The sequence below is a fragment of the Rhipicephalus microplus genome, chromosome 7 (assembly GCF_043290135.1).
Source record: "Rhipicephalus microplus isolate Deutch F79 chromosome 7, USDA_Rmic, whole genome shotgun sequence".
Classification (NCBI taxonomy): Eukaryota; Metazoa; Arthropoda; class Arachnida; order Ixodida; family Ixodidae; genus Rhipicephalus; species Rhipicephalus microplus.
This window is the reverse complement of record NC_134706.1, coordinates 127,985,114-128,056,521: the sequence shown is the minus strand read 5'-3', so window position 1 is coordinate 128,056,521 and position 71,408 is coordinate 127,985,114. Positions and strand designations below refer to the sequence as shown.

The 71,408-nt window shown below is 45.6% G+C and overlaps 4 protein-coding genes across 4 annotated transcripts; 2 read left to right on the top strand and 2 right to left on the bottom strand.

The window, feature by feature from the left end:
- The first annotated feature begins 4,851 nt into the window (after positions 1–4,851).
- Positions 4,852–11,878, top strand: LOC119179070 (prolyl 4-hydroxylase subunit alpha-1). Its single transcript, XM_037430146.2, has 2 exons — positions 4,852–5,745; positions 11,123–11,878. The coding sequence occupies exons 1-2, from the start codon at positions 4,852–4,854 to the stop codon at positions 11,615–11,617; spliced, it is 1,389 nt and encodes a 462-aa protein (XP_037286043.2). The 3' UTR covers positions 11,618–11,878.
- A 13,596-nt stretch (positions 11,879–25,474) lies between these two features.
- LOC142767860 (uncharacterized) lies at positions 25,475–28,690 on the bottom strand. The gene is made up of 2 exons (XM_075870107.1): positions 28,312–28,690; positions 25,475–25,600 (listed from the first exon to the last, which is right to left on the bottom strand). Exons 1-2 carry the CDS (start codon positions 28,688–28,690, stop codon positions 25,569–25,571), a joined length of 411 nt encoding a protein of 136 aa, XP_075726222.1. The 3' UTR covers positions 25,475–25,568.
- A 9,306-nt stretch (positions 28,691–37,996) lies between these two features.
- On the bottom strand, positions 37,997–56,531 carry LOC142767073 (uncharacterized). The gene is made up of 6 exons (XM_075868289.1): positions 56,396–56,531; positions 54,756–54,877; positions 49,610–49,676; positions 42,971–43,179; positions 41,440–41,590; positions 37,997–38,279 (listed from the first exon to the last, which is right to left on the bottom strand). The coding sequence occupies exons 1-6, from the start codon at positions 56,478–56,480 to the stop codon at positions 38,035–38,037; spliced, it is 879 nt and encodes a 292-aa protein (XP_075724404.1). The 5' UTR covers positions 56,481–56,531; the 3' UTR covers positions 37,997–38,034.
- A 3,641-nt stretch (positions 56,532–60,172) lies between these two features.
- LOC142767072 (uncharacterized) lies at positions 60,173–70,446 on the top strand. Its single transcript, XM_075868288.1, has 4 exons — positions 60,173–60,453; positions 64,770–65,071; positions 67,752–67,868; positions 70,059–70,446. The coding sequence occupies exons 1-4, from the start codon at positions 60,306–60,308 to the stop codon at positions 70,170–70,172; spliced, it is 681 nt and encodes a 226-aa protein (XP_075724403.1). The 5' UTR covers positions 60,173–60,305; the 3' UTR covers positions 70,173–70,446.
- The last annotated feature ends 962 nt before the right edge of the window (positions 70,447–71,408 follow it).

Below are 71,408 nucleotides of genomic sequence, written 5' to 3'. Positions count from 1 at the left end.
TATAGAATAAATAAAAAGAGGTACAAACACCTAAAGTTGCTGTACACCCCCCTGAAATTCAGTTCGAATGAAGTAAGCACATTTCTTGAATACTCCGGAGTTGCCACGCAGAAGCTCCGGATAGCCGTATTGAAAAACCTGCGACAAACACACCGGAGGTGCCACGTAATCACTTCGGCAAGCCGGAGTGAAAGGCCGGTAGGAAATCTTCTCGCGGAGCCACGTGATTGCTCCGGCTGGCCGGAGTGAAATATCAGTGAAAAGTGCTTCGGATGGGCTACGCGATTGCTCCAGCCAGTCATAGTAAACACTTTGCTCTGGAGGGTCGGAGCAAAACTTCTTCCGAGTATGGGGGGACTCTAGAGGATAAGCATTTTCCTCCCACCTCGGAGTAGTTTTTTCTACAATGTGGTACCGTCATGCAGCGACTCCTGGCTGCCTGGCAATGGAATCGCTGCTTTATTTTGTTTGGTTTGTGCAACGCGTTCACGTGAATCCTGCGTTTTTGTTCGGCCACTGCGAGTGATTTGTCGTGCAGTCGCAGCGCGAGTTCGATCAGGTATTTGAAGCTTTGGTCATGTTATAAAGTAACACGCACGCAGCGTCCACATGTATCACCAGTGAGCGTGGCCCATGCGGGCGTCTCTAGCTGCCTTTTCACTGATAAGCCCAGCGGCGATTTCAGAGTGGCTGCTCAGAAGAGTATCAAACCAAAAATGATTCACCACGCTGCAATTCACTACGATTCCATATTCTGAATTTTTTCAGCGTCGCTTGTGGACGCTGTTGAGGGTGGCGACAACATGACTATACACGTGTGCTCTGAGCAGGCGAAATTTCAACAGAAAATTGCGCCACCATTTCGTGTGGCCGCGTGATCAGATGAGGCGAGACCGCGGGAGGGGGCCACTTGGCAGCGCTGAAATTTAGCGGGCTTTGCTCCCACTTTGAATAGGGATCCACATTGATCTTATTGTAACGAACAAATGCAACGCCGCAAGTTAAAACAGCTATTTATTTATGGCGAACTTGAGCCCGTCAACTAAATACACAAAGGTGGTCCTTAGCTCGCTAGTGGAAAAAAAATTGCCAGCATATCCACGGAGTGCATGATGGATGGTGGGGCGAAGCATCCGTCCGTCCATTCGTTCTTACTTCCGTCCATCCATGCGTGCGTCTGTGTGGCCGCCCGTGCGTCTATCCGCCCGTCCGTGCGTCTGCACGTTCATCTGTGCGTCCGTTCTTACTTTCGTCCATGCATCCGAGCCTGAGTCCGTCCATGCGTCCATCCGCCCGTGCAGACATCCATGCGTCTGTCCATGCATCTGTCTGTGGTTGTTGGTCCACCTATTCAACACTCCAAGTACCACCATCTCACATCTTTTTATCATATATTCCTCATATAGAAGCGCCGCCATCCAGCCGACATTCCAAGGACTGAACGAGAGAAGGCATATGCACACATTCTTACGGCTTGCGCTTCGTGTCTACTTCCCACCAGTACCCACCTCGAGTTCATGGTATATACTAGTTCAATGTATTTATGGCCCTGCATCCCAACGCTCGCTAAACCTTTCTAGAACACAGGAGGTTACGCCCATCGAGTATAACGTAGCAAGACTTTACTGTCTTCTGTGCGTTGTTGAACAATAAAAATTCGTAGCGTGCGCGTTAACTATAAGCCAAATTCTCCTGTCTTCACTCCCCATTAGCAGCCATTGGCATGTACATTGAGCACTATCTTTTATTGTTCAACAACGCACAGAAGAAATCTCTCACTGGCACTACCTTGGAGGTCAAAATGTCATACTTGTTGCACACCATTACAACGGCTACGGGGGACGAACGGGTGCCGCCCGTTCGGACGAAAGGAGCTTTGCCCCTAAAAATTGACGGCAGATCTACGAGGTGAATGATGATGAGATTGAGCGAAGCTCCTGAAGGTAATACTGCGAAATTTTCTTCTGTTAATTCGCCCGATAAAAAACACCTGGCGTCTTCTTTTTGTTTTTCTTTTGAAACATCTGGCGTCTTTTCGTTTTGCTTTTAGAAAACATGGGGCATCTTTCGTTGGTTTATTTCATTATTAAACGGCGTTTTGAACAAAATTTTTTTATTGTTTAATCCCGCACAGGAGAAATCTCACCAGGCACTACCTTAGAGGTAAGCAATGGCTGCTACTGGGAATGAGAGACAGCAGAAGTCGGCTTTTAACACTTCTACTTCTACTAACGTTTCCTACTGGAACAAATCAATGGCTGCTGATGGGGAATGAGAGACAGGAGCATTCGGCTTTTAGTTAACGCGCACGCCGCGAACTTTTTGTCAAGTGCGCCTCTCTCAGCTCCTTGAAGGTGTTCACAATTCCCAAGCCCAAATGGCGCTGGTTAGAGGTGCTGACAGGAAGGTCGAGGGCGCGCTTGTAGATTTTGCGGAGAATGACTTCGAGTGCATTCTCGTCGGATTTGCGTAGGCGGAGGTATGAAGCCGAGTACAGAGCTGAGAGAGGCGCACTTGACAAACCAATATACTAGACTCTCTAAAACACCGTCGGGTTGCCGCCTCCTTGCCCGGCTACACATCAATCATTCAATACACACGGAAGAGCGCGTACAGATTCCAGAAGTTTGGCGATACTCCTTGCACTTGCGCCCTCTTCCGGCTAACCTGACCCGAGACAACTACAGTGGCCGACGCCTCGCGCGGGCGGAAGCCTTGGCTCGACACTACGGCCACAAATTCGGAGTATTCTACGTGGACGCCTCCGGCCCCCACCACGGTGGTTGGCATACGGCTGCGGTCGTCCACCAAAACACCGTTGTGAACGGACTCACATTCCGTGCACATAACATTACGCGCGCGGAGGAGATCGCAATCGCACTAGCCACCGCAGATCAGGACTCGAGGGTCATAATCACCGACTCAAGGGGTGCCTGTCGCAATATTGAACAGCCTGTCGCAATATTGAACCTTGCTTATAAAATTTTGCAGAACAGCAGCTACCTAGGTGCCCCCGCGCACCGAACGATCATATGGGCTTCGGCTCACACGGGCCTCGATGGTAATGAGACGGCCGATGCCGCCGCCCGCGCGCTCACTCTCCGGGCACCATCCTCGTCCCCTACCGATCCGGAACTCGAACCCAATCCCGCCTACACCTTTAAGGAGGTCACACAATTCTATCAATCCGGCCATAACGTCTATCCGAAACCCTCTAAGGGCCTCACGAAGGCGGAGGAGCGAATACTCCTTCGCCTTTATACTAAAACTCTATTGGGCCCGGCAATCATAAAACACTTTGAGCCCGCTTGCATGGGGAAGTGCCCGCATTGTGAGGAAAATTCCTCTGACATTTTCCACGTGGTGTGGGCATGCCAAAAAAACCCCAAACCTTACCCCACTACCCAACCCTTCGCGGGAGGACTGGGAGGCAGCCCTGCTCGGCTGCTCTGACCTGACGGCCCAACGGGCCCTGGTCGAGCGTGCCCGGGCCGCGGCCAACGCCAATGGGCTCCCGTAAGAGGGAGCTCACCTAGTGTTTGTACGGGGCGGCCCCTTCAGGACCGTTTCCATCCTCCCTGTAAATAACATCTGTAAATAAATGTTTTTCAGCAGCAGCGACCTTTTATTGTTCAACAAAGCACAGGAGAAATCTCCCACCGGCACCACCTTGCAGGTCAAAATGTAGCACTTGTTACACACTACGGCTACGACTACGAGGGACGAACGGGGTGCCTTTAAGGAGCTTCGCCCTAAAACCTCGTAAACCTCTTCTTTTGCGTCTCGCCGCGTGCCGCTCCTTCGAAGAACTGCCAGCCTTTTTTTTTTTCCAGCGCGTGGTGTGGTGACACGTGCAGCCAGCGTTGCATGGCGCGTTTAGCTTGGCGCGTTTGGCTTGTCAGTTGGTCTGGCAAAATTCATAAGAGCAGGAAGCGGCGCAAGATTTCAGTAGATGCCTAACAACATGCGGCAGTATTAATCAATATTACAAAAAAACATTTTGTCTACCTGTTGCATTATTGTTGCAGAATTGTTACTAGGGGATCGATAACTACGCATTAACGTTAAATAAAATTCAGCATGCGCAATGTTGATGTCACTGCTCCTTTGACGCCAGCGAATACAACGATAACGTTTTGTATCCCTCTCTGGATGGCAGGAGCAGCCCACCTTTCTTACATCACTGTTTGGTAGAGTTATGCGAGACTGCGTCTGCTGTAGTTAGCTACAAGCCTTAGCTTGTATAACAATACGATTTCTTGCTATCGCATTCTGTGCTTTGCTATTGTGATGAAATGCGTTTTTTTTTGCTATCAAGAGTTTTATTTTTGCTGCGTTGGCCGCGCAGAATTCCGTGAAAGTGGCTTAGTAGTATAGTTTCCCGCCGAAAGACCACAGGACAAACGGGAAAAGAGGCCGTAATATTTTACTAGGGGCCGTAATAGTTCTGTGATTCCGGTATTTAAATGATTGCGGCTAAAATATGTTTTTTTATTTAAACATCTTACAGTCTAGTGCTACGCGAACGCACCTGTGCCCCCTGCCTCGATGTTTTCCTGAACAAAGTGAGGGTTACTTTCTACGTGCAAGATCACTTCTCCTGTTTCGAGTATGACGTTTCCCTTTCTCTATCTGAGTATCGCTCACAAAATTACTCACGTCAGTCGTTGAATTCCTAATGTCTATTTTTGTGTGCTTTCGAAAGCCCTAGCTTGAAAAATTGTGCCAATGAAGAAAATTCGAAGCCAATGAAGAAGAAGAATGCCTGCTGCGTGGTGTTGGGTGATTTCAGTTTGCTCGCTATTTTATCCTCAACCATGCATTTCTGACTTGTTCACGTCTACCCACGACATGCTAGAGTCGATGACTACCGAGGCTCTCAGCTTGGAAGACGCCCGTTTCTTCTTGTCTCTTGAAGAGACCCGCTTGGACCGAGCCGCCACGCATTACCAGGTGCGTTTCATTAATCACCCTCGCATCGGATCCGACACGGCTTTGAGTAAGTTCATCTACGCTTCTCGCCTGTACGATCTGTATTCAGACCTCACTGCGACAGCGTCTGGCGACGCGTCTTTGGAGCCACTGTTTTCGGCCTTCGCAGCACCTTCATCGCGTGAGTGGTGGCCGGCTGACAGCGACGTCAGGGGAGTCACCGATGGCCTATGCAAACTACAGCGAGTCTACGAAGTGTCAGTCGCACGAATAGTGTCCATGATTGATCGTCGGCTACAGCCTCTTTTGCCGCGAGACTTCATCATAGTCGCAAGAGGCTGCTACGCAAAAGCGACGCACGGTAACACAACAGCCTGGTCTGAACAAGCACTTGCTCGAGCACGGTACACGCAAGGTGGCCTCAGTAAAGTTGAGTTGGGGCTTTCGTGGCTTCAGGTCAACGACGCAAGGCGCGCGGCCTTGAAATCAAAGTACCAGCACCTGTACCCTGCCCCGCCAGAAACTGACGTGGACGAATACAAGCCAGTGTGCGTGGAAAAGGGTGATTTTCGAACGACTAAGGCTGAACTCACTTGTGTCCTGTGGACTGGCGATGGAGATCCTCGGTTAATACTTGCGCCACTCAAGGTGGAAGTGTTGTCCCAAACGCCTCGCGTCGTGGTATTCGCCGACTTCCTCAATCCGTCTGAACTGGCCTACATGCAGGACTCTGGGCGTACAGGTTTGCAGCGAGGAAGCATATATGACTGGGAAAATCCATCAGGAATAACCAGTTACAGGCGCATCAGCAAGGTATCATTGCTTGCATTATTAGTTTATAGTTGCTCCCGTATAAGCAAAATTAAATTCTTACGATAGCACAAAATAACAGGCCTACAACAAATGTTATTGTCCTCAGACCAAAGGACCTTGTGATAATCAAGCTTAATGTTCTGTCGACAAGTTCACAATGCTCACGACATTTCTTGTAGGCCAGTTTAGGCCGGTCTAAATTCACGCAGCTGAGTTTGGAGTTTTATGTATTTTGCTTTTGCTGATAATGTTGATGTCGCTGATGCTATGGTACCTAGCTGTTTTCACGAAATATTGTTGTTAGTGAAAGAATGAGTGATGAGTGTAATTCAAATTGTGAGAAATCCCTGCAAAAAAAGGCGTCGCCCATTGTCAAAAAGGCAAGTTATTAGCCCAAACATATCAATGCAACACTGCTCATCAGGTTGGATCAAAGAAATAAGCTATATCCTTAGCGCAAATTCACTGAGTGTACAAATATTTTAAAAGTTGTTAGGAAATAGCAATAACAAGTGCATGACGCATGCAAACGCATAAGCGAAATCAAATAGATAGCAAGCCAGGACTCTCAATTTGATGTTTAGATGTGTTCGAAAACGGACCATTCTGGGTTCCCGACAGTAGCAATGTACAGAACTTCATCAACCAAGATATCTTTACGAAAACCCCTCCCTCCTCTTAATCAATTATAGGGGACCGCAACCTTCTTCCTTTTCTGGCCACGTGCATAGGCCTACACACACTTATAATCTCCGCGGAAGCTTCAATTGGCCCCGGGAAGTTAGGGTGGTGCCGCCTGAAGGGAGGCCTGGGTGACGTCACGGCACGAACTCTTCGATTCTCGCTTGCACACGCCTACATAACAATGCGCGTTCGCTTCATGTGCTGTTCCGCTGTTTGCGCTTGCTTTTTGCTTGCTTCAAGCTATGGGTGAATGACGAAACCAGAATCGATTATTTTTCTGATAAAACTATAAAAAGTTTATGTTTGGTTATGTGCAATCGCTAAAGGTGCTCGCGCTTGGTCGTATATAGCCGAATATGAAAGAGGTGTGCAGGTGTGTGTCGTACTGATGACTCCTATTATACGTTTTATTACTGCTAAAAGCAGCCGCATTCCAAGTTTTAAAAGCGAGAAGAAGCTCTTGCTTATAAACAGCAAACTTACTACCGCATGATGATGTCGTGAACTTGAGATGCAAGACGAGATGTTTACATTGTTAATTTGAGTTGTTCATGGGCGATTCTTTTAGGAGATAAGCGGATTTTCTCTCCGTCAGTATTATTTATTTCAACGTTATTCATGTATGTACGGAAAGCACTTTTACTGGTGTGTCAAGCACAACCCTCGCGTGCTTTGTGAAGTTTCGCAAGATATCTGCGATGCACTTGCCCTTCGAACTGCCGCCGCAGCTGTTGTGTCTATTCCCTCGTGTACTTGCTCACTATCCGCGTTGTTTTGTTTCATGCTTCTCTGCTTTTAGTGCTTCATTTTACTGAAGTTATTCAAATGAACTGCGGTTGAAGTTAACATCCGAAATTCTTCCCCATTCATGTCTGATTCTGTCTGCGTGCAGCATGGTAGCAACGGTTCTGACGTGCATTTAAATACCAGTTTTGATAGACACCTCACAAACTAATTTCTTCACAAAAGTTAGCTGTAGGTAGACCTGACGTGCAAAACCAGTGATCGCCTCGTTGAGACAAATCTTAAGTATTACTTGGTCATGTCTCTGAGCGCACCATCGCGACTTTTTCGCCGCCCCGCAACGGTGGTCTAGTGGCTAAGGTACTCGGCTGCTTACCCGCAGGTCGCGGGATCAAATCCCGGCTGTGGCGGCTGCATTTTCGATGGAGGCGGAAATGTTGTGGGCTCGTGCACTCAGATTTGGGTGCACGTTAAAGAACCCCAGGTGGTAAAAATTTCCAGAGCCCTCCACTACGGCGTCTCTCATAATCACATGGTGGTTTAGGGACGTTAAACCCCACAAATCACAATCAATCGCTACTTTCTCGCGTTGAATTGGAGAATCTTCACTGTAAGCGGTGCTCCCACGTCAAGTGAATAATACGGTTTGGGACGTGGTGGCAGATCGGGGAAGCATTTCAGACAAACCAGGGTATACGACTACGGAACTCCTGGTGACTATTGAGAAGAATTATGTGCATATGTTTCGAGTGAACGGTTATATCAATATTTTCGGAATTGTGAGTGTGACGTTAATACTTCATTTTACTTTCCGAAGTGGAAAGTGACTGCCTATCAAAAACAGATTCAAGAAAAGTGTCCATTTGTAGATAGCGCAATTCTGCCAAGTCTTTTTGATTGTTTCCATGTGCATGCGTAACTTGCACTCTAAACTGTGATAGATATTCAGTGAATTCAAAGCATCTCAATTTGCTTTGTCATACTTCAGCTCACATATTTTTTTAAACCCGAAGTGTATGCCTAGTTGTAATCATGTTCTAACACCGACTTCGCAATGCATGGGGTGAAAACAACGAGCGTCTTGCTGACCTGCATCACTGTTTTCACAGCAATGGTTTTGTTAAGAGGGTCGTCAGCCCATTCTAAGCTTAATAACGACAACTCTTTGCAGCTTGGGTAATTTTCACTACCTGTGAAACCTTCTACCTTGTTCCTTGAAAGGTTGGCGTCTCAGAATAAACGATTGTCACCACCATATTTCAAAAGAGCGGTTACACGGTGGACGCACAAAAGGCGTGAAGTGGTGGCGGAGTAGGTCAGTCCTCGCCGGGACGTGCCGTCACCACGACCACAGTGGCGTCAGTGCTTGTTCTCGGCGCTAAGAACAGTGCAGTGGTCCATTACAATGAGACGCAAAGACGCGCACACCACTCAGACCTCCAGCGAAGCTTTCAACCACACCTCACCCCCAACTCGGTATATTGTGCTTGAGTCCAATGAAGTATCTCCCATAGTTTGTATATATGACATCTGAAGTACAGGGCCCTATGGGTCGTTGAGCAAGAATGGATTAGTTGAAGTTAAATGAAATGTCAGCGTAAAAAGGAACACATGCTAGGTGAAATTTCAATAAAATTCTATATATGACAATAAAGGAAATCAACCTACTTCAACTTTCGTTTTAGACCGTCTATACATTAGATAATAAAATGGAATAACAGCTAATCAAATATGTTACTGAGAGCCCGGGATAAAACAAATAAATTAAACCAACACGTATTAGCTTTGCTCATAGACCTTCTCCAAACTAGGGTTAAACAAATGAAACAAACAAGGTATTTTTTTCTTTAAAAAATTTATAGTCTAGGCTTACGCTGATTATGCGAATTTCGGTTTCTGTATAGCCTACATTAGATGAAACATAAAAACACAATCACCAGTCTTAAGTTCTTTGATTATTTGCACTCTCTAAATTGTATCTAAGAAAGGTAACCGAAGATTGTCAACTTTTTACCAATTGTCAGTAGACTTTGTTTTCATGAAATATTAAACATATATAAAAATTTTCTCCAAGAAATTCACTGGTCCTTTATAGTAACCGTATTTTTGTAAGAAGGGGGTTTCATGGTGCACTGCTGATCATGATTAAGCCTGATCCTGATTCAATTGTTAAGAGTGGTTAACCCCTTGTGTACCTTTTGTAGAGACGTCAATCGTGATAAAAAAATCACATCATATCTACGGAGTGAATGATGATGAGTGGAGCGAAGCGTCCGTCCATCAATTCGTCCGAGTATCTCTTCTTTCGTGCATGCGTCCATGCGTATGATCGCGTTCGACAATGCAGACGGCGTGCCGGTCACACCGTCAAGACGCGAGCCGAAGAAGCCGAGCGCAAGCGTTTTCAACGCACCCGCCGCTGAGGTTCATCCATGCCCCACCAACGATCCGCCACTTACGGCAACTATCCCGTAGACTGAGAAAGGTACTTGTTCTACGTGTACGCAGACACAGGCCGGGCAGCAGCCAATAGGAGAGTAAAGGTGCAGTGCCATCTCAAAAATCCTCAACTAACTGCAGTTTGATTGTACTTCTATGAGACAGCGCTGTCTAATATACTGTTCGAGAGATACTGTCTTTTTTTGTTTTTCGTCTCTTAATCTCTAAGTTACGCGTGACGCAAGACAAGGTTACACTAAGGCACCCCTGAAGAAAACTTCGACCATCTCCCCGAAGGGAACCCTAATAGGATGCGAAGCAATGTCGTTGTGCACGATGGCATGACGGGTAGAACGTTGAACAGCACTAACTTCGGTGTTGTAGCGGTGAGCGCTGGAAGATTAGTTTGAAGCGATGGCTGGCGTAGGTCTTGTTGGTGGCCCGTACAGACTTGTTTTAACGCGTACGTTAGGTGCGCGTCAGGTTTATTGCGCTTGAACCAACAAGTCGGTGGACGCAGCAGGTTAATGGATGCGGGCTAATGGACGCAACGACAACTGCGGGCGTCACGGCGTGCGCGCGGCAGCAGAGGAAGAGAGTGACGCCAGCGCGCACGCTGGGGGGAACGTGACATCAATGTGCAGAGGCGACATGACCTGCTTCGCACCGCGCCAACACCTGCGGTGCGTTCGCACGGTGGGACAGCGTTGCACAAACTGGTTAAAGAGGTGCTTCAACGGCGTGGTAAATGACTTGAGGAGACATATTCCTTAACAGTGTGTGAACACACTCAACAGTACAACACTACCTCAAGGTCCCTTTGCTTCGAGCTATTTTATCATCCGTGGTGTTCACTGCGCCTCCTAATAATTGAGCTGTATGTGGTCTGATAATGACCCGTTATTCTTGAGCAACTTCTTATGGACCACCGACAGACGTCAACCCACGAAATTATGTTTCATAGAAAGCTACTTTCCTAATCACCCTTTCGACTCATGTTCTCACTCTACATTCTTCCGCGTTTATCCTCCTCCTCTCTCTCTCTCTTCACCGTGACTGTGCTACCTCCACGTTCTTGTTGCCCTATCGTACATTATAATCAAAGGCTCGGTTTTGAAGCGCCAGGGTAGTCAAAAAATTGAAAATGCGGCTTAGGTGTCCACACTAGCATCTTTGCGAAGAACAAGCAGCATATAAAATACTGAAGCTTGGTTACCAAAAAAAATCAGGCCACAATGGCCAAATAAATCCTCATATGGCGTTTAGCAATATGATTATAAGGAATGATGTAGCGAGAGACGCAATATACGTTTCTACTCTCTCGTGTTTTTTAGCGTGCTGAAAGGAGCACCACTGCGTTTCGGCCGCATGCGAACGCTTGAGTCCATGGGAAGTGAACCCCTGCCCTCGAGCTTTGCAGCACAGTGCCCTACGTGCTGACCTACCACGGCAGGTGATACTAGGAAAAAAACAGCACTGAGGATATTTTCCTGTTTGGTTCTGAACGCAGGTGTCCTGGCTATGGGACACTAAGCACCCTTTCCTTAATTCATTGGGTCGTCGCATCGGCATGGCGTCTGGACTCTCTTTGGAATCATCCGAACCTTACCAGGTGGCTAACTACGGTCTCGGTGGACACTACACGCCGCACGACGACGCCAATAGCTTCGACCAGATCGCGGACGAGTGGGACACGGGCAGCGGCAACCGTGTGGCCACCATGCTGCTCTATCTGACAGACGTCGCGTTAGGTGGTGCCACAGCATTCACCCATCTGAAGCTGGCCGTGAAACCTCGGCGTGGCTCGGCACTCTTCTGGTACGACCTGGCACCGTACTCGGGTAACGACAGACCCATACACTTTTCCTTCTGGCACCAGAGGAAAACATTGGAAGTGCTTACAAAACACGTCGGTTGCCCCGTTTTGTGGGGTACCAAGTGGATAGCCACAAAATGGATTCGCGAGCGCAACAATGTGGTGGTTCGCTTTGATTACCCTGGGTAACCGAATACCTATTTAGCGCTCATCGTTTTTTCCAAGTTCCACGGCATCAGACAACCAACAACTCTGCGCTGAAGTCTAGCATCTCTTACTTTTGCGTATCACAGGTGCCAGCTTTAAAAGAAGGACGCTGGTCATTTGTGCAACAGCGCCAAAACGCGATGAATTCCCGGTGTGCGATTCCCCAAGGAAGAACAGTGCTTTTGTGCAAAAAAAGTGCTACTCATTCTACGAGATCACTCAAAACCACAGATTGTTTGCGATATGGCCTGTTAGTTTTCTATATTCACTTTAGAAAATAAAACTATAATAACAAAGTGTAGCATGTGGGGAGGTACTCGCTGTGAATTGGTGTTTGTGGTATCTTGACTTCTTTTGTGCGTCGGTGTTTGCACTTTCTATGTTTTTAGCAATAAAACAACAAAACTGATTTTAAATCCGGGGAATTTTGTATTGGCACTTACTCGCAAATCCGGCCTCGGTGGTGGCGTCGGTAACCCCACTGCGCAAACTCGCGTCTCATGCAGCATGCTTGCGTCTCGTGTCAACTGTTCCTCCCCCATCCTCTCTCATCTAGCAAGGCCAACGCAGGCAGCGTCTGCATTCGGCAACAAATTTCTGTGGCAGCGCAGCCAAAGGTATGTGGGTGGATCTTCTGCACATGTGTTACTAGGCGAAGTAGTTTGTTTTCGTGCGATTTCGGTTTCGGTTTCGCAAGCGCTTCCAAAATGTACTTTTTCACACGACCGCCATGCAATAAGTGTTAGATTGGTTTGGGAGGCAATAAATAAAATGTTCATTTTTAAACTAAAAGAGCACGAAGCTTCTTTGGAGTGTTGACATTTATTTAGAAAAAAATTATTGGCAGATTCCACGTACAGCGGGAATCGATTACACGCGAAGCACGACTGAGCAGTGTTGATATGTCACTTTAAAATCAGCACAACATTACAATGGGGAGGTAAATGATGCCGTACATGACTTTCGAGTCATAATTATCTTGTTTGGATGTGTCGTTTACTTCGTCATCTATTCCCGTCACGTGATACCAAATTTAGCATATGTAGAGCTAAGTAAACGGCCGCAAGCACGTTTTGAGCGTGGTATGTTGTCATGTTTTCACATGGCACGCGTGTCAGGATTATCATGTTTGCACCATTCGTATACTTTGTCATTAATTGTCTTAACGTAACAGCAAAGTTGTTATACGTGGAGCTTGCAAAATGCCTGTGAGCGTATCATGAAGGGCGCAATTTACTTCATTGTAGCATTGACACATGCGCACACTGGGCAAAGCGACGCTACGTTAGCAAAACGCGAGCACTCTGTAGTCTTATGCCAGGCACGACCAGCGTCCGTCGGCGCGGCCCGACGGTAATCGGCGCGAAATGCGACATGCTGTATTTCGTGCCGATGCGTTACCCAGGCAAGACTGCGTCTTCCTCTTTTCTTGACGAAGGGATTCCGGACGCGCTGAAACGCGCATGCATTAAGCAACGTAGCACGGTGCGCGCCTGCGAATAAATGGCAGGACCTGTGCCTGGGGTGGCAACGCCGGCGTGCCCCGACGAAATGAACGCGGGTGAGCACGCGCACCGCGCCACGTCAAATTGTATAGGCGCCTTGACTGTGGCATGTAATCATGTTCTCACGTGACACGAATCTCATGATTATCATGTTTTCACCAGTCACATACCTTCGTCATCCCTTGGCGTCACGTGATACAAAATTTCGCATATGTGAAGTTAGCGAAACGGCCGCGAGCGCATCATCAGTGTGGCATGTAGTCATGTTTTTACATGACACATATGTCGTGATTATCATGTTTGCATGTGTCAGTTACCTATGTCATTCGTTCGCGTCACGTAATACTGAGTTTGGTATATGTGAAGCTAGCAAAATAGCCTCGAGCGCATCATGAGCGTAGCATGTAGTCATGTCGATACATGACACACATCTAATGTTTATCATGTTTGCACCAGTATCATACCTTTGTCATTCATTCACGTGCCATAACACGAAATTTGGTACAGGTGAATCTAGCGAAACGGCTGCCAGCGCATCATGAGCGTGGCATGTAATCATGTTGTTGCATGAGACGCATCACATTATTATCATGTTTGCACCAGTAACATACGTTCATCATCCATTCAGTACAAAATTTGGTATATGCGTAGCTGCCAAAACGGTCGCGAGTGCATCATGAGCGTGGTATGTATTCATGTTGTACATGACACGCATGTCATGATTTTCATGTTAGGGTCTGTCGCCTGTGTTAGCCATGCAATCATGTCATACCATACTAGTTTTGCAACATGTAATGTGAACAGAACCACCGCAAGAGCTGCAAGACCTTGAAATGTTAGTCATGACAATCATGAAATACTTATCATGATTTTCATGCTATGACTAGTCGAGCATGTTTTTTCATACAGCCGTGTTATGCCATACCAAGTTTGGTAACGATACCACTATCGAAACGGCCAGGAGAGCTACAAGTTGTAGGTGGCTAGATAGATATATAGATGATAGATACACTCAAAGTCGCCGAAGTTCGCTAAGAAATGCTTCGCATTTAAAAAAAAGGGTACGGTCGAGCAGGTACTGGGCGATTGGAACAACGCAAAGCCAAAAAATAATTTCCTCTATATCAGTGCATGCTCGGTGAGCATCATTCTTCACCCTCCTTTAGAGACGCAAAAACTTTCTCAAGACGCTCATGCGATTTTTACGGGACGCGAAGGCATCGGTGGGAAGCAGAAATTTCGGCACCGATCAGTATTGAGCGGGCGTCTGACGTTAGTAAATCGAAGTGGATGAAACGCAATCTTTCCTCGGCGAAGCCTGCTGTGTTTGCACAGTCAATGGGTAATATACAGTAATGCGAGTGTTTCCCAGGCAAAGCGGAAGGAACGACCCCCTCCGTTGACGCCAACGGGAGCGGTGTTACGGTACACCATCTTCAGCGTTGTCTTATCAACAATATTAGGCAGCTCAAACACGGACCACGTATGCAACGCAATTTAGGAAAATGGTCACTGGTTTTAGGTACAATTCTTAATCGCACTTTTCTTCCAAGCAGCTGGTGTTTCTGAAGACTGGTTGATCACCGGTGTCGCTATCAAGGTGTTTATAGCAATGAGAGTCCCACTTTCACTAATGGTATCACTCGCACACAACTTCTCGGTGATTGCATGTGCGGGAAGCAAAATATTTCACGACGCACTACTGTCTTCCTTTCTCCTTGCTTGATGAATACCGATCACCTAATGAACACGCACTGAAACTCACTCACAAGATTCGAGGTGAACTTGCTGCAATAGAGCGACGCCATTGTTGTTTGCCGAGGCAAGAAAAAAGTGAAATGGCACCATAAAACCAAAAAAACTAGAAACAGCAAAGAACAAAAAACCTACACGGGTGATGCTTCCTAATATAAATGCAAACAATCTTGAATAATATATTCCCATCTTTTCATTCTATATTTTACCATATGCTACGCAGTATACAATAGTTAACGTTCGTGCATTACGTGCAGAAGCGTAGTAAAAAGGGGCGTACGTGGGCTTTGTAGGCTCGGCTGTGCAGCCACAGAAAGTTGTTGCCGAGTTTTAATGTTCGCTGGCCATGTAGGCACTGGATCACACATCAGCGTCTCACTACTACCTGAAGGCAACACTTCTCCTTCATTCAATAAATAAGAATAATAGAAGCGAAATAGCCATTAAGCATTCCAAAAACTTGCCCGAACCCGCAACATTCTCATGACTCCCCCACTTTTTTTCGATACATTTTCTCGAGCGCACCCAGCGGAGGATGCGGGCGGCTTTTTATATGCGACTGCACTTCTGGGCCGGGATCTTTCAGGCATCCGGCGTTGTCTGCGGCGTCCACGGCACTGCCTCTCCCATAGCAAGAGCTGCCGGCACGCGCGCTTAATCTCTCCCCTAGCAACCCTAGCATGTGGTGCGAGGGATAGTAGGAGACGGTAGGTGCAGTGCTTTGCCACTCCTTCTCTCGTCGTTCGCTCTCACTCTCCTACATGCGCCCCACTTTCCCGTTCGCTGGCGCCTCACTCTTGACTATTCGCTGGCTCGGCACCTCTCAACTACATCCGGAAATGTGTGCTCGAGACGCCGTTATGAAACGCCAACGTTGAGCCGAGAACGCTGTCTGTTTCATTCCCTTCATAGTACTTTTGAACCGTGCACGTTAGCTACTGAGCTGCAAACGCATACCACGTTTCTCTCGTTAGAAAAACGCTGCGTGCGGCGAACGGAGCTATTGGCTGCACAGCAAAAAAAAAAGTAACAAGAAAACATGACTCTTCTAATGCTCGATTCTTACGTGCGAAACGTCGTTAGAAATGCTACGCAACACATTTGCATTTCCTCACAATTCTCTTCAGAAAGGGGGGGGGCAGTCTGAACATCGTGGCAGTCTGAACATCAAAGTTTAATTTACGTTAAATGTAAGTACTAACAGTCACTTCACTTGTGGTGTTGTTTAACTAGTGCTGCAAGCATTCTGGAACTGAAATATCCAAAAAAATTGACACGATATTGATTGCCAGTTTGGGTCTATTCTTTTTTTCATGTTTATGCATGATGCCATCATAATGCATGTTTATGGTTTTTATGCATGTGTCGCATTCTTTAGAGACTATGGTGGCCAGTGAACGTTTGCACTACGTGAGCCGTGGAGTTTCACAAGGTGTAGTGCTCAGCCCCATACTTTAAACTGACAGAGTCAAAGAGTTAGTTATGCCGAAATGCTGGTGTCGGTGCCATTGGTTGTGATTCAAAAGTCATTATCTGGTGCGCGTTCAAAAATCAAGAACGATGCAGACAAAATAAACAAAATAATTTTGGTCAGAATCACAGAGCCCCTGGTCGTCTTTGCAATAGTGAAATCAACTTCAACTTTCTCTGCTTAAAAATGCAATAAACGTAACGAGCGCGAACCGTGTATGCTTTAGAAACGCATGATTGCTGTACACAAGCTTCACAATGCAACATGTATTATCAGAGTAAAAATGCCTGGTGCAAGCGTACATTGCGCTAGGGCCTCAGAACTCGTAATCATGACCGAATGCTTAAACGCGGGCCACACACTACAGAAGACACGCACGTTGCTACTCCCTTCCCTAACAACTCCTAGTGGGTGCATAGAAACTTCCAAAAGATTTCACGCGTAGAATTGTCCGTGGTTTAGATAATGCTACCAATTACACAGAATGAAACAGTATGCGAAAGCTTTACTGATATAAGGCATTTGAACTCTCTACGCCCTGGGGACAGCATATCACTGTTTTGTTAACCTATTTAAGGCGATGCTTAAGGATATAGCTATTTTTTTTAACATCACGCTCCTTGGTCTTGCGTCTGAGCTCCCTGACGCTGTCAAAATCAGCACCTGCGTGAACGATAAATGCACGGGGACAACTAGAATGACACTCCCGCAAACGGGAGCAAGACTTCAACACTCCACATCAGCAACATCAAAGTAACTGCACCTTCAACAGAACAGCCTGCTGCATTGATGTTTACAAAAGAAACCAGTGACGTGGTGCGGAATCTTCGCTGACACAACAGTGGTTCTCGCCATAAGCGCGCACATGGTTACCCTTCAGGGTTGAGGTGAGGGGGGTGAAGGTTCCTCGAAGTGCCCTCCCCACTCCCTTTTATGTTGATGTATAGGGATGACTTTGCGCCTCTCTCTCTCGAGTCGCAACACCACTTCTTCCTGCTATGTGAATGCGTGAAGCAAACATAGCGCCCCCCTCTTATGTGATTAGGGGAGGCGCCCCTCCTGCCAGCCTCGTACACACGCCTATGATTCCTGCTATCATAGTTTAGATATTTGGGTGTTCCTATTAACCGTAACCGCTCGGTCGAAGGATGTCACGATGTAGTGAATCATATTGGTGTCACAAAACGAGCGCTCAAAAAAGGGCGCACCGCAAAATTCTCGCGGCGAAACGCCAGAGTGACGCCGTGAGGTCAACAATAGAAAAAAAGAAAACAAGCATCCAAAGACTCCCCGGGCACGCGTCCCTCTCCCCTCAGAAGCGTAAGTTCGCCGACGAACCTCAGATCGGCACCCGAGCAAGCCCTCGAATGTTCTAGATGGAAAGGGGCGTGGTGATGCCGGGTTGCGTCATCCGTCGCGGACGGCCTTCGAACCATCTCGCCCTCTCCCCAGCCTTCGCTGCGTATCGCGCCGACGAAATTATGAGAACTTTCTGGAATCTCGCGCGGAAGGTATTTAATCGAGCAGCCGAGATGAGAGATCAGGAGAAGACGGAAGTTAGCGCCAGAGCGCATAGGGATTCCGCCGTGTAGTCGGCGAAGGTTTTGTCCGTAGAGACAAAGCAGGAGATGAAGATGATTTCCACCTGAGGGGTGACGACTCGAGCTACAGGCAAGAGTTTGTGTTTACCACTATCGAGTGAAGACTCGTGGCAACAGCTGCATGTGTGAAGCCGACGTGTTTCCGGCGAAGAAGTTTGAAGCTTGGAGAGTGGCCACTTGAAGACGCGAGGTTTCCTGGAAGAAAAACTTCGGGACCACTTGAAGACGCGAGGTTTTCTGGAAGAGAAACTTCGGGAGCACTTGAAGACGCGAGGTTTCCTGGAAGAGAAACATCGGGAGCAGCAGAACGACAGAGGTTTCCCGGAAGAGAAACTTCGGGGGCAGCGGAACGACAACAATGCTGGACTTTGAGTGAGTGATTCTCGGAAGAGTATCATTCAGACTTTTGTTCCAAGAACTTTGGACTGAATAAGTTTTCTAACTCTTTAGTCTTTATGTGTCTTGGTTGTTCAATGCATGCGACTGCATTGTAGTGCGTATTGTTGTCTGTGTCTGTTGTTTCGAGTGTGGCTGATTGTATTGTGTAGTACGTTGTTTGACTCGCGACATATTGTATTCAACTATTGTGGAGTGTGCATACTTGTGTATTGTTTTTGATCTGCCATTATTGAGAATATAGTTTTGTTATGTTTATAAACTCTCGGCTCTGACTTGTTCTTTGGGCCACAGCCGGCGTCCGCTGGAGCGCCAAAAAAGGACCACTTCTAAATTGTCCACGCTTTTGCGGTGCGGTTCGGGGGGCCGATACTTCGGCCCTTGGAATTAGCCCGGTGATCGCCTCCCGAGTTAACGGGACCCGTGATAATCTGGCGTCCACGACAAGGACCTTTTGGTGGACAGTGTGTCCAAAGTAGTGAGAAAGAGCCTCGAGTTGTTGATACTGCTATCGGAACGATTTTGTGTGTTGCTCAGTGTTCTCGTTAACGAGGGCAGGGGAGTGTTTCGATAGACTGATTTAGGCAGATACTTTTTACACGCGGCAAGACTTTATTTGCGAGACACCATGGACCTCGAAAAGTTAGTTGCTCTTGGTGAGAAGATGGGTCTTTCTGGCGCCGAACTACGGAAATGGGTAAGCCAGAAGAGAAAGAGGCGGTGAAAAGAGAGAGATTGGCAGCTGAGAGTGCCAAGGAAGAAAAAGCAGCTGAGTTGGAACGAGAGAGGTTGGCAGCTGAGAGAGCCAAGGAAGAAAAAGCAGCTGAGTTGGAACGAGAGAGGTTAGCAGCTGAGAGGGCCAAGGAAGAAAAAGCAGCTGAGTTGGAGAGAGAAAGGCTGGCCGCTGAAAAGGCGAAGGAAGAAAGAGAGCAACAATTGAAGTTGGAGTTGGATGAAAGAAAAGTTGGCAGCCGAAAGTGCGAGAGCAGAAAGAGAGGCGAAGGAGCGACAGCTGAAAGAAGAAAGAGAGCAGCAATTGAAGTTGGAGCTGAAGAAAGAAAGACTGGCAGCTGAGAGAGCGAAAGAAGAAAGAGAGGAAAGGGAGCGGCAGCAACAGCACGAGATGGAACTCGAGCGGCTCCGTTTGCAACAGCGAAGTGAAACTCCGGTCCAAGCTAGAGTTGAAAGCAGCGAACGAGAGGAACGTGGCTTCCGCTTGAACCCAAGCAAGCTGCTCGTTGCGTTTGATGAAAGGAAGGACGACCTTGACGCGTACCTTCACAGATTTGAGACAATCGCGAGAAGCCAGAATTGGCGGGAACATCAATGGGCAACTTCTTTGAGTACTTGTTTGAGTGGTGAAGCGCTCAGTGTGTATGGTAGGCTGACGCCGACCGATGCAGCCAACTATGCAATGGTGAAAGCTGTTTTACTGAAGCGATTTAGATTTACTGTGCAAGGATTCCGGGACAGATTTCGGACAGGAAAGCCAGCTGATGGTGAGACGGCTATGCAGTAAGCCGCCCGATTTTGCCATTATTTCAACAGATGGATTGAACTTTCAGGGACAGCGCAGGAGTACGATGAGCTTAGAGAGCTCCTAATTTAAGCACAATTTCTTACTAGTTGCCACCCAAGCCTGTCGCTGTACTTGAAAGAGAGGAGAGCTAAGTCACTTGAAGACATGCTTGAATTAGCTGATCAATTCTTGGAAGCACAAGGTGGCACTAATTTGGCCAAGGTCGAGAAGGAGTGTCCTGAAGATTCGAAAAATTCGGCACCCGAACAAAAGAAGCGTGCACCGGAGAGTGTTCCGCGATTTTTTCTGTGTAACCGAGTGGGTCATCGCGCGAACAACTGTCGTACTACCTTTACGAGGCCTACGGGTGTAAAATGTTTCAAGTGTGGTGAGACTGGGCACAAAGCAGACACATGTCGTAACGGAGCGAGTCAAACTCACCAGGTATCCCGTGTGCTAGCAGCACTGAAATCAGATAGTGATGCCGTCACCAACGAATTCGTAGAATTGAAAAGTGGGGAGAAAATTCCTATTGTGGGTGCTGTAATGACAAAACAGCCAACCGGTGTTACGAAGGGAATGCCAACGCTGTCTGGAAAAGTTGCGGGCAAGATGGTTACGATGTTAAGAGATACCGGCAGCTCCACTGTTATCGTGCGGAGAAATTTGGTGCGGGAAAGTGAGTTAACAGGCAAAATGAAATCGGCTTGCCTAATTCACAGTACGGTTCGGATGCTTCCCGAAGAAGAGATTGAGGTTGAAACCCCGTACTTCAGTGGGAAGGTTACCGCTCTATGTATGGCGACCCCCCTGTACGACCTCGTTATCGGAAACATCGACGGGGCGCGAGGGCCGAATGAACCAGAACGTTTGGGGGAAGACCCGAAGATGGAGCCCCCGCCGACACAGGGACCGCGAGATACAAAGGAGAAAAATCCCGTGAAGGATCTCACTCGAGCCCAAGGTGAAGCCTGGGCGCAAGAGACAGCGAATGAGAAGATGGTCGTGTTGAATGAGTTCACGTGCTGGGCAGCTGGACTTTCGTCGGCTCGACCTCAACTGACTGACAATGTAAAGATGACGGAGTCGGCCAGCCAGGCCCGAAGACATGACATGAACAAGCGGGAGACAGGATCGGTCGAACGTTCTGATCCGTTAACGGTGTCGGAAGTAACAACGATGGCTGAGACGCCAACTCAGATTCTGTCGTTTGAAAGGGCTCGCCGAAAAAGAACGAGGAGGAACAAGAAGAGATCGAGCGAGCACCGCAAGAAAGGACGCAAGCGCAGCTCGAAGTACACGGGATAGGTGTTGAGGTCGATTCGGCATGTGTTTGACAGTGCTTTATGTTAAGGTAATGTGGTTGTTGTCCTGTGACACAACTGTATGTCGAGTGAATCAAATTTTTTGTTACGGTGATGTGATGTATAGTATTGTACGATTATTTTAAAAAGAGAACTTTGTACATTTGTATTGTCTGGAATATGTGATGGAGTATTGTATTCATGTACCTGTGTCTATATTCTATGTGTTGTGAGATTGAATTGTATTGTACAATTGTATTGAGTGATCTATTGTGATAGTGACGTGTCATGAGCGACGAAATAGGTTACAGTCTTTTAGAGTGTGGGGATTGTTCACGATCGTTTGTGTGGTTTTGAATATTATGAGATGATATTCTTAAAGTGGGGGGCAGTGTCACCAAACGAGCACTCAAAAAAGGGCGTGCCGCCAAATTCTCGCGACGAAACGCCGGAGTGACGCCGCGAGGTCAACGATAGAAAAAAAGAAAACAAGCATCCAAAGACTTTCCGGGCACGCGTCCCTCTCCCCTCGGAAGCGTAAGTTCGCCGACGAACCTCCTCACCCCACATCGGCGCCCGAGCAAGCCCTCGAATGTTCTAGATGGAAAGGGGCGTGGTGATGCCGGGTTGCGTCATCCATCGCTGACGGCATTCGAACCGTCTCGCCCTCTCCCCAGCCTTCGCTGCGTATCGTGCCGACGAAATGATGAACACTTTCTGGATTCTCGCACGGAAGGTATTTAATCGAGCAGCCGAGATGAGAGATCAGGAGAAGATGGAAGTTAGCGCCAGAGCGCGTAGGGATTCCGCCGTGTAGTAGGCGAAGGTTTGGTCCGTAGAGACAAAGCAGGAGAAGAAGATGATTTCCACATGAGGGTTGACGACTCGAGCTACAGGCAAGAGTGTGTGTTTACCGCTATCGAGCGAAGACGCGTGGCAACAGCTGCGTGTGTGAAGCTGACGTGTTTCTGGCGAAGAAGTTTGAAGCTTGGAGAGTGGCCACTTGAAGACGCGAGGTTTCCTGGAAGAGAAACTTTGGGACCACTTGAAGACGCGAGGTTTCCTGGAAGAGAAACTTCGGGATCACTTGAAGACACGAGGTTTCCTAGAAGAGAAACTTCGGGAGCACTTGAAGACGCGAGGTTTCCTGGAAGAGAAACTTCGGGAGCAGCAGAACAACAGAGGTTTCCAGGAAGAGAAACTTCGGGGGCAGTGGAACGACAACAACGCTAGACTTTGAGTGAGTGATTCTCGGAAGAGTATCATTCAGTCTTTTGTTCCAAGAACTTTGGACTGAATAAGTTTTCTAACTCTTTAGTCTCTAAGTGTCTTGGGTGTTCAATGCATGCGACTGCATTGTAGTGCGTATTGTTGTCTGTGTCTGTTGTTTCGAGTGTGGCTGATTGTATTGTGTAGTACGTTGTTTGATTGGCGACATATTGTACTCAACTATTGTGGAGTGTGCATACTTGTGTATTGTGTTTGATCTGCCATTATTGAGAATATAATTTTGTTATGTTTATCAACTCTTGGCTCTGACTTGTTCTTTGGTCCACAGCCGGCGTCCGCTGGCGCGCCAAAAAAGGACCACTTCTAAATTGCCCACGCTTTCGGGGTGCGGTTCGTGGGGCCGATACTTCGGCCCTTGGAATTAGCCCGGCGATCACCTCCCGAATTAACGGGACCTGTGACAATTGGTCTACCTTTAGACTTGCTTCACGTTGTAGCTGTACTAATGTGGGGGCCCTCGGGAACAGGCTTTCGGCAGGTGTGCCAGGCAATCTTGTATATTCACACAACAGCTCACCAGTGCTTTCCCGTATGCGTGCTACGTGCACTCATACGTTGAATGACTTGCAAGCGGGTGTGGTCTGAGCATGCCTGGGCTGCATGTGAAGTACAATATCAGGCACCATAAAATATACCAAGACGTAGAACAACAGGCACTGTAAAAAATTACGAACAGACCCTACAGAGCACGGTTTCTTAAAGTGGTTCTCATGGAACCTCGTAGTTCTGCAGGCATGCTCTCAGGGTTGGCCAGCTGCTGAGTAATTTACATGGTTCTACTCTTGGGTAGTCAACTCCAGGTGCGATCGAACTAATAAAGCTCTAGTAATCACGCCCGAGTGTCCATAAGTATGTTGTAGCCCATAAGTATGGGCTACAACATGTCCATAAGTATGTTGTATGTCCATAAGTATGTTGCAGCTTGTAGCCAGCCAGACTCTGAAAATGAGCCATGTGGTTAAGCTACTGAACTTGAATTTTGGAGGCCTGATATAACCCTCATGTCCATTTCTCATGTAGGAAGATAGGTGGCGAAGATAATGGCAGTGCACATTAAGTAAATCTAAGGACAAGCTTTATGAGTTGTGCATTTGCGGTGTGACGATATTCAACGACAGCCGTTTTTCTCGCCTCCGCTGGGAAAGCTTGTGAAGCGTCGAGAGAGCTTATTTACGTCTCGTCCACTTTGTGGCGTACACGATTTCCTGTTTCTCTTAGGAGCGGCGAATAGCTCCTGGATTATAAACACTTCAACTCAAAATCGTTACAGAAATACATTATGATGCGAAATAGGTATATGCAATACGCGGGGGACATGCGAAAAACAGGCTATAATTGCTGCAACGCACGTGCACCGCAAGAATTAACGGTGTTGTTGACACTGCGTGTATTATAAAAATAAAGCGAGCTAGTAAGGGAAATCTTCAGCCTTGGCAGCTTTAAGACATTTTTCTCCTCAAAGGAAAACATAAAAAATGACAGTGGTTTTGCATATCACAGATCGTGATCACGATGTGAGATATGCAAAGTGATGAAGCATGCTGGGGATATGTTAGGGTAGCATCTATCCGGGCTGTAAAATCAAGCATTTTATATTCAACAATATACCGAAACATCCCACTGCACACGATACATAAACGGGCACGTGGTGCTAACAGAATCAGTGCATGCTTCAGTATGCACCACCGCACTTCCAGCACTTCCAGCGCTTCTTAGTGTGCACCAGCGTCAAAGTGGTCAAGCCAGCGCCCTTACCATTGCGACCCAGCTATTTCCCTTGCGCCCACTGAATTGCCAGTAAATCTACCAATGTCTCCAGCGTGTACCAGTGCCAAAAAACACGTACTGTCATCACACTGGGGACACTGTTTTTGCAGTAGGGTGCAATTACGTGCAATGATAAAAACAACAAAATAATCAAGACCAGATGTTGAATGACAAGGCGCCTGTGAACGATGTGAACACCCTCTCACGTGTTTCCGTAATTATTAAGTTACGACGCCACCAGTGTAGGCCTCACTAGTTCTGAGTGAGTAGTCATTATCTCGTTGAGGACCGGAAAATAAGGATATCAAATTTGAGTGAGAATTGAGCCCGGCCTATATGCCTGGCATGCAGGTGTTCTGTGACAGATACAGTAATGGTTGAAACTGCCTCGGAAAACAAAGATGCTACATGAATTCAAAGCAGTGAGAAAAGTCCCCTTAACACATTTCATAAGGCAGAAGTGTAGAATCACTCCAGGGGTCAAAATATATCAATGACAAGGTGTTTAAAAAGGCCATCTATTACAAAGTGCTCACATATACTTGATAATCATCAGCTGTGAGAGCATCAACAATTAGAACAGGTGCGTAGGTTTGCACATTGCCTTATGGACGCGTAGGGTGTCCTCTGCTGATTCGCAAAACTATGTCGCCGTGGGCAAATAATATCCCTATTTGCAGTACGCATGCAAGGTTAGTTGATGATTAATGTGTAGGTTTCAACGTCCCAAAACCACCATATGACTTTGAGAGATGCCGTAGTAGAGGGCTCCAGAAATTCTGACCACCTAGGGTTCTACAACGTGCACTCAATTCTGAGCACGTAAGCCCCGCAGAATTTTCGCCTCCATCGAAAATACCGTGATTCCATCCCGCGACCTGCAGGTCTGCAACCGAGTACATTGCCTACTACGCTACCATGCTTGGGCAAGGTTAGCTCGAAATGGTCAATGTTGTGCGCACGGTCGTTCGTTTGCTTCTGCCATGGTTGAGACATGAACCGAGAACTAAACCAAGGCTAGCCAGTTAGAAGGTGATGCGCGCATGCGCCCACTTATAATATCGAGTTCTACTCTATAAGGCGAAGCTCAAGAGCCCTAAAACTTTCTTGTGAAAGCAGTTATATACACTCTGAGCTGCTTTTTGCCATCACCGTCGCCATCATGGCTATATATATATATATATATATATATATATTGTAACGCGGAGAAATAAGACAAAGAGACAACGCCTTTGCTGCAGGCCGGCTGTTCTTTATCTGCTTCCTCTTCGTCGTCTTCCGTCTCTCCCAGGTATGCGCCGAGCACGATCGCCGCTTTGTCATCATTACACTCGGCCACGCTGCAGCTGGTCTACTCCTGTAAGAAAAACACAAACCAATGTCACGTTTGCCGCCGTATGCAGTTCTTCATCCGTGACACATGCACCGCAAAGTTATTCCGTTTTCTCTTGTCTCTGCGCGTATCAGAAGCTGTGGATCGTACTCGCCAAGTGTTATCTCCCAAGCGCTCAGAAATAATGTAAGGGCCGTCGTACTTTGGGTGCAGTTTGTTTGAAGACGATGGCGCACCTCGCTGTAGCCACACCTCATCACCTACACTGTATTTCGGCGCGGGACGGTGGCGTCGGTCGTAGTATCGCTTTTGTGCCTGTTGAGCATGCACAATCCTCCTACGCGCCTCCACACGGATATCGCGACAAAGTCTCTGGCGTGCAGCGGAACGCCCTACTTTAACGGGAGTGTCCAAACCGAACGTAGCATTCAGTTGCGGGAGCTGACCATAGACAATCTCGTAGGGGCAAATTCCTGTGGAGCTGTGTGCCGCCGTGTTCACTGCGTACGCAGCTGCTTGGAGATGATCATCCCAGTCGGCCTCACCTCGTTTGTGATTCTTACAGTACGGTGCGAGTCTAGCCTGGATAGTCTGGTTCGACCTTTCGGTCAGTCCGTTCGCCTGCGGATGGTATGCCGACGCGAAGTGATGGTCCACTCCAGCTTGTTGTAGGTAAGTGCGGAGCTCGCGACTGCGAAAGGTGGTCGACCGGTCGGAGATCAACTTGTTAGGAAGACCGTGTCGCCATTCGAAGCGATCTTTCAGGAATCGGATGACATGGCTAGCAGCAAGCGAAGGCACGGCCGCGACCTCTACGAACTTGGACAAGTAGTCCACAGCGAGTATAATGTAACGATTGCCCGCTGTCGTCATTGGAAGAGGCCCGATGTGATCTATGCCCAACGTGTGGAAAATTGTCTCTGGAGGCTTGATCGGCGTAAGAAGTCCATGTCGAGCTCCAGGACGTCGTTTGTGTTGCTGACAAATCTCGCAACTGGCAACGTATGAACGCACGCTTTTATCCATTTTCGGCCACCAAAAACGTTCTTGTGCCTTGCGTAAGGTGGCTCTGTAGCCAACATGGCCTCCCTCGGGAGTGTCATGGATGGCGCGTAGTACGCTCGATCTTAAGGTGTCAGGAATGACCAGGAGATGACACTCGGTGCTTTTATCGGCCCAGTGACGCCGATACAGCGTTCCATTACGTAAGACAAACTTGGCATTGCGTCCCGCATCGCCAATGGAGTCTATAACGGATGCGAGTCTTCCATCGGCTTGCTGAGCCTTGGTCACGTCCTGTTGAGAAAACAGGATCCAGGTTTCTCGATTTCGTGTGGAGAACTCCTCGATCGGATTTCGCGATAAAGCGTCCGCAAGCTGATTTTGTGCTCCAGCACGGTGACGGATGTCGTACGTATAGTCTTGGAGCCGAACAATCCATCGGGCAAACTTGTGCTTGAGGTGCTGCTTCTGGAACATCCACGCAATCGCGGAGTTGTCTGTTACTACCGTGAAGTGTCGGCCAAACAAGTAGTGGCGGAACTTTTCATCCACACTCCATACTACAGCCAAACACTCCAGTTCATTCGAATGATAATGCCGTTCTGCGTCCGATAGTTTACGACTGGCGTAGCAGATGACGTGCCCACGCCCACTCGAGTCACGTTGAAGTAAAACCGCCCCCAGGCCAATCTGACTCGCATCAGTATGGACTTCTGTCATGCAATCTTCATTAAAGTGGCAGAGCACCGGGCTATGTGTAAGCTGGTGTTTGAGGGTTTGGAAGGCGTTATCCTGCAAAGGACCCCACTGAAATTGGGCGTTTTTCTTCAGTAAGTCCGTGAGTGGAGCAGCAGTTGACGCAAAGCTCGGTACAAACTTGCGCAAGTATGACGCCATTCCTAGGAATACCTGGAGCTGTTTTATAGATGTTGGTGCAGGGTATTTGGCAACGGCGTCTATGCGTTCAGGCAAGGGTCGTACGCCATTATGAGATATCTGATAACCAAGATAAGATATTGTCGTCAACCCAAACTGGCACTTCTCGCGGTTAAGTCGAAAGCCGGTGTTGTATAGCCTCTGCAGAACCGTGTCGAGATTTTGTAGATGTTGTTTTTCTGTTTCCCCGATGACTAGAACGTCATCGAGGTACACGACGCAGGCACGGTCTATCAGTGTGCCTAACACTGTGTTCATGGCACGCTGAAAGGTGCTTGGAGCAGTTCGCAGACCGAACGGCATCCGATTAAACTCGTACAAGCCAGATGGTGTTCGGAAGGCCGTCTTAAACTTATCTTCTTCAGCCACGTTGATCTGCCAATACCCTGCTTTTAAATCTAGCGACGAAAAGAACCTCGCTTTTCGTACGGCGTCAATAGCGTCGTCAATGCGTGGCAGCGGGTACGAGTCTGGTATGGTGTGCTTGTTCAGCTCTCGGTAGTCAACACAGAATCGGAGATTGCCGTCCTTTTTACGGACTAGGACAACAGGTGCTGCCCACGGGCTAGAAGATGGCCTGATTATGCTTGCGGCAAGCATTTCTTGCACCTGCTGGTCAATTAATATCCGCTCTCGTTCGGCATATCTACGTAACGGTATGGACACCGGCGGATGATTGTCGGTAGTAATATGGTGCACTAGCACGCTAGTTCCGGGAAGCTGAGTAGTAGTATCAGCGAAGAGCGATGCGTGCCTCTCGAGTATTGCGGGAAGTGTAAGTGGCGTCGTCAGCTCACCTTGGGATTGCGCCGGAGGCACACTTGGAGCCACAGGATGGAGGTTGACGGTACTTCCTTCCACCGTGAGGCGCACTTCCCCGGAGAGCAGGTAGTCGGCCCCTAAAACCATGTCTGTGGGCAGGTCGTCGAAGACGGGCACCGAGGACAAAAACTTGCTGCCGGCCTCGGTGTTGAGTTGCAGGTTTAGGGCACCGACCGGTAGTACGTCGCCACCGAGACCCCGCAGTGGTGGCTCAGTCCAAGGCTGGAGAGGTTCGGAGGCGTGGCGGCGAAGCAACGCCGTACGTTGAGCTCCGGTATCAACGAGAGCTGTCAGTTCTCCGATGCCGTCGACGCGGACCTTGAGGGTTGGAAGTGGGCGTGATTGATATTGCATCGCTTGAGGTTGGCTTTGTGGGCAGCTTTTATACCCATGCCCGATGCGGCCACACGTATAGCATCCGCGTCTCGGTGAAGCTGGCTCCTTTGGGCCAACTGCAGCCGCCCGGCGATGAGACGTGTCCTGCAACTCCATTGCCTGGCGTACGAAAGTGGAGATGTGGACTGGGTGGTTGTAGGCGGACAAGACGGCTGCGTGCGTCGAGTCATGGATCCCGTCGATGATGTACTGCCTGGCTGCGGAGGATGTCCACTGTATATCGCAAGCTTGTAAAAGGTCCAGCTTGTCGTAGATGTAAGTCGCGACGTCCTCGGTTGCACCTTGCCGGCGTGACCGCATGGTCATGAAACGGTCGTCGTAAGCGCTCGGAAGCGGCGCAAACGCGGACATCAGGGCCGCGCTCCATGTTTGCCATGTAGCGTATGTACTGCCTTGGAAACGATGCCACGCTTGGGCAGATCCTCGCAAACGTCCTTCAGCGACCGACTTCTTAATCGTGTCGCTCCACGAGTATTTAAGGGCAACCGAGTTTATCACGCTTACCCAGTTGGTAGGGTCATCCTTGAATCCATGAAAATATGGAATTTCGTTCTCGTTGAACGATCCAAAAGAGGCGCAGCCAAACCCGGATGTCTTGAGCTCTTGGGCGAACAGAGAGAAGCCTCGAGAAATGGCCTCGCTGCAGTCATGATGCGGTGCCGCCGTGGAGGCTTGGACGCCGTCCGTGATCGGTGGGGAGTTGGAGAGCACTCGTCCACTTCGAAGTGTAGTGGACGCAGGGATATCGGGGTCAGTAGTTCGCGACTGCGCCATTGTAACGCGGAGAAATAAGACAAAGAGACAACGCCTTTGCTGCAGGCCGGCTGTTCTTTATCTGCTTCCTCTTCGTCGTCTTCCGTCTCTCCCAGGTATGCGCCGAGCACGATCGCCGCTTTGTCATCATTACAATATATATATATATATATATATATATATATATATATATATATATATATATATAATTATTTGCCTACTCGGGGCAATGCATTTCCTCGTAATCTGCTCTTTGCCCGACGACCGTAGTCGGCTGTGCCCTGTGCCTTAGCGCACGCGTAGGCTTCTACAAGACAGTTTGCACGTCCCGTGCTTTTTTGCCGCAAATATTGCTGTTAGGTTATAGAGCGTGCCTCCTTGTAGAAGCCCTGTTAACACCAAGTCAGTTTACAGTTGGCTTTAGAAGTTCCACCATTTCAGCTTTCACTGTGACCATGCTGCGCTTTCCGCGCAGGTCAATCAATTTTTCAGGCTGACTGACAAAGCCAACAATACAGCTTTGCCAGTCAGCCTGAAACAGCTGCTGATTCGCAAATCACAGTACGTAAACCCGGCCACTGCGGCCGGCCACACTTTCATGGAGGCGAAAATTCTCGAGGCCCGTGTGCTTAGAGTTAGGTGCACGAGAAAGAACCCCAGGTGGTCAAAATTTCAGGAGCCCTGCACTACGATGGTTCTCAAAATCATATCGTGGTTTTTGAGCGTTAAACCCCAACAAATATTACTATTACAAAGCTTGAAACGTCGTGAAATCACTCTATCTTCCAATATCACAGCTCAAATTGACTATTACTGCAATTGTTTTAATAATAAACAAAACCTAATTAAACCTGCAGAAGTTGCACTTGCTCTTAGTCTACGAGTTTCACTAGCACAGCCATTGTCATTGAGGGCAGTAACCAGTGTTGTGCGATGCTCCCTGCGCCATTTGACGATGACAAAATTGGATCGATAGTTTTTCTTTGAAAAATTTGTAGTTGCCTCAACGAAAAACATATGCAAGCGTGAACTCGTCAGATGATATGCTTTTTATGTAAAAGAGAGTATAAAAGCAACAAAGCATGGTAGAAAGTTTCTTAAATGAATTTTTTTATGAAGAAAATTATTAACATTAAAGTTCGACAGTTTCCTTCGAATGAGGCGGAAGAGTTAACATTAACTTCTGTCCCTTCCCGTGCACGCTCCGTTGACGATAATGACGGTACTTCTGAGGATGGCTCGAAGAGCACGGACCCACAATAAACCACCCAATTTACTGACATTGTTCGACTAACCTTCTTTCCTTCATGTTGCATAGGCTAGTTATCAAGATATTTTCTACTGAAATTACCAATGAAGGCTATTCGCAATGCCCGTAGTGCGTTGCGTCGCCAAACAAATTCAGAAGCATCCTCTAGGGGAATGTAAGTATGCGACACAATGGCAGCACTACACTGTCGCTCCGTTGTCCCGCTCAACTATAGCCTCCATCTTGACTTGTTAGTAAGAAACCAGCACTGTGACACTGCACGTTTCATGCATGAAATGTTAGATTTGTTCTTTCAGGACGCAAACCTTTTGTCAAAATGAATGGCACCTCGCGCTTTCAGTCATATCCCATAGAGTACACATACCAGCTTCGCGAGTTTTTCTGCAGTCACGTAGACTAGTTAAATGCTATCATCATACCCTTTCAGTTTTTTCTTGTATATAGCGTTCCCCAGTGCTCTTTCAGTGCGTGAATTTCATAACAATACACGTGAAAAATTGTGTAGGCTCGTGTTTTGCTCCTGTTTACCCGAGCAATCACAAACTGCCCACCACTGCTCTGCTTGCATTTTTGTAAGTTTGTTGGTACGTGGACGGGCACTGCGTACGATCTGCTTGTTAACCAGTTCGGGAGTGAAATGTTCTCGGCGCTAGATAACGTGGTGATGCCAAGTGCTCGACTTCATTCGGTGGAGGAAAATTTTCATTGTGCTTTCAGCAGTGATGTTGAAAGAAACCATCTCGATGACGGCGACTCTTTACCGCACGTAGTAGGCTGTGAAATTGCCGAGAGTGACAGTGATGATCAGCTGTTAAAAAGAGCGCCTTGCGCTTCACGTTCCCTGGTCAGTTATTAGTTTTTCACACTCCCAAGCGATTTTTCATATAATTAAAGGGTAATACCGCTAAGCGAAATCGTAATTAAACAATAAGTTTTTCTGTGTATTGCTTGTAGCTCAATTGCGGATATTATGAGCGCCGCATACAGCCAGAACCCTCGAGCTTAGATAGGGAAAAGGAACAGCCATGGTCACAATCCACGGCTGTCGGCTGACTTCTCCTGTACTTTGCCACTATTTCTTAATCGGCATTGTTGTTAGACTAATTTAGGCAATGTAGAATTTTTCGACCTTTTGGACGTGCAAGCTTTTTTCTCGCACAAGCTATACACAAATGGTAATTCACACTATTCTCACACAAGCATTCACAAATGGTAACCATCATATTCGTAGGGCTGTTCGACTTACCAAATGTCGAACACTGCTGCGGATTCCGCCCAGATTTGTGCACTTTGAAACAGTTTGTTGAGACGTTGCCCATTTTGCGGAGCTTGCACTGATTCCCAACGTGTAAATGGGAGTGGAACTTTAGGCCTACACTTATAATTTTTTACTCGCGCAATAACAAACCACAAAAAGCCACAGAAACCTCCCAAGCATTTCCCCGAGGGTGAACATGGTTAAGTGCGAATGCACGGGGTGATGCTATGAGGGGGAGTAAAGTTGAAATCCGTCGTCTTGACGCCGGCCTTCATCGCCCTTCTCCGCCTGACGCTTGCGTTGTCGTGCCGCTTCTTGGGCCGCGTTCGCGGCTCGATGCTGACGCCTCATCTTGGCCTCGCGAGCGCGCAGTTCACCATCCGCTGCACGCTTCGCCCGCTTGTCCTCGGCCTCCCGAGCGCGAAGTTCGGCATCCTCTGCACGCTTCGCCCGCTTGTACTCGGCCTCGCGAGCGCGCAGTTTGGCATCCGCTGCACGCTTCGCCCGCTTGCACTCGGCCTCGCGAGCACGCAGTTCGGCATCCGCTGCACGCTTCGCCCGCTTACGTTCGGTCTCACGAGCCCTTCGCAGCACCGCCTTGTCTTCCAACGTCGGCGAAACCACCGTGGTACCGTCACCTCCAACGACGGGTGCGGTGCTGGCATTCGGTTGTACTGCATTCGTTGTTGATGGTAGCGTTGCCTCCGGGACATCCATCGCACGACCCGCTCCCGAAAGGAGACTGAGAGAGAAGGCGGGCGCGCGAGAGAGAGGGGTGCGCGCGCAGCCAACACCGACTAAATTTGTCGGTGTTGGCGCAGCTGCAGTGAGCGAGGAGACCGGAGGAGCGAGCGAAGGGAAGGGGGACGCGCGCAGCGGCGTTAAAGATATATGGTGCGTTACTGACACCGATATCAGCGTCGCGTCCGTGGCTTATTCGGTAGAGCGTCGCGCTGCGGCCCGCAAAGTCCTCTTTCTTTTATTTATTTATTTTTTATTTATTTATTAATTACATACTGCAGTCCGTAGACCAAGCAGGAGGGGCACAAAAAGGGAGCATAGCGAAAAAAGCGAACAAGTTATACAGCAAGTTAGAATACACAAAGCTACTGAAAAACAAGTCATACTAAATAGGATGCTTAGTTATACATATCTAGAAAAAAAGCTAACAAACTTCTAGGAACAGTTTCAAGCACAAAAAGTAAAGCTACACAGTTGAAATAATAAGATGAGCTAATCTAGCATTGAAATATCAACAGTGTTGATTTTACAAAAGATACATGTAGTTTTCAAAGTCGGGAATGCCACGTTCAGGAAAAACATTTGAAGGCAGTGCATTCCATTCGCTAATGGTTCTAGGAAAGAAGGAATGTTTGAAAAGGTTAGTACGTGCAAAGTAAGGTGTGAGATCATGATTGTGAGCATGCCTGGTTTTCCTGAAAGAAGAGGGAGAGATGTATTTACTGGGATCAATATTAAACTGATGATTACGAAGCAGGAAAAGAAACTTGAGTCTGGCGATAGTTCTACGCTGTTTCAAGAGCGGAATGTTGTTAGTAGCCATAAGTGATGAAGGAGAATCAAGATTGTGATAGGCATTATAGATGAATCTTACCGCCCTCCTCTGGACCATTTCAAGTTTATAAACGTCCTTTTTAAAGTACGGGTCCCAGGCTACGCATGCGTACTCTAGACGGGGTCGAATAAATGTATTATATGCAAGAAGTTTGATCTGAGTTGGCGCGTTTTTTAGTTTGTGTCTAAGAAACCCTAGTTTTCTAGAGGCGGAGGAACAAGCGTCGTCAATGTGGTTACTCCACGACAGTCGATTGGTAATATTGACTCCCAAGTATTTAAAATTGCTCACTTCGATCAACGGATTATTATTTAAGGTGTAGCGTGATGCAAAAGGGGTAATTTTATTTGAGATACGCATATAGACCGATTTACTAATGTTTAACTCCATCGACCAGGCATGGCACCAATCGGAGAGAGAATTTAGGTTGTTCTGCAAGCACTCTTGGTCTCTTTCACTTTTAATTGGCTTGTAAAGAATGCAGTCATCTGCAAAAAGCTTTAAGCTTATGGCGGAGGTGTCAACTGATGAAACGATGTCATTGATAAAGATGAGAAACAAGACAGGGCCAAGGACACTGCCTTGTGGAACTCCCGAGGTTACAGGTAGAACCCCAGAGCAGCAGCCCTCGACCTGGACAAACTGTTTGCGGCTGGTAAGGTAGGAGCGGATCCAATTAATTACAGTAATGGGTAGGCCAATGTTTGAAAGTTCGGTGAGTAATTTACTGTGGCAAACACAGTCGAAAGCTTTTCTAAAATCTAAGAAGATGGCGTCTATTTGGTCGCCCTTATCAATTGCCATAGCGAAGTCGTGAATTGTGGTGACAAGTTGAGTGTTAGTCGAGAGGCCCTTTCTAAAACCATGCTGGAAAGGAGTCAAAATACTGTTTTCTTCAAGAAATGACATTATGTAATGCGCGATGATATGCTCAAGAAGTTTACAAGGACAGGAAGTTAATGAAATTGGCCGGTAGTTTTCAACATTTAGGCGATCATCTTTTTTAAATACGGGAATAACACGTGCCGTTCGCCAATCATCGGGAAGAATTGAATTATGAAGCGAAAGACGAAAAATATGGGTGAAGACGTGCGCGATAGGTTCGGCGTAACGTTGCAAAAATGCATTAGGTATGCCGTCGGGACCATCGGAAGATTTAGTCTTAACATTCAGTAACAGTGAAAGGACACCTTCGACAGTTATGAAATCGGCAGATATAGTAGACAGAGAAATAATGTTTGTGTCAGCATGATCTCCCTGAGTGAATACTGAGTGAAAATACTGATTGAATTGGTTTGCAATTTTGACTGGATCGTTAACAATACAACCATTTACTGATATCTCGGTTGGTGTTTTGTGCGCATCGCTCAAGTACCGCCAGAATCTATCCGGGTTAGTTTTCAAAAAGTTAGGAAGCGAGTGGTTGAAGTATCTTGCCTTAGCTTCGCTTAGCCGAGTTGCAAGCTGGGCCTTCAACGAGATAAGTCTGCAGGGTATTTTTTTCTTTTTTCTAGCTCGTTTTAGCTTGCGGTGCAAATGTATAATATCTCTAGTAATCCATGGGTTATTTCGGTTTTTCCTAACCCGTTTGTTTGGCACAAACTTATCAGTGCAGTAATGTATCGCAGTTTTTATTTGGTTCCAGGCTATCAACACATCATCAGAAAGATTATCACATAAGAACCACAGATAATCCAAAATGGCCTGGTCATCCGCCTTCGAGTAATCCTTAATGACATGTCTGGTCTCTTGTCGGTGTGCTTTGTTTTCACCAATACCGAAGGATAAAAATATTGCTTTATGGTCGGAAATGCCATCTTCAATAGAGACCGTGTATTTGCATACATTGGAATTTAAAAAGACTAGGTCGAGTGTAGAACGGGTGTTTCCAGCCTCTCTGGTGCGCTCATTAACAATCTGCACAAGATCGCACATCAAGGCAATGTCAGCGAGAGGGTTTAACGTCGTTACATCAGAGCCAGAGTATGGAACGCGCCAGTCAACATTGGGCAAGTTAAAATCACCTGCGAGAATCAGACGATCATTTTTAAACGTGAACATGTGGTCATATAGTCTAGACAGATATTCGTGTGTTGAAGAGGGTGGTCTGTAGATGGCACATACGGTGAAGTAATGGCCCCAGCAGCTTACCTTAAGGAATAAACTTTCGTGCTCATGAATTTGTTGAAGGGGCCGAGCACTAATACAATCTTTGAGAACTATTGCTACACCACCACCTCTTGATGGCCGGTCACGTCTGAAGATTTGATATCTCGGAGGAATTAGTACTGAATCATTTATACCTTCGTGCAGCCAGGTTTCTGTGATTATTGTAATGTGAGGGTCGTAGGTGAGTAGAAGGTACTCGAGCTTGTCAACTTTATTTGATAGGCTTTGCGCGTTTACGTTAAGCACTCTCAAACTTTTGGACGCACACTGTCGAGCGGGTCAATCAGAACCTGTAGCTTGCGGGTTAAGGGCTACACGCACATTTTTGTCTTCATCCCAGACAAAAAGTTTGCCATCAATTTTGATTTTGTCGTGAATAAGTGTAACCCGTTTCCTGCTGTCGCGTTCAGCTTTTGCACTTTCCCAAAGCAGGCGGCGCTTGCGCAGCGTGCACTGGCTATAATCATTTTGCACATAAATATTGGAGCCCTTTAATTTATTTGAATTCTTTAAGACTTCTTGTTTCTCCTGATAATCTTGAAAGTAAGCTATGACAGGCCTACGACTACCTTGGCGGCCAAGACGGTGAATGCGGGCTATGGACTTGCACTTCACTCCCAATGTTTTCTCGAATATATCGGTTACAACAGCAGTTCGAAGACAGGTGTCATTTTCATTTGTGTTTTCGAGAACACCATGAATGATAAGGTTTGCCCGACGGCTTCGGTCTTCGAGATCAGTTAACTTAGAGCTCTGCCATGACAGCACAGTTTTAAAGGAAGCAGCAGTGGATTCAAGAGCTGCAACTTCCGGTGATTTATCTTTAAATTCCTGTAGTTTGGCTTCAATTGCTTGAAATCGCAAGTCCATGTCGCACATCATTTGTTCGTTCATCGATTTTAAGAGCAGTATTTCAGCCTTCATATCTGCTTGGCCCTGAAAATACTGTGTAATAAATCAGCGTTCGTGGGTCCTGGGTTTGTCTCAACGTCACCACAGAGTAACATTTTGCATGCACAATACCACTCATACGCAATACTTAAACAGGTGCTTGGGCACGGCACAACTACTAACATGACTTCATCACTAGTTTTTATGTTGGAAGCAGAGTAGCTAACCTGTACAACGAAGAAGAACTTCGTGGTCAGCAACATGGTCGCTGTCGTCTCGCCGTGCCCACTGTCGAAGAAATGCTGCAGTGGATGCTTTATAGCCTCGGTCGCCGATGTCACGGACATGCGCAACTGTCGCTGCGTCAGAGCGTCCATATAGAAGGTCAGTATCGGCGTCCGCACATGCAGATCTGCCACGGAAAGGTAGATGGTGTCAACCGGCGGCGCGCACGTGTCATTCGTGCTCGGTAATCCTGTGACCGTCACCAGCGAAACCTGTACAACGAAGAAGAATTTCGTGGTCAGCAACATGGTCGCTGTCGTCTCGCCGTGCCCACTGTCGAAGAAATGCTGCAGTGGATGCTTTATAGCCTCGGTCGCTGATGTCACGGACATGCGCAACTGTCGCTGCGTCGGAGCGTCCATATAGAAGGTCAGTATCGGCGTCCGCACATGCAGATCTGCCACGGAAAGGTAGATGGTGTCAACCGGCGGCGCGCACGTGTCATTCGTGCTCGGTAATCCTGTGACCGTCAGCAGCGAAACCTGTACAACGAAGAAGAACTTCGTGGTCAGCAACATGGTCGCTGTCGTCTCGCCGTGCCCACTCCGTGTTAAAGGTAGAGAGAAGACTGCGGACGGTGCCGACGGCGGTGGATGGTTTTAGGTCGCTTATAAAGTGTATTCACACTTAAAAAACTTGGCTCCCATTAGACAGTTTTAATTCTTCAAATCAATTCGCAGTGGCGATGCAGAGTGGGTAGCTCTACTTCCTCAACGAGCGCTTCAAATTCAAGCATAACCTTACCTCTCCCCAAAGCTTTATGACTCAACTAGATGAATAAAAAGACTGAAACACAATGTTTTGCTGCCCCAAATGCGCGCTATTTTCGCATACATATAAGTATTACACGGGGTTCAATAAACAGTGCATAACTGATTCTGGAAAACTGATACATATGATGCGTACTTCTGCAATTTGTTTCAGAAAGAGTTTGTTAATAAAGTCAATACTTTAAATGGCGTTGAGTGTTGCATGATCAATCTTGAAATGGTCGCTTCGATGATCCTCGGTGCTGACGACCCAACCCCTTCAAGCATCAGTTAAATAGAAAATAAATAATTTATTGGTTTTATGGCACAGACTATGAAGAAGTGTGGCTCTCAAGGTAAGTCGATATCATCCGTTGTGGTTGGTGGCTCGGGGCTCGGGTTTTCGATCTCCGCATTAATGGCTTCTCGAAGAGGCCCGAGGACTTCCTCTCGCAGTGCCCTCTGGAGGAGGTACTTTGAGGCCCGTTCCACAAACGGCTGTTCGAAGCCCAATACGCTCTGGTAGTGGATTTCCTGTACATCTGCAGAGAGGATCTGGAGATCTTCTAGTGTAGGCTTGGAGTCGTCAGATAGCGCTGCAGAATACATCAGGTATGAGAGTCTATTAACAAGCCTCAGCAATTCATGTGTAAGTTATAGTTTCATCATCATGATGAAGTAACTGATGTGGCAGCAATAAACTGTAATGTTAATTGAAGCAAAACTAGTAGCTAACTTTTTCGAGGTGTTCTCGCATTAATACACCAAACGTAGTTGTAAGGAATACGGACGTTCCGACGTGAGAAGCGTTTTTTGTGTCATCTGTAGTCTAAACGCGATGCGGTGAGGGCAGATACACTACACAGAAGGATATGGGGGGCTGTTTGGCATGCAACCACACCCTTAGAAGCAATACTCGCAGTATATGCTCAAGCAGTACAGACCCCTCACCCCCTCCATCCGTCATCATGCTCCTCTACCCGAAGGCGGAGAGAAGCAACCTTTGGCAAACCTTTTATGTGGTATGATAGCATCGCATGCACCCTCCGTGCGACGGAGATGGCCAGATCATTTCATCTCTGCTTCAGCGGTGTTCATCGCCAACGCTGGCATCCTCTTAATGTTAGGAAACATGTACACCGTGTTCATGGCATTGTTACAAATTCGACCATTATTCGGAATGCGACGGCGACACCAAAGACAAAAAGCCCCTCGACAATGTCTACACAACAATTATCACAATAATAAGAAAGTGTTCGTGGTAATTTTCTACACAGAATATTTTCAGATTATTCTCGTTGCGGCCTCAAAAATATAGAAGTGTGGCAGTTTGGGCTAGTTGGTATGACATGGCGAAAGTTATAGCGCGAGAACAGAACGACGACACAGAGACGAAAAGGATGCTTGTGTCCTTCGTGTCCTTCTTGTCTCTGTGTCGTCATTCTGTTCTCGTGCTATAAGTTTCCTTAAAACATATTTGGAACACAGGAGTGATACGGTACTGACTGGCTCTCCGACATTTCGATAAGTCAACCTATATTCATTCAAAAGCGTCCAAATGAGGGCAGTAGATTTCCATTCGTGTCTACACTCTTGCGGGGAAAGCAATTTTTTTTAAAACCTTTATTTCAGGACAGATAACAGTTTCCATTTAAGCAACAATGCCCAAACTAAAAGCAAAAACTGTGCAAGAAAACCTATAATACATTTTCAATAAGTTATAACAACAAAACAGTCATTTTCACTCTTGCATCACGTTTAATAAGCTATAAATCACACTCATTCACCAATGCAAAGGGTGAATTTGCTTCGCCAGCTGATTTAGGGGTGAAACTTCTTAGCTGTGGCCAAGTCTCTCTTCCGTAGCTGCGGCTTACTTCTCACACAGTTGACTAGATGGAGCTGTGTTGTTGTAGTACGTGAAGTGATCACTAGATGACGTGTTGCATGTGGTTTATTTTTATTAGTGTTTGATACGATGGTGGATGGATAGACAGACGGACACACAGAAAGACAGAAAGATGGCTAGACAGACAGACAGACAGACAGACAGACAGACAGACAGACAGACAGACAGACAGACAGACAGACAGACAGACAGACAGACAGACAGACGAATGGACGGACGGACAAGCAGACAGACAGATGGACGAACGAACAGGTGGAAGGATGGACGGCTGAGCTGAGAGCCCGTGAAGCTTTGCCCCATTTATCAACTTTCACTCCATGGTTATACTGTAATTTTTTTGTTAAACAACCAGCCAACCCAGAAGCTGAGCGGTGGGCTCACTATAGTGAGAGTGTTAGGGAGAGTGAAGCCGAGTCATCGCCGCTGTCAGAAGATACATGAAAAATTATTACTGCTCGGATCAGTGTCCACCGCTCATGCGCACCGTTTGCGCTTCGCACTAAGAGATGGTCCCACTGGTCATCGTCTTGCGAATTCACTACTACACTCCTATGATTGATATATCACAAAACCATGGTGTCTCTACAGCAGTACCCGAATTTCTTGTTTCAGAGAATTATGATTATCGCAGTATTTTTTGTGCATAGTTTACAAATGGTGATTTAAACAACTTGCTCATTGTTACAATTCGAAGTGCAAGATTTCGGCCTCGTCCAGATGTGACGAAGACATTGGTTGGTTCAACAGATTCGAAAAAAGACAGGGGGCAACAAAAAAGCAGATATTTTAGCACTAAACACCGGCGTTTACTGCCTCACAGGTTTCCCACACGCAATTCGATGCTTCACTTTTGGGTAAGGGTGGCTGGTATTCTTCAATACAGATTTAGACACTAGGACGCGGCTATCACTCATGAGCCAATTCTCACGATATTATTTATTTATTAACTTGAGGCCCATTTTGTGACATTTACGTCTCTGTCCTGTTCCTATGAAGTGCGAATCGATAACAAAACACACGCGCCATATGCCCTATGTGTTAAGCTTTTTAAATATGCACATGGGTGCAATTCAAGCAGAAATCAAACCTGCCGGCCGGCTTCATCGGGTGAACGGGCATGAAGAGTTGCTGGTGGAGGGGTGGGGACAAGCGCAACTGCAAAGTTTGATGAAGAAAACTTGATTTCGCGCTCAATTTTTCAGCAATGTATAGATGGGCCTAGCCTAATATTCGAACTTCCTTTTTACCTGTTTACGTGTATGCGCTGGCATGGCCTTGTAAGTGCGACCAAACACCAATTTTCAAACCTTAGAGGGAGACGTCATTTTTTGCTTCCTTATGTGCTATTGTGTATCAGTTTGTCTCATGATCATGCGTTTATGTCCAACAGCCTTCCCGTATATAAGCAATAAAGACACAGCACCACCTACATATTTCTCAACATAATGCCAGGAAACGGGCCAGTTCATTCACACTTTCAGACAATATTCAGCGTCGCCGTTCCAACGTAGGTTTAAGGTACAATCCACAGAACAGGTGTACACAGCTCTCACACATGCTATTTTTTTGTTTTTATTATTTCGCCAGTTATAATCCCAATCAGAAAAATCGCTGAGTTTGTCTCAGTTTTTATGAGTAAGAAATCTGGTCAATATGGGCAGACATCAGAGCTTCCAAAGTTTTTATTTCTAATTTACAAGCGAGTTGCGTTCGCGATTTGAATATCTGGTTTCCCCGTTATTCGACATTTGCTCTGAATGAGCCAAAGAAACGTGCAAGTTGGTCTTCAAAACGAGGCAGGTTTGAGCGAGACCGCGTCATCGAAAGGAAGTGTGTTGCATACTTACGGGCCGCGAAGCGCGCCTTCGCTACCACGGGTCCCGTGAAGCGTAGGTACATGCGTGGCAGGCCCGTGATTCCGAGGTTGCAGATTCCATCAAGCTGTGCTCGAAGCTTCACGTCCCACGTGGTGTGCGCTGAGCTCAAATTGCAGTTTACCTGCGACCATGCGCACAAGTTTTATTGTCTAAATACAAGCAATCCTTACTTCGGGTTGCTTTCGGTCAGCAGCCGCATCATGGCATCACATTGTCTCATCTTACTCTCACATGCCATGCATAATTTCTTTTTGTACAGTGTCCTTACTCAAGTTTCTGTGCAGCTAAATTGAGTGTTTACAGTTCTTGCTTTTTTGTACCACGTCAATACGCAGCGTATTTGCAGAATCAGGTATGACTACTAATAATTATTTCTTACGTTTGACGTTCTCAAACCACGGTGTGATTTTAGGAGACGTCGAAGTGGAGGGGTCCGGATATTTTGATTAACGGGCTTGTTTAACGTGCCCCTAAATCTAAGCACACGTGCCTCTAGCATTTTTGCTGCTATCGAAAATGCGGCCGCAGTGGCCAAGCTTCTATGCCAGGACCTGCTATTCAATATTACAGCACCTCTACCGTTAAACTACTGGAAAGAGTAAAAAATAGATTTCACTGTTACACTTCTTTTACTATAGCGTATTTTTAAGGCTGACTAAAAAAATAGCGGCGTTTTAAATCAACACGTTTCCGTGTCATGCTATCATTCACCTGAATTCGTCTTACAGTAATGTGTAATGCTCAGCGTTAAGCCTACAGACCATCGGCTCTTTTTTGTAACAATGTCTCTACAAGCCTGTCACGCCGAAATCTATATTTATTTATTTAATTATCTATTTATACATTTATTTATTTACTTTTTGAAAGTCAGGATGTATTAGCAGAGTGTAATGGTACAATTTTGAAAGCATTCGAGCGATAAATACATGTAAATGAAAGGGTGATACAAAAACACTTACTTTATTTTACAGCCTTAGCTACTAGTGTACAACAACAGGAAGCCAGCAATACATCTGGAAATGATGACAATGAATCGAATGTATTACTATTCAGCATTAGAAACACGTGTACTTAACCTAGCAGTATCTTAAGCAGTGATCATTTATCCATGAAGGACATTTATGTTCCTTGAAGCAGCAATAAAACGGGTAGGTTTCTGTAAATCAAAGTGCACTGCTTTATTTATGCTTGAAGATGTAGAGGATTCATTCTTTTTTTTTCTTGCTCTGTTGTATTAACCCCTGCCACCCCGCCCCTAATATTTCCTGCAATTCAGGTGCTGTTGCAAGGTCTCCGGGATCCGCCACTGTTTCGCGAAGCGATGACTGTACATAATGATGTTATTTTAGGTGACGTCCTAAGGACGTCACAAATTTAACAAACTCTGCTAACCAAGACGACGTGATCACTAAATACGTTGCTTTTTGTGCCGTTTGTGCCGATGTCGATGCTCGTATTTCACGTTTGAGGCACCGCTGTGACAAATTAAAGAGAGCTTCACCTGCATTCGTTCCACTCCCAGTTGCGGTAGGCCACCGACAACTGCTGCCCGCAGAAATCGGCGGCGGCGGAACTCCCAGAGCTCGGGCAGCCTTGAAGGAAAGCCACGTAGAACGCGGCCCATGAATGTCCCTAGCCTCTCCGAGCACGGTGCAGAGACATTAGAGAGCTTCGGCGCCGGGGTCGTGGTCGTCGTTGCCACTGTGGCCACTGCATGAATGCCACAGCTCAAGTGTCAGACAGCCGCAGCCTAAGAACGCACTCCAGGCAAAGGAGGTCTCGGGGAAGGATAATGTTTGCCCAACAGTTATCCTTTCATAATATCGGCCACTTTCTTAGTATGTCCAGCGTTTCGACTGTCTACAACTTACCGCATACAGCTTTATGTCATCAGCTTTGTAGACAAGGGCCACACTCACAAATGTTTCCGCCCGCATTTCACTACTATTGGCCTGCTTTCGTTAATTATATACCCAGCATCAGTACTGGCTCATGTTTCCTTTTTTTGCAAGATTCTATAGTGAACACTCTGTTATAAATATTCCGCCTTTTCCATTTCCCCGCGCTGCCATCTGGCGTTTTGGTAGGGTATGGTATACGGGCCGGGAGAACTGACATTGCTCGATGAAAGGGCGCATGCGCCACGGCATCATAGATATCATAGGATTATTGACTGTCTACGTCGATGAGCCTGGCTGAGTAGGGTAGAGGATTTTTCGTGGACACCACGGATGTTTCGTTTGATCTCTTAATGTGGATCGACTTATGAATAATTTATACTGCCTTACGCATTTGTTCTCAAACTATATATACCGCGAATATTCAATCCTTGGACAACTTGGGACAATCACGTAATATTTCCACGCTCTCGTGATTATACGCATGAAAGATGTACAGGTATTATCAATAAGATGTTGAACACCAACTGTGAAAGATTATAGCAGATAAGCACAGTTCAGAAGCGGCACAGTGGTGGGGACACAAGAAGTTTTAGCGCAAGGGTCTATCAGGCTATGAAGCACGTCAGTTCCTCAATAATAGCTTAAAATAAATCCGATTTTGGTGTTTCTTCTAATGTTTAGTGACGAGTGTGTTTTTCAGATTAGGTTTCGTCTTTATTCGCTGTCGCAGGCCTAGGAGTTAAGTAGCTTGAATATCCGCCGTGCTGGAGAGCGTTGCAAAACCAAAGTGTTGTTAACCAAATAGGCCATGGCACGGTCACCTAAAACTTTGCTGTTTGCAGTGATGAATAGAAGAAGAGTGTTGATGACGCCCATATATATCTGAAAATTGCCCCACAACCCAATAATTCAGCCCAGATTAAGCTTAGAATTCTCCGGCTGTTGATCCTCGCCACCCACCACCCGCAACGGCCATATTGCCTTGGTGTGCGTGACGCCACGTGCTGCATAAAGCGTAGCCATCATATTCTATCAATGTTGAAGCCGCTGCAAATCGTTCAGCTGCAATGCTGGACAGGAGAATATTTAAATAGCTTGTTTCCACGCACAAGTGGCCCGGAGTAAAGAAGCTCAAGCAGCAAGCAGCGTGTCACGCCACGGCTCGCTATTGCGTCACCGTTTCCCGCCTCTGTGGCCGTTGATGTCTATATAAAAACTATAAATTGTACATTGAGCATTCAAACAAATGCGCTAAACTTTCACCCACTTATTTCTATACACCAAAATATTAGCCCATATAACAGGCATGTTCGAAAATTGGTAGTTTTGGCTCGTTTGAAGCTGTTTTTGTGCACTGAGATGAAAACAAAATCTACCAAATAAGTCGTGTGTAACAGACGATATGATGCGCCTATTTTGTGCTTATACATTGTTGTTTGGTATTTCAGCATCTCAGTCAACAATTTGTGCTTTTTGAAGCAACAATATTCACAAACGTGCTTAATACAACATCGGCCGATATTTGCGTAACGCGAACTATTCTTTAAACGGTTGTGGCACGAGATAATGGTGTGCGTCAAAGTGGATTTCGCTACAAATCGTGTCCAAATTAAAAGGCATCAAGAGACTCGTGATTCTATGACCACATTACTATTATAAGCGCTATAATTGTATTTTGTTGTGCATCTATCTGTATGACTATGATGGTGCTGGCAGGTTTCTTCTTGGACAACAGTAGGCATATCCTGGAGCTAGTGGAGGGCGTAATTCGATTCTTCTATGTTATCTACCAGGTGGCTCACTGAGCAAGGAAACCTTCGCAAGAGAACGTGTGCTTTATTAATGCAGTTGTCTTCTTCCTTTGTTTGTTTGCTTGTCTGTTTATTTTATTTTGGCGCTGATTGTATTGTTGAAATATATGTTGCTTAACCAAGTAGTGTGGCAGTGAAAATAATCAGCAATCAGTTTATTGTTAGAGAAAACTTCCATTTAGCATGCACACAGACAACCTCAGAAAAAGTGCATCAACTTCTTTTGGCTGAGCAACCGAAGCATGTCACCCTAAGTAAAGCACGGAAATGTCAGAGCAGTACTCGTCACTTAAGCGAATGAATATGTGATTTTGGGTAGTTCTCCCTCTGACATTGACACTGCTAACAGTACTAAGGAAAACGTGAACTTGCTGAACCTCAACATGAACGTTGTATATGAAATTTGTCAGCCGCTATCAGGCATGCTGCGGGTTACATCGGACGTGTAAATGCGCATCTCTTGTAGCCTTCATCTCTCATTTTCCCGCTTTCCATGCAGCGCATCTCTTGATTACAGCAAGGCCGATACCACTAAGTATACAAATTCTTACTACAACATCTCATATATTATTCAGGAGTTATATACTAGATGCAGTTTCTTCTGCTAGCAAGGGTTTTCTACTCGAGCAGTATGAGAAGAAAAAGAGAACGGGTGAAAAGGTACGAATAAAAATTAATTTCTTACATGCCAAAAGTATATGATTACGATGAGGGTTACAATGAAAGATCTTGATTGATTTTAACATTTTCAGGTTATCTACTATAAACCTAAACTGGTTCCCGTAACCATAATTCTGTGTACTGTCACACTCAAACGCCCGACAGATTTGTATTTGCACATCACTTTAATCAGCCCTATATACTGCAATGATTTACACTTTAACATTTCGATTGTTTGTAGCCTGTGCACTGTGTACAGTAAAACCTCAGGGATAGAGATATCGCTGGGTCACTGACGATATTTGTATCATCCAAAATTCGCACCACCGGGCCACATGAAAATTTACTAGGTAGGCAACAAACGACAGCTACTGTACATTTTCATTTATTATTTCCAGGGGCTGCAGGAATGTCATAAACAGCTATTGATGATTGACAAAACATTTTTAGATGGCATAAAGCATAATTGTACTCGTAATTATACGGCACGTCCACTTTTAATAAATAACCCAGATTTGCAGTGACCAGCCACCACTATCAGCTCCTTCCAAATGTGAAGCATGCTTCGTCACACGCAAAAAAGGTACTGCAGCAAAAATGGCTTGAGCGATAGTTGGAATTCTGTTTCTATTTTGTTACTGCGGCAGTGTTTGGGATATTTGCCGAGAGATTGATGGCAGTGTGTGAACAACCAGGAAGTTCTTATTTATTTTTTCATGCTTATAGGAGAGTGCACAGATGCGCGTCCCCAACCATGGTGCGCGTTGTCGTTACGAGGCCTAGCTTTTCAGCCAACAACGTTCGCTCCTCTTACAGTTCCGTCCTATTGCGTGACGCTGACTTGTATCAACATGGTAAATACGTGTAAAGTTTGTACAATGGTGCTGCCTCAAGCTTTAACGGGTGCAAAGGCGTAAAAAAAGCGTGACGCTCGTGTTATCTATGATCTAAGCACGAAAGCACATGAAGGTTCATTGACGCCTCCGAGATTCACGCGAACACTTTCGGAGGCTACAGTGCTGTGCGTATGCCCACGCGACTGCCGCGTATTCTATGACAGCGCGGGCAGCGCCAGGCCTGTTAAAACCTGTGTGGTAATGCACGTTCGTATCAAGCGCCATGGGGTGAAAATCTGTTCGCAACAACCCTATCTCATTACTTTCCAGGTTCATGGGCCTTGCTCAGCACCACGCAGATATTCATATCACCCCGAAATGGACACGAGCCGTGATCGTATCACCGAAAATGTTCAGTAAGACTACATTGTAATTGCAGAGCTTTCTGCGTATAACGTGACAATTAAATGCACACGCACAGTCATCTAGTATTTTACACCAAGCCATCGGTAAAACACTCTTCCTTGTAAAATGCCGTGAATGATGGTCGACATTACTTATCTGTCAAACTGAAAGAGTGCAGAAAAATGCATATTATTCTGAATTGTATAAAAGAACCCTCTGTGGATGTCTAATTTAAGGTCTCATAATAAGCACTCCTAATGTAGTCACTGTTCTGGATTCTGCAGTGTCACAACAAGAAACTGAGACTATATGTTAAGATGTAATACCAGAATGGCCTGTGATATGGGAGTATCAAATGCACGATCAGGCTGTCTCTGCCTTCCTTTTTAGATTACAATACGCACTATTATTCAAAGACTAGCACCAAACAAATCTGTAAGCGTCCACCTTTGTATGTTCACTTGGCATCATCAGCAAGTACACTTGGCATCTAGGCTTATTTTTCAGTGCTATTTCTAGTAATTATTCTTAGGTTTTTATGTCCAGAAACCACGATATGGTTATAAATGATGCCGTAGGAGAAGACTTAATGATTTTCAGTCCATGGTATCTATAGTGCACTTGCATCCAAGTGCGTGCGCTTCCAGCCTTTCGCTTCCATCGTAATGCGTCTACCGTGGTTGGCTTTTGATCACGTGATCTTAGTGTCAGCAGTCGAGCGTTCTAATCACTGGACCACAGTGGCGGGTAAAGGATATTCCTTAATCGTGGTCTCTTTCTTTTGCCCTAGTTTCAATCAGTACCTACCTCACTCCCCAATAAGCCTTCCCATGGAAAGCAAGTGCTTTGGGAGAGAAATAGTTTTGAGTAGATGCGGTACTCTGATTCAGATGTAATACCAAACTGGCCTGAGAGACTCAAATTTTGAGGGAATCATGTAGTAACGAATGCACAAGCCCGGGTTGATTGGCGGACCATGCGAGAGGTCTTTGCCCTGCAGTGGGCATAATCAGGCTGATGGTTTTGATGGTAGTGTGATTCCAATTTTGTTGGTTGATTTATGACTTGCGTTTCAGTACGAGCTGCTTAGGATAAACGTATGAAAAGGGGAGCTAGTTACCTCTTTGTCGCAGCGGATCCTGGGTTGCAGTTTCTATACAGATAAAGTATAAGACGCACACCTGGATCTGGAATTGGTTCTGGCGCACCCCTGCAACCAAGCGACGCCACCCAGGCATCGCTCAGCAATGTGCATGAAAAAGCTTTCAAATTGTAAACTCTACTGCCCTAAGAACACTCTTAGAAAGATTGTATAGTGTGGCAAGCATAGCTTTATTGCATAATCACACACCTACGTGCAATAATGAACATCAGGAATAATTACCTCGATAAGATTGTGAAAAATTCAAAGTAATTTCTCCACTCGAATTCCCATAGCAATATTTAGTGTGAAAGTTTGAGGAAATGCTTTAGCACATGAAATAATTTCCTTCTGTGGGTTTATTTTTTTGTTCCTTTTGTTTTTTAACACGCAAGATATTTACACGAATATTCGACTGAACATTTTGCACAAGTAGGAAGTAACAATTCTCTTTGCTTCTTTTATTCATTGCAAAAGCTCCCTCGTTTCATATTGGTGCATATGTGCACATCTCATGTTTCAAAAAAACTTATACCTTAAGTTTTTCATTCTATGCAAACATCTGAAGCTCACTTATTATAGGTAAAAAAATTACACTTTTCATTCTTGTTTTTCTGATAGCAACCAAGGTGCCAAATTATGCGCACATTCTAGTGATTGCGCACTAACCAAGTTTGGCTGTATTCTGTATGCCCCACAGATTAAAATACACCTTAGCCCACTACTCTGCTGGCAGTCGATGTTGACGAATATGGTCAAAAACCGGGATGTATATTTATACTTCGAAATAAGAATGCTTCTCTTATTTAAGAGCAGGGATAAATGCTAGGTCGCGATACGGGCTCCAGTGTACATTCAATATGGTTCGCAGGTGCCCTCTTTTTGTATACTATAGAACGGGGGGAGCAACGGGCGGTATACACGGACGGGATGAGTCCAGCGTGGCAGTTTTCACCTCAAAACGTTTCGTTTTTTTTTTTTTTGCTGTTGTCTTGTAAACTATGTTTGTAAATTGCAGCCTTGTGACATGGATGCTGTAAGTAAACATGATTTCTGTTTCATTTATTTTTTTTCACAGTTTACCGAATCTCTTGTTACAGTTTACCAAATTTTTTTCTTTGTCTGCAGAGATCAACCCCTCCTTACCCACTCGCCTATTGGCCGTGCAACCACCGCCATGTCAACGGCATGCATCTCACCCCCGCTAATAACTAGCACATTTGGTCGATTGTCTCCTTGTGTATTTCCCTTTTCTTCTTTTTTTCCATATGAAATCCTTCAAACTTCGTGTTGAAATTTACGGTTTACGACACCGTGGCACGTTTCTTATATTCAAAACTTAAGAGGCGAACAAACATACAATGATATCCAGGAAGTTAGACTCACCTGTAGTTTCTGGTGGAGGTCTATCATTGGTGTCATTCTTGATAAGCACATCCGTGGTAGTGGATTTCTGAAAAATAAGACATAGGCGTACGGTGGAAGAAGTTTATTGTCACGATTTACCCATATCTGTTAGTTCACTTGTTATGTAATTCTTTTTCCGTGAGCGTACTACTCATCAGAGAGATCGGTAGGACATATGTTGCCCTTGTAATAACGAGATAGCGTTCAAAAGCTCATTTCGCAGGAATTGTCACACCAGCATATAGCCGTTGGCGACGTTGGTTGTGAGCGAAAAATCATCATCTTGTCTGTAACCGACAAAATTGAATAGGATGAGAATAAAATGAAAAATTAAAATCTTAGGTTAGATCTCTAATCCAAGCTGGGTTGTTGTGTTGTAAACAGCTGTTTTATAAAATAGCCAATATATCAGTTAAAACTCCTTTGGAAAAAAGTTCATGTGACTTTCATGCAGAAGAAACTGTACTATACGCATCATATATTGCGTGAAATAAGCGTACATTATAGCCACTATAACAGTTGAAGCTGCTTTGGAAAAAACTCTTTGTAAATGTCATGCAGTGAAAACTTTACTTAACGCATCATAAATTGTGTGGCAGAAGCGTAGATTCACGCCAGCCATCGAAAATTGATTCTTGGGCAATTGGTGTATTTGAAACATCCGCTCATTACAAAGCACTCAGACCCGTTGAAATTTCAATTAACGAGGGGAACAAGATCCATGACTAAGATTCAGCAACAAGAGCCATCAACAAATTCAACAACTCCGTTGGTTCGTTCATTGCCCTATACGGCCAATGTTACGTGAGAAGTACTTGCGGCTCTGTTTAACCATGCACTGGGTATAACGACGGAAGCTATCACTTCCGAAGGTGATGAGCGCGAGGCCCAATTACAATATCGTAATCTGATCGTTAGGTTGAAACTGAAGCATCATCCAATTTTAACGTGATAGCGTTACGGAGATCGAGTCGCAGAAATTCCGCCGTCGGCGTCGGCACCGTTGGTTGTGAGCAAAAAGTTGTTCGTGAGCGAAAAAAATGTGAAAGAAGCAAATTTACTAAATGTAAAAATTTTTGGTTCAATTGAGAATTGAACCCGGGCCGTTCGCGTGGCAGGCAGGTGTCCTACCACAAAGCTAGGATGCTACTTCCAGCTGCTACGGGAAAAACACTACATAAATGCTATGCGGTGAAAGGAGTCGTCTTAACGCGATTCGTTCTACAGGTAGCACGACGAAAACGAGCTCATTCAGCGATTTATAGGAGCATTTCGGAGGCCATCAAACTACGTCAAAAAAGGCCGGGATAGTGCAGCCTTCACCGCTAAAAACACACAGAAACTCTCATACAGCTTTAAAAACTGACAACTACGTCCGTCTAGGGGAAAACATATCATTCCTTTTCAGAAGCGTTGATCAAGCAAACAGCTACACAGTAGATAATTTGCTGCCATCTGGAAGGCTTTGTGAGACTCTCTATGGCCTACACGGGCGCGGCGTGTATCTTGGAGGCCATGCAACTTTTGCTTTAGATCAAAAACCTGTATGTACCATTCTAATGTGTGTGTGTGTGTGTGTGTGTGTGTGTGTGTGTGTGTGTGTGTGTGTGTGTGTGTGTGTGTGTGTGTGTGTGTGTGTGTGCGTGCGTGCGTGCGTGCGTGCGTGCGTGCGTGCGTGCGTGCGTGCGTGTGTGTGTGTGTGTGTGTGTGTGTGTGTGTGTGTGTGTGTGTGTGTGTGTGTGTGTGTGTGTGTGTGTGTGTGTGTGTGTGTGTGTGTGTGTGTGTGTGTGTGTGTGTGTGTGTGTGTGTGTGTGTGTGTGTGTGTGTGTGTGTGTGTGTGTGTGTGTGTGTGTGTGTGTGTGTGTGTGTGTGTGTGTGTGTGTGTGTGTGTAACATTGTGAAGAACATGAAGAACGTGTCTCGACTACATCAGAGCACCGTTCTAGCAGAGGGAAGTGGCCACGCTGCACAGTCTTGCTCATCAATGTCTGCGGGACATTCATGCCAATTAGTGTCCCACAACTAACGAGCCCGAACAATGCTAAGGTTCAAGCACATTATCTGGGAGCACTACGCAGACTACCTTATCGGCAGAGGGAAGTGGCCAAACTACACGGTCCTGCTCATCGGCAGCTACTGGTGACACATTCTCGTCAACTAGTGAACGAACAAGCCAGAACGACGCGGACTTTCAAGGACAAGCCATTCAAACGGGAAGAGCCAGTCGAGGCCGTCCCTCTGATCCAACAGGTGTACGAGTGTGCAGAAGTTTGTGCTGTATGACTAGGCAGTGTGGTGATTGCGTGCGTATACATCACGCCCGGAACATGCGTGATGACTGCTGCTGACCTCGTCATGAGGCACGTTAAAGAACCCCAGGTGGTCGAAATTTTCAGAGCCCTTCACTACAGCATCTCCCATAATGATATGGTGGTTTCGGGACGTTAAATCCCACAAATCAATCAACCTCGCCACGAGAGAGCTGCATCCCTGCATAGGGTCTGAAGCTCTACTTGTTGTCGGAGATTTCAACCAAAATGTTCGGGTTTGCAGAATCTTTCCGGACATCCTACAAACGTGGGCTGGTTTGGAGATGGCGATTCCATCAAATGTGATTTCAGCAAACCACAACACTTGCATAGATTTAGCTTTTCATTCTCACGACACCATTAATGAAGTAAAGTACTGCAATCGCTATTTCACCGACCATTAGGCGATGCTTGTCGAGGTTGGCTGGAAGAGGTCTCCAGAAGAACAAGTCGAAGAATTGCCAGTTAACTAACGCAAGAAGGACGACATAATCTGACCATTTACGAGTACAAGTGTTGCGCCTACGCGCAGTTCATGATATAGGACCACGTGACTATATAACTCAACAATTTTTTCATAAAGTTGTTATAAATGTGCTGTTAAAAAGATCAAAAACCTGTACATTTACTATAAAGGTACGTCGGGCTTGCGCGTGCATTTGTGCGCGTGTGTGTGTGCGCGTGTGCGTACCAAAACTAATTAATAGGTACGCGCTTAGCGGTTGAAGGGCGCACTAGGGGCCCTATTTCGCTATCGCGTTCAACTCTTAAAGTTGAAGCTCAAGGGTCCCCAAATTTTTTCGCTATCACTTTCAGCCCCGAAAGTAAATGCATTTTCATTTTTCTTTCAATTCAAGAGTTTTATTTACAAACACAAGCTTTCAAACTGCTCAATTCTTGGTCCGGACGCTCATTGAGCCAGCAGGCTCAAGGTGTACAACACAGTAATTTCTGCTCTCTCTAGACATTATTGGCCGCCAATAAACTTATTCGAAAAATTGGAATCACTTTTTAAGCAGTTTCTGTGTTGCTGTGGATGAAATGTAGAATCACCCTTCAGATCTCCTGAGGACTTTTTGGTAAAACTTTGCTGTAACGCTGGAGATATTTAGGTTTCTTTTTAAGTTTATCACTTTTCAAATCTTGTTTGGGTGTCTAATCTATAGTTTCAGTGGATCATAACCAAATATTCGCATTGCTGCTAGACTTTCCCCTACATTTCTGCATAATTTTCTATACAAATAATTTATGTCTATGATTCATGGACTCGGCTGTTTCAGCGCATTCAACATTGTTTTCTACAAAAAAAAAACTATTCACAAGAAGAAAGTGACACGCGACCATATCATAATGGCCTTTGTCCTAAATACTTTTGCTCGAGTACTCTGTTTTAAGAGACAGCGTTTCACCGTGATTCTGTCAGTAGCATACGGCCATCTTTGCTGAAAGCCTATACTTCCTATAATGAAAGGTACGTGGTACATAATGTTAGCCTGAAAAATAGCCAACTCAAACTTCCCGTAAAATTTTGTAGCACTCCACTACAGAAGTTTTATTTTTCATAGTGCAAGAGTAGTTTAGGTACCTCATTGCTATGGCCCTTTCAAAATGAAAAACAAGCTTTCATTGCATCTTCCTTCAATGTTATACAATAAAACGTGACCAGCACAAAGAAAGAGAACAAAATGTCCCTAACCCCATATTTTTAACACGGGATTCTCGTGATAAATATAGATAATTAGGCATCACGCTTAGAGTCATTGCAGGAACGTTACACACTAGCTATTTTATGTTGAATGCACGTGAAATCATTCAAATGGACCTTACGTCAGAAAAAAGTCTGAATCAAAAGTTTTTTTTATTTTTTCAGCAACAAAATGCATTTCACTTGCAAGAATCACTCGGAACATTGTTGCACATTTATCTTGGCTATGGTCGAAATTGGCCTAAGCTGCAGGTAATTGCACGTTGAAGTTTAGGAACGTATCTCTGCAGTAAGAGGCGTTATAAAACAAGTGCCCTTCTACGAAATAAACAAATGTTATCGTTGTTAAAGCAGCGGTAGAAAAGTGTCTGCTTCGTTCAGCAAATGTAGTGCGAAATGTCAGTCAAACTTACCAGCTGAGACTTTCTACACCTCTTGAAGGCCAACTCCGGTGAGTTTTCGAGGTCAATGGATCTCAATGAAATTCGTTGGGTACACTCCTTTGCACATTTCTGTGATTTATGCCAAACTACAGGCTTCAGAGATGCGTTGATTCTTTGAAAATGAATTTTAAAGATTGCCTTGAAAATTGCGCCTCACTGCCAGAATTGTTCGCAACACTGTGTTACGTCATGTTTGGCATGTCAACCAAAGAGATGCAGCCAATGGCATCGCTACTTCGACCACAACAGCGTTTATTGTGCTGTCCACAAAGCGACGGCGTCGGTCTTCGGCATGGGTATAGCACGGAAAAGCTTTCTACCTTCCTACGTGGTGCTTGGCCGGCGCTTCGCTGGTCTGGCTTTCACAGTTTTCATACTACGCGCCCTAGGGACCAGCATACCGCCTCCGGTTCTTACCACGTAGTATGCCATACGCATACAGGGCGCCCGGTCAGGTGTCAGTTTCGGTTGTGCACACTTTCGCTTGTTAAACATTATTTCGAAGATCCCTGAGCATTGCAGCTATTGGGCTTGTGACAAGAGTGACATATGAACATAAAAACGTCGTTACCTTGACGTTTCAAGAAATCGCCGAAGTTTGCCTTCAAGGCACTTATCCAGTGTGGCGTCAGAAATGTCTCAAATTTCAGAAAAACCATCCTGCTTACTTTCTCTGTGCTTGGTAACCTGGATTCTGTGGTCGGTTGGGCAGAGGTAGTTGTGGGTACATCCTGAGAGCTGCTTTTTGCAGGAGTGGTCAATAGTACGTCGCTTTCAGTGACAGGTGACTCTGTTGAAAAAAAACCAGCTCTCACCACGGCGTCAAGCAGTAACAATTGTCAGTGTGATGCACTGTCTCACGCAATATAAATGTCAGTCCGTGGTTCATAATTTGATGGCTTTTACTGCAACAGGCATTCCTACAAAAAAACTATCCTTATATGCAGGATATAGAGCTTAAATTCGGGAAGGATTAAACAAAAGGAAACATTAAAAACAAATAAACTATATTTACGCTCATTCCTTTCAAACCACTTTATAACGCTGTTTCGTGCACATAATCATGAGCGAACCAGTGTGCGTTATGAAATCAGGATTATCTTGTTGGAGATCTGCTACTTGGCAAATTTTTCAATGTTCGCAAAACAGTGGGTTAATTCATATTGTATGTCGTGCTACTTCAACAACAATATCAACAGTGTTGCTAAAACACACTGTGATAATTATTACTGCTATAAAATTTGTGCGCGGCTACCAACTGACGTGGTCAACAGAAAAGCGACAACATGCATCCAACGAGCTCCTGCATAATAGAAGAGGGGCCCACGCTTGAAATGCCTACTTCCGTGCTTCCTCTGAAAACTGGTCAAAAGACGAGAATTAAAGAAAATGCGACAGATTCTGCTTTGTTCAATATTTAGAGTTTCTGTACTGTCTAGAACTGTTCAAGGTACATTTGTAACCTAAACCTAGTCAATGTTTTGTGAATTGATGTACACTTCAAGGCCACTTATTGCACATCGAAATGCACAATAACTAACCGCTACCCTGATCATATTACAGTGTGTGGCTCTATCTAAAACAAGACGGATCCAGATATTTGCGCTTGTACAGCAGGAATAACTGCGGTATGGTGACGTGCACCTGTATATTCAATACGAAGTAACGTGTTGGCCCGAAACCACGTGTTTCGAATACCACTTTCTTTGTCCTCTGTCTTGTGCGTATTATGCGCGCAATAAAACAAAAGCATGCAGTTTGTTATTTGGTAATTGGATTTCAGCTGTGCCCGACAAGTAACATACATAAATAGCCATGAAGTTGGAATGGCCTTGATAATCATGTACGATATATACGGCGAAAGCAACTGAGCTTGTATTTAAAGACCATCATAATATAAATTTCCCTCACTTCTGCATCAATTCGCAAACCCACACATGTTGAAAAGATAGGTCAGGGGAAGCCGAAAGCCAAATTGTGGTTTCGCCTTACATATGTCTGGGTATTTGCATAAATGTTCACACTTTGTTCTTTTCTTGGTTGTGCGATTCTAATATGAAAACGTACAGCGCGTGATCATCATTTTCTACTGATAAGCTTTTTTTGTCAAAATGTTCCAAGTAACTCTGTAAATTTGCTCTTATCTGTGCGGTGACATTGAGTCTATAAAAGCACAAAAAAATCGGTATCTTTACGCAACGTATTTTTTTGACAATGAGAAGAGATTGCTCTTTTGCAATTTTTACATGGTGATGTCCAGCTGCGCTACGCAATGAAAACGCCAGGCCTCCCAATCGCCTGTACTCACCTGTGGTCAAAGCGACGCTGACACAGCAACCGCACCACCATATAAATCGTAAGCAGAGCGTCAGTGTCATCGGCCGGGACCGCATCTTGGGCGTATAACTCCGGAAGCGGTGTATCCCCGTACGACGGCCTCTCCGGAGTCCTTGGCCGTTTAACCCCGCCCGGCGGCCGCCGCTGCATCCGACCTGGCACGACCGCCTCCTTTCCCACGCGTAGCCGTTACTCTCTCCCGCAATGTCAGATTGTCAAGTGGCCCTAGTGTAGCAGCTTCTTTAAGTATTCCTTCCATATTATGGGAAATCGCTGTTGCTTCAGCAGAACAGCCATTCGAGACACGACTATCGCACTGCTAGGCACGGATAGGATATACCGGTGATGCGGAAATTTCTAATCAAAATCCCTGAAGCAGAGCATACCTACCGTGCCTTAGTTTATTGACGTATGGCCGATTTGTTCCTATTGATTTGTTAAAGTGACTTTTTAGACGAAAAACATCGTAAAGCTCTGACTGTTGCACAGAGCAGTGTCCTTCGTGCAAATTTAGGTGTATCTACATGGTTACATCTTACGAGCCTGATATATCCCTGTTGTTTCTTTTTTTTTTTTGCAGAATTTAGGAAGTGCGTGAACTCCATAGGAGACGAAAAGAATGAGGCATACAAGATAAATGCTCAATATTAGGCTTCTGATACGCCTTACATTTCTACTAGAAGGGGCTAAGGTGAAGATGCACAACATTTCTGAAACTGGAAATAATTGATGGATAGTATCACCCACTGGCTTGATTATGTTCAGGCCTTCCGATATACCTTACCTAAACATTCTACAAAGTATATCTCAATCACATCGGGGATCCTTCTACATGAATGGTCTACTTTCTAAATTTTCGGCAGTCAGCTTATTTCATGCAAAGAATCTCTGTCAGTGATTGTTTCGATCAGTGTGTTTATTTACCTCCGTACAACAACCCTTCATCTGTCCTGTCCTTTCATCTGCCCATCTGTAGTTGAAAGCCACACTACAAGAGGCACACACGCTACTTTGTCTATTCTTTTAAGGCCACGTAGTGGGTGCATAGAATTCGAAAAGGTTTCATGCACTTAGTGTTTGAAGTCCGCTCTATGAACAGAATGTCGCTATCACGTTCAACTCCTAAAGGTGAAGCTTTAGGGTCCCCTAACTTTTTTTTTTGCCAACCAACGCATCACCTTTCTGTCTTCTAATAACTAGCAGAAAAGCGATGGGATGGATCACATTCGGCAAGCATTCTCAAATTCTGAATGGTAATCTGCCACTAACCCTCATGAGGAAAATATATAACAGCTGCATCCTCCCAGTACGTACCCACGGATCAGGAAACTAAAGGCCTACAAAGAGGGTTCAGCTTAAATTGAGGACGACGCAGTGAGTAATAGAAAAGAAAATGATAGGTGTAACGTTCAGAGACAAGAATAGAGCAGAGTGGGTTAGGGAACCAACCGGGGAATGTTATATCATAGTTGAAATTAGGAAGAAAAAACGGACATTGGCCGGGCGCGTAGCATGTAGACAGTATAACCGCTGGTCATTAATGATAACTGACTGGATTCCCAGAGAATGCAAGGTAAACGCACGAGGGGAAGACATAATGTTAGGTGGGCCGATGAGACTAAAAGTTCGCAGGCATAACGTGGCAGCAGAAAGCACAAAACCGGGTTGATTGGCGGATTATTGGAGAAGACGTGGCCCTGCTGTGGGCGTAAGCATGCATGATGATTATTTCTGTGTTCTGTTATGATTTGAGTGAATACCACTGAAACGTTGGCTCGTGTTCAAATGTCGATCATCACGCCCTCTTGGGCGTGGTGTTCAACTGATTCGCCGCACTTACTAAGACATCAGTATCCCAATCACTATATTTACTTGTTTTCCACTCTAAATTTTTCTGCTCCATCCCCTTCCGCACAGTTACGTAGTACGCCAGCCATTGTAAGCTTGTTAAGCTTTTCTGATCTTCCCGTTTTGCTGCTTACTTTCCGTCTTGCATGCATACAAGTGAAAAGCAATAGACGCGAAATGCGCTTGATCGACTGGACAAATTCTTTTGCTTGGGTGAATGGCAGCAAATACATGTCTAACACACACACACACACACACACACACACACACGCACACAGACACACACACACACACACAGACACACACACACACACACACACACACGAGAAACAGCATTATTGTTCCATAAAATCCACTGAGCGAAAACAAAGCAACATCTTTCAAAACAAGCCACTGAGCCAATGACACTTTTCATGTGTTAGTGATAAAAGTTCAAGGACTTCCGTACTCGTGCATACACATACTTATTTTACACCTTCAAGTAAACAGACAATCAATAAGCAATTTCCTTTAACAAATGTGCTCGGTCTTTTCGAAGTGTACAGATTTCGCAAAGTATAGCCAGCGCGAGATTCGTGTGACACCATGTAGTTGAGATCTGAAGGCGTGAACACCCGCCAGCTCGAGGGACGGATACAGTGGTGGGCAAATTAGGCGAACAAACCTGATACTGAGCATGTCCTCATGGAAGTACTTCGCGTGGCACAAATGGGGACGAAGAAAGGAGACACACGAACTAGGCCGGCTAGCTGTTTTGCTTGAGTATGTTCGTTGCTGTGACGACGCATGTACGGGGTGGAAGACGAGAAAATTGACCTTAGCTAGACTTTAAGGTCAAACACACCTAAAAAGTTATTTTCTAGCTTTTTTTCCCGGACGATGTAGGCCTATCATTCTCAAACAAGCATAAACTCGTTAAAATCTGGTTGTTTATCTGGCTCCCACGTGGAAACATTCATGCATCTACCATGTTTCTTCATTATGTCTATGTGGTACAAACTTTCCTACGAGGCCACTAAATTTAGCTAGCTAGCGAACCATGCTCCAGGAGCAATCAAGCATATTCATTGGCGGTGTAATGGTGAGCTCAAGGCACCACAAAAATAAGAGGATGGCTTGCGAAAATTGAAGCTTCAAGTGCCGGAGAGAGACACTCGGAATAAAATATTTCGATGTACGAATACCAGCTCATGACAAGCTGAGCCCTTCGCTGAAAGGGTAACGAACGAAAGTATCGTTTTTGTTTCCTATAGGCTGTTCCCGAGAAACTTAGGGCATGCGCTTAGATTGGCAAACAAGTGTTTTCGCTTAGATGACAGGACGTTAAAAAGTGCTTATCCGAGGTAAATTGGTAGCGGTATTCTAATGGTAAGGACCACGTTTCTCGCTTCGACATGAGACCTTACTTTCATGCTTGCAAATGACCGTAGCAAGAGTTTTGGTCTCGTTCCAGTATATATGTTCCCAGAGAATTGAAATAGGTGAATCGCTTGATCAGATGCGCGAAATGAAACGCGTGTTCAACATTTACGCGTATGGTTTTGCAAATAATAGAACTCAGAGTAACTTTGACACTTCAATAAATATCTCCGTGTGCGGAACGAATATTTCATCGCCAAGTACTTCCGCAGTTAGGCACGAAAAGGGTACTTCCGCAGTTAGGCACGAAAAGGTTAAGGACATAAAGCATGTTTAGTACCAAGCTACTATTGTCACGAAACCAAGATTTAACTGAACTGGTTGTAAGATAAGCAAGGTGCAAGCGTGTTTCGAAATCTCACCGTGGCTTTCGCAAATTTGCTATTTGCACGCTTCTTTTCATCTCGAAACGCCGCAGTGTACAACGCGATCAAGAAGAAGAGAGAAAGAATTTCTCAAAACGCCACGCACGGCTATAGAACCAAGCCGAATACGCTCCCGCCAACCCGACTGTGATATCCCTTATCTCGTGCCACCACCACGGCCACTTGTGGAACCAGTTTGTCCCGAAACAACACAACCAAATGACCATCAACTTTTGACCGCCCTCTGAGATGTGGTTGTGTTCCATGGCGCTATATAGGAAGACGTCGATGCCTTCGAACGCTGATTTCGGACGCTGCCACAGCCGAACTGCCATGCTATCCTGGACGCTTGTTGTATGCCTCGCAGTCGCCGCGTCGGCAGAATCTACGGAATCCGGTGAGTACCTACGAATTTGCAATCGTTAGTTATAGTATTCAAATTTTCGTTACCCCTTGTGGCTCTGGAAATGTAATGACTTTGGCGCGAGAGCTGCCAGAAACGACGAATGCACTCCCAATCAGGTCCTGCTTAAATGATGGCTATATCAAGGAAACCAGACGAAAAACTTTCGCTGTCCTTACTATATGCTGCACATTAGGACGGATACGATTGACAGCGTGGCTGACTGACAAAGTTTAACGAACACTCATTATGTGGGAATTTTATTGAAAAATTGGACAGCACTCAACGAAGCTGGCCAAATATTCAAAAGAAAATAATTTCTTTCTTCAAATGAAAAAAAATAGAGGGTAACACTTGATGTATATCTATGGAATAATAATTTCGACCTATGCACCTTTTTTCTTCAAATCTGCACATTGTTCGAATGTGTATTTAAAAAGACGGAGAACAAGAGACAATGCCTGTTCACTAGGCTAGCTGTTCTGATTCCTCCTCGTTTTCTCCTCCTTAACCTGCTTCCCGTCAGGCGAACTCCCGCCAGTGTCAAAGCGCCGTTGTTGCATTCTCACCTTCGACCACGCTGCGGCACTGCAAAGGGAGTTGGAGAATCAGCTCTGGAGGGTGTCATTGACTGCTCCGTGCTGACCTGTCTCGTCCACACAATGACTGGGCCTGATGAAATGCTGAAAATATATCTGCAGTGGTGGGAGGTGCTGGATGTATCAGGGTGATCTTTCTTGTGCATGCCACGATGAGTCTTGCTCAGGTGTCGAAATCTATGGCGGCCGGCATTGGCTGCGTCGTTGTGGCTGCTGGTCTCAGACGCGCTGGAATCTGGCATGTGTAACTGCCAATGGTGACTCAGGAGAACGTCATAGGATGGGCTGTCATGGTCGTAGGTCTCGCTGGCGACTGTCATGCTGCTTGTGCGGCGAAGGCATATGTGATTGTAGTCGCCGTATAAATTTGAGCTGGTCGAGCAGGTAGTAACGCAGCTCATTATCTCTCAGTATTGTTTTCGTCAGGCTCTACAATGAGCTGAAGGTCCTCGAAAAGTTGCATGAATTCGAGCTGTAATAATCAGCCGCGTCATCAGCAGGAACCCTGGGTGTTACCGGCAGGTTGTCGATGGAGATCATTCTAACTTTCACTGACGCCACGGTTGCATTTACAAACATATCACATCAACAATGGCGAGCATTCGATGGCTCTGGAGACAGTTTCAGTAGCCCATCGAATGCCATGGCTGGTGGTTCCAGTACAGGCTTCTTCAGAGTGCATGACAGTACGTCAAGAGGCACTTAAATTGTCAGTGTTGCCTGTGCGCTTGTGAATACACGGATCGATGTCATGAACTCTTGCTCTTTCGGCTGTTCACGAAAGGTTTACGTGTCAGGACCAGAGGAGGTAGTGACTGCATTTTCCCACAAATTGCTGGTCTTGGAAGGCGCGTCGCCAACAGCTCTTGCTTGAAGTTGGTCGTGGTCTGTAGTGATGATCCTGCCAATGGTATCATAGCGCAACAAGAGCTTTGTGGCGGGGAACATTTGTCGCAGCCGGTGTTGGTGTCTCCCGCGAAGTCTTCTGCGATGCCCGCAGCCCATGGGCTTTACGGCACAACTGTACCGCCGAAGTGGTTACTCATCGCAGTTTCCATTCGCGGTAGAGAGTGGATCAGCGATGATAGGGTCTAAATCATTCGAAAGGGGACAAAAAAGACTTGTCAGTGCGGAACACCATTCAGGTCATGTTTGTTGCCTGATGCTTTCGTAGGCATGCCATTTTTCGCTGCATCGCGAACGTGGTCGATGGCCACCCCCAATTTCTGCTGTTATGTCCAGACATGACAGTTTCTCAGCGAGTGGATGGTAATGATCCAAAGGAATACGTCTTCCTGGATACTTTGAAACTCGGGTAATTCCCATGCAGCAACTGACCGTAAAGTGGTTTGGCAGGATCCCGAAGTTTCTGGGCCAAGACAGGGTTCATTCCTTGGCTCGTAGAGATGTCGTCCGCGTGACTTCTGTGGGGTGGTTGCGCTAAGAACACGGCGATCTCGAGGCGGGCTCCAAGGGAAATGTGGAGGCTCCGGTACTCACGGAGGCAGTACAGGACCCAGAGTTAGAAGACGCCAAGCGGCCTAGTTGGCGTGATAGGCGCGTGGCGGCACGGATGATCTGCGCTGTATCATCAGCGTAGCCTTGCTGAAAGCCCTTGGCGGTGGCCCCAGAATATGTCGTCGTCGAGCCATCAATGCAGTGGCGATTTCTTTGATCGTGGAAGTGTGGTCAACACGATGAATGGGAGTGCTGGTATAAGGATCTCGGGCCACCGAGAAGGCCTAGACGCCGTCGCTGAACTGGACTTTCTGCGACTCAAGCTTGCTAATTCCATATCCCAGGAAGCATGCACGACGTCGCTTGACTGGCAGCTCCAAGAGTAGCGTTAATTTAAAGGCTAATTTCAGCGATTTTATACCATGCCAGGTTGCTACTATGTTCCTGAGACACTCTTACCACGAGCCCAATAACTGAAATGCACAGCACATTCTGATATTAATATTATTAAGCAAGAAGGCGCAATACCAAAACTGAAAGACAACCAAGCTGACTGCCTACGTATGACATAATATTTGGTAAGAACCAGAAGTCATATACTGCTCCCGCCGGCGCGGAGTATGTCAACTGTGAAACTCGGGACGAGCGGACACTCGGAGCAGAGGCGAGCGCGCTGAGCTGAGCCGACCAAACACCAAAAAAGAAGGGAGGAAGCTTTTCTGTAACAAACACAGCCACCGTCACCTTCTGGAAATGGCAGTGGTGCCATCGGCTGCGTCACTTCGGTTGGAATGCCAAACATAACGTCACAAATACTCTGTTGACAATAATTCTGACAAGCCGGTGAGCATTTCCAGCAATCTTTGAAATTTATTTGCAAACAATCTGCGCATCTCTCAAGCATGACATAAATGACAGAAATTTGCAAAGTAACGTACCCAGTGAATTTACCTGACATCTATTGACGCCAAAAAATTGCATGAGCTGGCCCTTAAGGCTTCGTTATCGGTGGTTGTCCCATTGTAATGAACTAGAGAGAGAACAAGAGACAACGCTTGTTCACTAGGTTGGCTGTTCTTATTCTGCCTCGTTTTCTTCTTCTTCGTTTGCGTGGCGCTAGTCGAGCTCGCGCCAGAGCCAAAGCGCCACTCTTGATTCCTTACAATTGTTGCATTGTTACATGAAAGTCTCATCTGGCCCTGATTTCATTATTCAGAACCTTGTAAATGAGCACCAAGACCCGCTATTTCCGTAGGTGTTTCTGTGAGCATTGATAACATTCTTGGGACGACTCAACAGCTAAACGTTCCGGCACTTCCTTGTAAGCAATTGCGCAGCATTCAAAGCTCCCGCTTTTTTCATCTGATTTCCTATGCGCCACACTCTTTAAATAGCGTTTCGTATATTGCGCTCAGAATATCTTTTTCACACAGATGGATTATTCAGTTACGTGCTGTCTTCTAATAACTTAACAATCTAAATATAAATATAGGTAAACATGTCTCGAATAAACAGTAGTAATATTACCCAAGGTTTCATGTTCCAAAACGATATGATTATGAGCGACGCCTCACTGAAGGCCTCCGAAAATTTCATCAGTCCGGTGTTCTTGAAAGGGCTCAGTACACGAGCCTCTACCATTTCCGCTCCTACAAATTGCGATCGCGACGGCCGGGATCAAACCCGCGACCTTCGCGTGAATCGTAAAAATCAAAAGAATACGGACCAAGCCGACGCAGCATATCGGAAGCTTCTGGAAACACGACATATTCTTCGCTAAAAGATCCATGTGGTTCATTATGGCTGTCAATATTGTGCACTTTCAAAAATGATGGTTCTGGGCACTCCAATCGCCAACATGGTGTAGGGTTTCTTCTGGTGAAGATTGTTCACCGGTTCTTGATATGAAATTTTACAGCTAGCTAAGAAGGCGGTGTCATTACCTTTAAGTCAGGCCTTTCTGTTATGTTGTATAGATGCATGATATTTCCAATTAGTAACTATTTCAGTGCTTTTCAAGCAGGGGAAAAACATAAATTTTTCTGTACCGGCTGATGAGATCACAGGTGATGTATGTACTTATATTTTGGTAACCATGGATAGTTAGTTTCACTGGTGCGCGCTCCAGTCACTTAGAGATTTTACAAAACATGGCCAGTTATCAATATAACTCTGAGTGTACTCGGGGCATGCAAATAGAGTCATACTTCGCAAAGTATCAGGATACTTACGTTTGCTCTCACTTCGTTGCAGATGGACTGGCCTGCAACGAAACCATAGTGCAGCAACTCAATGAAATCGGCCAAAGAATTGGATCGTTCCTGCCGGACCCTTGGCTTCTATCATCGCAGTCCAGTGGCAGCCGCAAGGGCAAAGGTTCTCTGCTCGGCTGGGGCCTGGTGTCTGGACTTTCGTGGTCAAAAGCAGAACCACCACTCGATAACTGCGGTTCTCAGCTTGTCATCAAAGTGCCTCTGCAAGGACTGGCTCGGCTGGCACTACCCTTCGCTTCGACGCCATTGTACTTCCAGGGTGCAGCTGCGGTCACGGCAAACGTAAGAATCACATTGATAGAGTGGTGTTGACTATAAAGAGGACAAAAAGTTACGTGGACATTTTCGCACTCACCGAATAGACAGGAACGCCGACTCCACTTCCCTTTTCTTCTCAGCAGATGTATTCTTCATGCCTCACCACACTCATAAAGTTTTCAGTCCCTAATGTGGCTGTGCATAGCCTACAGCTTTAGAGAGTCATGTCACAATGTTTTGCGCAGCCTTCGTGACCGGCCCACTGTCGACCAAGCCACAATATCGTCTGATGATGTCCTCATGTGATGATGATATTTTTCGTCACTTGGGTGGGCTCCCTGGGGACACGCCGACGCCGGACGTTTTACAATTTTCACGTTTGATGAGGCATGCTCAAGTGGCCTGTTCAAGTGATGTGACATGTTGACGTTTGACAATGTCTTCAAGTGGCAGTGCTTACTGCCCATTCTCTACAAACTATTTAAAGAAATAATAGCAAATAGAAATAGGGTGACTCTAGAGTTCAATTAACTAAAGGAGCAAGCAGGATTTCGTGCTGGCTACCCTAGAAATGCACGGAGTACAACCAACCCCTTCATAGGTTACGAGAATCGGTTTGACTACGTCGATACATCAGCAGTAATGCAGGAACTACTGAATCAGGGCATCGTCATACCCTACATTAGGATACTGTAAGAAATCTACAGTGGATCCTCAGCCACCGTAGTTCTCTATAAGGAAAGCGACAGAATCCCAACACAGAAAGGTATAAAGCAAGGAGACTCTCAAAGCTATTCACCGCGTGTTTACAGGAGGCTTTCATTGCCCTAGATTGGTAACAGTTAGGGAAAAACTGTAATGAAGAGTGTCTTAGTAACCTGTGGTCCGCTGGTGACATAGCCTTGATGAGTAACTCAGAAGACAAATTACAGCTCATGATTACTGAACTAAACACGGACAGCAGAAGAGTAGGTCTGAAAACTATTCTACACAAAACTAAAGTGATGTGCAACAGTCTAGGCATAAAACAGCGCGCAATTGCGATAGGTTGGGAGACACCGTAAGTTGTAAAGAAATATGTCTACTTAAGATAGGTAGTAACCGTGGAGCCGAACCATGAGAGTGAAATAACTGGAACAATAAGATTGAAGTGAATCACATTCGGCAAGCACTCTCAAATCATGAATAGCAATATACCACTAACCCTCACGAGAAAGCTATATAACAGCTACCTAATACCGGTACTTGTCTACGGAGCAGAATCCAGGAGGCTTGTAAGGAGTGTTCAGCTTAAATTGAGGACAACGCAGTAAACGACGGAAGGAAAAATGACAGGTGTAACCTCAAGAGGCAAGAAGAGAGCACACTGGGTCAGGGAACAAACTAGGATCAGGGAACAAACTAGATAAAAAAGTGGGTTATTAGTTGAAATCAACAAGAAGAAATTTTTATGGGCCGGGCACAGAGCGCGTAGGCGGGATAGACGCTGGTCATGAAGTGTAACTGGTTGGATTTCCGGAGAAAGCCAACACACGAAGGGGAGACGATAATCGGGTTAGCCGAGGAGATTAAAAACTTCGCAGGTATAACTTTGCAGCAGAAAGGACAAGACCGGGCTGATTGGCGAAACATGGGAGAAGCTTTTGCCATGCAGCGCGCTTAGCCAGGCTGATGATAATGATGCTGATGATTGTAATGCTCTACCATTGATAGTTTGCAGGAGCTTCGAATGATTTTTGCTGTCGCACGTACTACTGTGAGTGACGTCATAGCCCTGATGTCTATTAGAGGAGGCACGTCAGAGTACAGATAACTATGTAGGGTCATTCCTTGTGCTACGTAATAGCCTCCATCTTGTGGCCCGCACCCGTGAGACGATGGGCAAATGACCTTTAGTTTGAACTTGATCCCTTTCTGTGTGCATAGTGTGGTGAATTTCGGAGGCACTATCATGAGCGCCCAGTGTATGTATTGCGCTTGTCATTTCAAAACGTTCTAAACAGGTGGGAGTTCCTTCAAGGAACGTGGGTTTGATGTGCTAGCTCGTAAGACTTTACTTGTATACTTTAAACTGCACTGGGGATGAGACACAACCATAGCAGATGGCAGGGTCTGAATTCGTGATGTCTTCTTCTGCGCTGGTGTCTGGCGCAAATCACATGCTAAGTAGTGAAAATATATTGCTAGCATTATTCGTAAAGTAATCAGAATTTTGTTAAGTGAAATCTTCAAATGACTCATCACACGTGTTTATAAAGGCTCGATATTCCTAATGTAGAGAACCTTTTACGTTTGCCAAAAAGAACACCAAGGAAGAAGGCCCTACAGTCACCCCAGTCAACCCCAAACTGTTGAGCGCTCTTGACGGGTAACACAGACGTGTATTTCCTTCAGAGCTTAGGGCAGATGACGTATTGTCTACCACGCCACATAATCTAAAGAAACGCTCAGCTCTTCTTGCTGCTATAATCTCAACCAAAATACTAGCAGGCCTTGTTTCTTTTTCGTCGCCCTTATTGTAACACCTAACGTCCCTCTAATTACCGTCACTTCCAGGATCGTTGCGCAAATGTCGGCTTTCTTTAATCCTTGTGGTTTTCATCAAAAAATTGAGCCACCTATTTTAAGATCTTGACAGTGCACTGATGTTGTTTTGTTATTTCACGACATCGACCATGCGCTTACCTACATTTCCGCCTCGCAGCTCACGTTTCCTGGACCACGTGTTACGGGGCTGTCCGTGGAGGAGGTGAAGCTGACAGACTTGGCCCTCAAGAAAGGAGTCAAGGAAGGAGACCGAGTCGGAGATTTTCTCCTACAGGTGAACTACAACTTCTAATATAGTGCTAGTTTTGAATAATGATTGGAGTGAAATAGTTAAGTAAATTCCAAACAAATATTCACGCTGAGCTAACCACCTTCAAGTTGACCTTTAAAAAGTGTCTTTTGAGTCTTGCACTAACGTGAGAGCTTATATGAAGTGGATTGCAACAACTATACTCATTTTCGTCAGGGCATAAGCTAGAGAGTAACAGGTCCTCCCACGTCTGAACAACGGCTTTTAGCGTAATATTGCCGTGTAAATGCATATGCCGGGTGGCCGAAATCATAAAAATTAGTGCATGATTGATTGGTCTCTTGCGCTGCACACGAGCTCAACATTGTTTGGCAATACTTCGCGTGAGCACTCTATCAAAGGTAAAGCTCGGAAGCTTCACCTTGCGTTTTTGTTACAGTTTATGGGTTTTGGTAGTGTGATAAAGATGAATGAGCCACTATTCATTAAAGATGGGGTTTTTCATATAAAGTTTTGATAGGATTTTTGTTTAGGAAATTACATGTTCAGCCACTGCCGTATCCTCTATGCCCTTGAATCAGGAGCAAGCACTAATGTGGCACAATAAAAATTTGACGTATAAGTAAGTCCTGTATCCGGTGATACATTAGAAACATGGATTGTTTTATACTAGGCGCACTCATTCAGCCTTCTATTGATACCATGAGAACATGCCCAATATGTAGTTTCTTGGGATAGTTCTCATGTTGTGCTGCCACTACTTGAATTTCAACACTGTTACTATGCAACATTCATCAACTGAATTGACACATTGCTTTATTCGTGGCCCTCAATTTCATTACATTAAAATTGAGTTGTTAGACAGCGCTCGCACTGCGTTCTTCTCTTCTTGTGCTCCGTCGTTATTGTACAGATTATTTCTAGAACATGCATCATATCCCACTCGGCCACCTCTCTACAATAGAACCTTATTATTTCCTTGTGCTACTGTTGCTTAAACAGAAGCTGTCAGCAGATATTGAAGTGAACAAGATGATTCGTTGCATCTCAATGCTTCTTTTCTATAGTCAGTGTTCTCTTGCTGCATAGCCTACGCTTTAATCTTGTAACATCAAAGTGTGCGAATGGAGATTCCCGTTCGCAAACTTTTGCAAGACTCTTATAACACATTTTGGGCTTGTTTTACTGAGACCACTGCATTGAGACCCTACAAGTGAGCAAGAAACATGTTACGCACATTTATAGTGTGTCACATCTTAACCTAGAAATGTCATCTTAGCTAATGTATTATTTTTGATCCCCGATACGGTAATGATGCCGAGTGTATGACCTTAAATACAGATACGAAAACGTGCCGATGTAAGACCTTTTATAATGAAATACAAACACAGCTAGTCTCTTTCAGAAGGATTGATAAACATGGCGCATGCTTACTGGATATCACTCAATACGTCTTTTCCACTTTGTAGCTTTTACTTGGTTCAAACGATATCCGATCGCACCAGATTCAATGCAGTTTTAAAAAAGAGTTTCTGCTTCTGCATTTCAACTGTTTTACAATAGTTTGATTCTTCAGTACAGCAGATATTCCTTAGTGTTTTAATAGGGGAGCATTAGCACCAGCAACGCCATTTTGGTTTTAGACAAGCCAGTGGTGCTGAAGCAGGCAACCCTGCTTTCGGCCACATAATTTCATTACACTTAATTGTTAATTTTTTCTGAGCAGAGCTAAGCTTTCGTGTACGAGAAACTCGTCACTATCTCTTCGAAACAGTAAGCTAAAAAGACGAGCTTTAGGGACACATATTACATTGATGGAATTTTTATTTTTTGGTTCAAGTCAAGCATGGAATTAGAGCGAGCCTAATTAAGCTGCACGCAAAGTCACTCACTCTGAAGGAGAGAGCAAGAACACATTTATGAACGAAAGGGGGGGAAGGTCCTTCATTCCAAAAACCCTCGAGAATTATGTCATACTTGCTCGGAAAAGAAAACATGAAGTTAACAATTTTTGCGCAATTTCCCGAAAGAATTATCTTGCCGACAAAACCAAATCACTCCTTCTTCGGAATGCATTTTGGTTGGTCCTTCCATTTCTTATCACAGAACATACCCCTACGAGCTCTCCACGAGAACATGCAATTGTCGCTAGCATGTATAACACCAACAAAATTCTCTACTGTTTTGTTTTATTTCTTTTTTCTCAATTTTCAGGTAACCAGCCGTGTGGTAGACCGAAGCATTCGTGAACAACTACCTCGACTGCTCCTTGTTGCACTGGCGCCACAATCACCCCTGGTGCTCGAACGACGCCTGCTGGTGTATTGAACTCTGGCTGTGCTATCGGTTGTGTCGATTGTTGTCTCCAAATGGCGGGGAAAATGCAGGCATCAACGAAAATTGACCAAGCAAGAGGCTGTACTTGTTACACACTGCGTAACTGGTGAACTCTATTAGGCAAAGTGGTCCGTGGTAGCTTCCATGGATTCAAATCATTCACAAAACTTCGAAAATACCATGAACTTTATTGCATCGACTCGGAAAAAACAATATTGCATCAACGAAAGAAATAAAAAAAATCCATCGCAGGCGTTCTGCCACAGTTTACGTGTTGTTATTAACATGCCTTGAGGTTTCGATCTCACAATGCAGTGATTTGGTGAGTGGTCGGGGAAAAAACGAGTAGAGTCCAATGAGGAAGCACAATTATTATTGTACATCTTGTAAGATGACGTTCTGAGTGCCATACTACAGTTTGGTGATTCTTACAAGGTAATAGACATTATATACTTAATTGGGAAAGCAACCAGTCACAGTTAACGCACTATTTTTAGAGCGCAGCGCCTACGCACCCGTTCCTGCCTTGAAGGGCGTCACGGTTGTCGTTGTAAACGATAGCATGATCGAGGACGAAAGAGAGCGAAATAAAGACTCGCATAAGGAGTTTTCTCAACTAAGGGCCTACAATGACTTATGCATGCTATTATGACAGCATGCTTTTCACGCACGGGCATGAGGAATTAAGTTCACCTGCCAGGAAACTGCGTGGTTGAAGCGAAACATTGTGTGTGGAACACTCCAGCGGACTTTCAAGGACCCCTTATAGTCCGGTGAAGCGTTCACATCAGAAAGCATCGGTGTAAGTGGGTGCACGCCATGGGCTCCCCACGTTATGTTGACGTGAAAGCCGAGCATTCTATACTCCCACTCGCGCCGCGCCACGTTGCCGCCCGGCTTGCACATTTTCTCAGATTATTGCAAACCAAAATGAGTTAAAGGGTGGCGCATAGCTGTCGAAATTGGGCAGAATCGTTATTGTCGCAATTTTTTTTCTACGATGTGTTTGAAATCAGACACACGCAGTTTCGTAAATGTTGATAGAAACAACGACAACGTCAAAATATCATTTTTCACTCACACGACATCTGGCCACTTGGCGTAGTGTATATGTCGTATTTTTAATCTTAATAACTTGCTTCAACTATAATAAAAGGATTCTAAATTTATCAGCCGTATTTGCACCTTTTTCCTCCACTTTTGCAACCTCTTTCTTTATAGGGACTG

Excerpts from the sequence above, each read along its gene's own strand:
- LOC119179070 (XM_037430146.2), top strand. The coding sequence starts at position 4,852 with ATGCTAGAGTCGATGACTACCGAGGCTCTCAGCTTGGAAGACGCCCGT. Across the intron at positions 5,746-11,122 it reads GTTACAGGCGCATCAGCAAG|GTGTCCTGGCTATGGGACAC; the intron begins GTATCATTGCTT and ends TTCTGAACGCAG.
- LOC142767860 (XM_075870107.1), bottom strand. The coding sequence starts at position 28,690 with ATGCAATATCAATCACGCCCACTTCCAACCCTCAAGGTCCGCGTCGAC. Across the intron at positions 25,601-28,311 it reads GCCTCCGGCGCAATCCCAAG|GAGTAGACCAGCTGCAGCGT; the intron begins GTGAGCTGACGA and ends TTTTTCTTACAG.
- LOC142767073 (XM_075868289.1), bottom strand. The coding sequence starts at position 56,480 with ATGCGGTCCCGGCCGATGACACTGACGCTCTGCTTACGATTTATATGG. Across the intron at positions 54,878-56,395 it reads CAGCGTCGCTTTGACCACAG|AGTCACCTGTCACTGAAAGC; the intron begins GTGAGTACAGGC and ends TTTTTTCAACAG. Across the intron at positions 41,591-42,970 it reads TGGGAGTGGAACGAATGCAG|GTAAACTGCAATTTGAGCTC; the intron begins GTGAAGCTCTCT and ends GCATGGTCGCAG.
- LOC142767072 (XM_075868288.1), top strand. The coding sequence starts at position 60,306 with ATGTGGTTGTGTTCCATGGCGCTATATAGGAAGACGTCGATGCCTTCG. Across the intron at positions 60,454-64,769 it reads GGCAGAATCTACGGAATCCG|ATGGACTGGCCTGCAACGAA; the intron begins GTGAGTACCTAC and ends ACTTCGTTGCAG. Across the intron at positions 67,869-70,058 it reads TCGGAGATTTTCTCCTACAG|GTAACCAGCCGTGTGGTAGA; the intron begins GTGAACTACAAC and ends CTCAATTTTCAG.